At 29.2% G+C, this 61,508-nt stretch overlaps 8 protein-coding genes and 2 non-coding genes across 10 annotated transcripts; 1 reads left to right on the top strand and 9 right to left on the bottom strand.

The window, feature by feature from the left end:
* Positions 1–3,533: 3,533 nt before the first annotated feature.
* Positions 3,534–4,518, bottom strand: PGO_011730 (Plasmodium exported protein, unknown function; the record flags this gene model as incomplete). The annotated part of the gene is made up of 2 exons (XM_028685811.1): positions 3,534–4,295; positions 4,450–4,518. The coding sequence occupies 2 exons, from the start codon at positions 4,516–4,518 to the stop codon at positions 3,534–3,536; spliced, it is 831 nt and encodes a 276-aa protein (XP_028541612.1).
* Positions 4,519–14,518: 10,000 nt separating this feature from the next.
* PGO_011720 (Phist protein) lies at positions 14,519–16,933 on the bottom strand (the record flags this gene model as incomplete). The annotated part of the gene is made up of 2 exons (XM_028685810.1): positions 14,519–15,841; positions 16,733–16,933. 2 exons carry the CDS (start codon positions 16,931–16,933, stop codon positions 14,519–14,521), a joined length of 1,524 nt encoding a protein of 507 aa, XP_028541611.1.
* Positions 16,934–21,989: 5,056 nt separating this feature from the next.
* On the bottom strand, positions 21,990–28,114 carry PGO_011710. Its single transcript, XR_003699410.1, has one exon. It is a non-coding gene; the product is annotated as a large subunit ribosomal RNA (ribosomal RNA).
* A 1,361-nt stretch (positions 28,115–29,475) lies between these two features.
* Positions 29,476–29,605, bottom strand: PGO_011700. Its single transcript, XR_003699409.1, has one exon. It is a non-coding gene; the product is annotated as a 5.8S ribosomal RNA (ribosomal RNA).
* Positions 29,606–33,393: 3,788 nt separating this feature from the next.
* On the bottom strand, positions 33,394–34,320 carry PGO_011690 (von Willebrand factor A domain-related protein; the record flags this gene model as incomplete). Its single annotated transcript, XM_028685809.1, has 1 exon — positions 33,394–34,320. The coding sequence occupies one exon, from the start codon at positions 34,318–34,320 to the stop codon at positions 33,394–33,396; it is 927 nt and encodes a 308-aa protein (XP_028541610.1).
* A 2,297-nt stretch (positions 34,321–36,617) lies between these two features.
* On the bottom strand, positions 36,618–39,753 carry PGO_011680 (protein kinase; the record flags this gene model as incomplete). The annotated part of the gene is made up of 5 exons (XM_028685808.1): positions 36,618–36,793; positions 36,985–37,086; positions 37,448–37,565; positions 37,843–38,057; positions 38,241–39,753. 5 exons carry the CDS (start codon positions 39,751–39,753, stop codon positions 36,618–36,620), a joined length of 2,124 nt encoding a protein of 707 aa, XP_028541609.1.
* Positions 39,754–43,128: 3,375 nt separating this feature from the next.
* Positions 43,129–44,892, bottom strand: PGO_011670 (hypothetical protein, conserved; the record flags this gene model as incomplete). Its single annotated transcript, XM_028685807.1, has 1 exon — positions 43,129–44,892. One exon carries the CDS (start codon positions 44,890–44,892, stop codon positions 43,129–43,131), a length of 1,764 nt encoding a protein of 587 aa, XP_028541608.1.
* A 1,406-nt stretch (positions 44,893–46,298) lies between these two features.
* PGO_011660 (hypothetical protein, conserved) lies at positions 46,299–46,673 on the bottom strand (the record flags this gene model as incomplete). Its single annotated transcript, XM_028685806.1, has 1 exon — positions 46,299–46,673. One exon carries the CDS (start codon positions 46,671–46,673, stop codon positions 46,299–46,301), a length of 375 nt encoding a protein of 124 aa, XP_028541607.1.
* A 3,180-nt stretch (positions 46,674–49,853) lies between these two features.
* Positions 49,854–55,808, top strand: PGO_011650 (sentrin-specific protease 2; the record flags this gene model as incomplete). Its single annotated transcript, XM_028685805.1, has 3 exons — positions 49,854–51,126; positions 51,313–55,240; positions 55,661–55,808. The coding sequence occupies 3 exons, from the start codon at positions 49,854–49,856 to the stop codon at positions 55,806–55,808; spliced, it is 5,349 nt and encodes a 1,782-aa protein (XP_028541606.1).
* Positions 55,809–57,565: 1,757 nt separating this feature from the next.
* On the bottom strand, positions 57,566–60,073 carry PGO_011640 (mannose-6-phosphate isomerase; the record flags this gene model as incomplete). The annotated part of the gene is made up of 1 exon (XM_028685804.1): positions 57,566–60,073. The coding sequence occupies one exon, from the start codon at positions 60,071–60,073 to the stop codon at positions 57,566–57,568; it is 2,508 nt and encodes an 835-aa protein (XP_028541605.1).
* Between the last annotated feature and the right edge of the window lie 1,435 nt (positions 60,074–61,508).

Raw genomic sequence — 61,508 nt, 5'->3', positions numbered from 1 at the left:
GGGGAGGGAAATCATAGAATAAATTACCATATAATAACATGTGAATAATTTAATATTTTTTTAAAAATTAATTAATTATTTTATTCATTTATTTATGTATAATTATACAAGTATAATAAATTTAAAAGGAAACATAATTACACAATTATGAAAAAATTTAAAGGTATATTATTATATAATAAATGTAGTAAAAAAAAATAAAACTATGCAAAATCATATATTTTTTTTTTTTTTTATTATATATATTTTAGCGCAAAGAAATGTTTTATTTATATATAGTATTCTAAAAAAATATAACACTACCAACATATATCTGTAGTGCGATAAATTTTATGAATTATATTTTACTATAATATACTGCTACTACTACACCATAATGTGAAATAAATTTTTTATTAATTCCCCTTAGCACCATTTAAATAGGTGTATACAAGTGCAGTACTCATAAAGTGTAATGTATAATTATCTACGGATAAATACTGCTTTAAATTAATAAGGGGGTGTTAAAATTTATGAGATATTAAATATGTAAATAAATATATATATGTCCATTTTTTCTACAAAATTTTCAAAATCTATAATTAATTATTTTTCGTGTTAGTTCAATATTTTTTATTCAATTTAGATAAATCTAAAAAATTTCCTTTTTATTAGGATTTCATATGGAGCGTATTTTATAATATTTTCCTATTATGCATCCGTCTTTGTATTTCAGAAAAAAATTTCACAAGAAAGAGAAGCCTATATATATCCCTCTTCCCGCGTCGTTTTTTTTTTTTTTTTTTTTTTTTTTATTTATTTTTCTACATATACGTAATATATTATATATATATTTATGTATGCTTGTACATACGGATATATTATATTAACTTACTACAAATTTATGCATTGTTTGAAGTTTAAAATCCTAATCTATTGAACTGAATAGAGAAAAAGTTATATATTTTTTTTTACATTTTTAATAAACTGGGGAATGCAAACATGAATAGGTAAAAAATACATACGTCTTTTGTGCACTTTCTACTTAAATCATTTAAATTATCGAAAAGGAAAAATATGGGAATTAATCTTACAAATAATTTAAGCACTATGGAAAATAAATTTATATATTTTGAAAACTTAGGCATACAATGGGAAGATGAAATATTTAGTGGCAATTCTTTCCTCTTTCCATTCTAATTTTATATAATTTTTAATAAAAACTTATCCCAATGCCACGACCAAATGAAAATTAATACTTTTATGGAATGTAAAACTTCTCCAAAGTTTCATACTATCAGCACTTGGGTAAACTTGTATAGTAGGAAAAAAAAAAAAATATAATAGCTTATTTTATACGTTTTGGAGAAATTATAACCGTTAAAAATTAATTAGTGCATTTATTATGTTTTTCTGTTCCCCTCCAAAAATATATAATATATGAATACATATGTAGTATGCATTACGTTATAAAATAAAAGTTACAAAAAGATGTGGCTACAACATTCTGGGAATACGTCACAGGAGGTGTAGTGTGTTCCCAAAAGGGAAGCCAAAATAGTTCAAATTAATGTGTGAATTAAGAAAGTGAATAAATAAATTCAACACTATATATTTCTTTTTCTTATTAAAATGATTATATCTCGAAAGTGAATGACATTAAGAATGGTACTCTATTTATACCTCTATTCAATAAGGAGGACCTTCTTTTCACAATAGCACTATTTCTAACGAATGAAATTGTCGCTATTAGACTCCTCATTTTCTGTTACTCTATTCTTATATTATTTGGCTTTGTTCGAATTTTATGCTTATACAAAGAGGTCCAAAAAGGAAGTTTTATTTTATTTATTTATTTATTTTTGTTTTTGTTAATAGTGTACTTTGTTATTACATGCAAAACTGTGTGCATTTTAGGAGTTTTCTCTTTTTATAAGTTCATCTGACAAGGGAACTCCATCAACTGATAAGTTCCCAATTCCATTTTCTTCATGTTTGAAAAAATGCAAAACAGGCTTGTCAGACAATACTCTGTCTGCATTAGAGGCAACATTCGTGTATAAAATATACTAATTTGTTAAACGTTTGGATATGTCCGTTTAACACGACATATACGACCTTTCTATATCCCACATTATAATTATTTTATTTTTTTTTTTTTAAACATGCAGAACGGTTAAAAATTACTAAAATTTAGAAATATTGTATTATCATCCCGTTTTGGACCTATTGAAGGGTACAAACAAATTATGTCTTTTCTCCATTTTTACGCTCCAGTAGAGCATTTCAAAATGAGAGCTCAAAATTCCTTTGTACTCAACTGCATAAAAAGCGGAAATTTCTCACCATTTCCCGCTTAATGTGTAATTGTGTATGTAGCTAATCAGGTTAAGTAAATATATATATATATATATATATATATATATATATATATGTGCCTTTTCATTTGGAGCATATTTCATTTGTCCCAAAACACAATTAAAAGGTATCAATGCATTATTAGGTGGTATCATTCAAAACAAATTGTGAAACCATCTCGGCTGTAGTTTTAAGTTGTAAAAAACTGGCACAATTTTAATGTATAATAATGCATGCATTTTATAAAAATACATATTATATCACAAACACATGTAAATGTGCATAAATAAATACGCAAAAAAAAAAAAAAAAAAACAGCAACGGTGCTTAGTGAACGTTTTTGTCAAAATAAAACGTGTGAAGGAATATGTGCACACACATAGCTATTCAATTTTGAGTTCTAACATATCCCCATACGGACTATTGTTCCATTTTTTCTCATGAATAATACTTTGCGAAAAAACTGCCAAAAAAGCTGTTTTTTACAGTGCAACACATAGGTAATAATGAAAGCCAAGAGGAGCTAAAAATCATAAATATTACACATGCCATATGCATGTAAATCTAGATCTCCATTACATGTTACAACAAAAATTTATACAAGGAAAAAGAGAAAAAATGGGAAAAATTTGTCAAAAAAATTGGCAAAAAAAATTGGCAAAAAAATTGGCAAAAAAAATTGGCAAAAAAATTGGCAAAAAAATTGGCAAAAAAATTGACTCAAAAAATTGACAAAAATAATTGAAAATTCATAAAGGATACATATGTTCACCAAAAAATCTCAAAACTATTTAATCATGTAAAGGAGATTTATTTACAAATACATATTTACTTGTTTTATTTTATTTTATTTTATTTTTTTTTCCTTGTGTATATAAAATAATTCTCCAGGGTGACTATTCTTGCACGGTAATAATCACCACATGGCTATTATAGAAACTAAATTATATATAGGATATATTCTAATATTTTTGTTTTAAATAAAGCCACTTGTATTGAGAGAAAAAAAAAAAAAAAAAAAAATTGTCCACCCCTTTATTTTCTTATTTATCTATCTATCAATATAATAACATTCCTCATTACTTTGTTAAATAACAATAAAAATTTAAATGAAAAAAAAACATGAGGAATGGATATATCTTTATTACTCACTACAGCATAAGTATAGCAACAGGTATCATCACATTTGTTCAAGTCTACAGGATTGGTGCACCTAAAGTATATATAATTGCTACTGGAGCCCCACCTATCATTTGCATGGTATACAAAAAGGCACCCGGTGTAGCAGCACAAGCAGCTCCAGCAGCTTCAAAGGTTACAGTGGTTAAAGCAGTTCCAGGGCCCATTGTTAGGTAAGCTGCTGGGGCTATAGCCATTGGTATGATAAACCATAAGAGTAATAATAAGCTCGCAATGGATGTGACAAGTAAAAACGTGAGCATAGTATTCCTCTTCATTTTTTCCTTCAATTTTAGTATGTTACGCTCAAAGCAGTATTTCATATAAAAGTATTTTGCTTTATACTTTTTCAATTCATCCACTAATAATTTTAATTTTTCTCCTTGTTCACCATCCACGTGCTGATTTATGTATTCTTTCAACTCATCATAGTTAAATTTATCAGATTTATTAAGATGATGAATAATCTCTTTTAATATTTTCTTCTTAGAACATAAAGAGTTAAGACTATCACTAGATCCTGTTAAATCTTCAAAATCACTTTCACTTTTTCTCTTTTCCTTACGTATTTTTTCTTTTAAATATGTAGATAAGTACCCATTATCTTCTTCATCAAAATCGGAAGGTATGTTATCCGTTTCTTCGTTGGTTGTTCTTGTCACTGAGTTGTCAAAGTGGAATCTTTCTTCATCTGAAAAATCGAATTCGGATAATAATCTTCCATTTATGAGGCACAGCTTATTATTCAATATATTTTTAGGGGCCTCATCGAATGAGATCTAAAAAGGAGAAAACAAAACGCAGAATTCAGTTATATACATACATATACATATATTTGTGATGCGTAGGTCTAATATATAACATCATTACAGCATAACCAGAGGCGCTGACTTATATTTGTCTTTTTAATGTCAACTCCTATTTTAATCTTACTTTGATGGAACGGTGCCATGCCCAAACAAAAAGGGTTAGTAAAAAAAATTTTGCATAAAGTAGCAACATAATTGATTGGCTTCTAATAGGGCTTAATTTTTTTTTCTTATTTTTCCTAATTTTTTATCATTTACTAAAATTTTACATCCTCTTGTTTCAATTTTGTACCTTTCGGATACGTAAAACTAGCTGTTTAGATGTATTTTATCCTGTATGTATTGAATTTTTCTTAAATATACACAAAAACGGTATTTTTTGCGTTACACATATTTTGCAATATATCACATGAGTATATGTATTCGCATACCTATGTATAACTTCCTTTCCACCTTGAGAATTTTTTATAAATTCTAAAAGCACCCTCTTTGCTCAAATCCAATTTTCGAAGCAGAGTGAAAAAAATTAAAATTCATATAGCATCACTGTAATAACATTGAGAAAAATAATTATTTTAAAATAATCTATATTCTTAAAATAAAAAAAAGTGAATAAGTTGTTAGAATAAATCACCATAAAATGATATGTTCATAACTTAATATATTTTTTTAAATTGTTCATTTATTTTTATTCATAAATATTCATATAATTTAAAAGGAAAACTAAGAAAACAAAATATGGACAAATTTTTAAGGTAGAATAATTTAGTAGAACAAAACTATGCAAAAAAATAAAATTTTTGTTACTACATATTATTATTATTGAGCCAAAAAAGAGTTCTATTTTTATATATATCACTATCCATATATCTTTATAGTGCAGTGACTTTTCTTAATTTTATATTACTACAATATACAATGTTGCTGCTACTGTAATGAAAAATAAATTTTTTATTAATTCCGTTTAGTACCATTTAAATACGTTTATGCATGGATCTATGTCGCTAAGGGCAGACATAATATTTATGAAAAAATACTACATTAAATTAACAAGTGGGATTAAATAAAACTGTAACATATAAAATATATAAATTAATAAATAAGTATATATATATGTACTTATTTATATGTTTCCATTTTTTCTACAACATTTTCGTGATAGTTCAATATTTTGCGACAATTTAGAGAAATTTAAAAAAAATTCCCTTTTTTCTAGTCTTTCATTTGGAAGATAATTTATTATGTGCTATACTCATTATTCATCCAACTCATATATGAGGAAAATATTTTAAAAAAGGGAAAGAAGCCACTCGTTTTTCTTATCGCATCCTTTTTTTTTTTTTTTTTTTTTTTTTTTTTCAAATTTAGCGAAAACTTAGTCCATAAGAGTGGAATAATAATATGTATATATATTCTCACGTATTATACCAAATATAATAGGAAGAGTCATTTTTCATAAGAACTAATGAAATGTCAATTTGCTATAAAAACGTGAGCGCTACTTGTGAGATATTATTATGTCTATATAACGCTCTTATAACATCCATGTCTATGTATTCATTCACGAACTATTAAGAAATCAAATTTTGAGCATTATAAAAGGATTAAAGTTCGAATGAATCGTTTAAATGGTTGTCCTCGTAAATGAGAAGATAAAAAAAAAAAAAAAAAAAATGCAGGTTTCGCGTATTTGTAATATTATTATTTTTTTATATTATTATATTATTGTATTTTTATGTTGTTATATTGTTATATTATTATATTATTGTATTTTTATGTTGTTATATTATTATATTATTATTTTTTTTCCCTCCTACGTAGGCAGTTTAATATAACACCTGTCCAACCCAACGTTCAATATTTCATGCATACACTCTACATAATTATGTTCATCAAATAGTAATTGAAATGTTACTCATTTGGTTCTTTCCAAAATCAGAGAATTGTTAAACAATCATTTTTTTCTTTTTACAACTGAACAGTTTAACAATTTAGAATGTGGTATCTTCACTGCAAGAAACCCATTAAAAAAAGATCCACACAAAATGTTTTTTTTTTTTTTTTTCTTTATACCTAAATGAAAACACTACTTGAGAAATAATAAAATTTTAGACGTAAAGATAGAAGCCGTGAAAAAAAAAAAAGTGCTTCTCCCATCATGGATGAAAACACAAATTTGCAGTTTCAGTTCCTATACATGGTCTTTTATACTAAAACAAGGTACCACTTTTCCCCAAGGGTAATAATAAATTGCATCTTATGAAGATGAGGATAATAGATCAATTTAGCTTTGTGTCGGTGGGTGGTTGGGTTCTTTCTTAATTTTCCTTTTCGATTCTTTTCAAAAATTCTCTTTGCAATATCATGAGTGAATAAATAATATATATTCATACTATCTTTTCTCGCCTCTTATGTGGAGAATATATTTTCAAAATATGCACAACAGTGTCATGCTTTTTTTCGTACTTCACAATCAGCATAAAACAAGTTGCATTTTTTCAACATATGCATTCTTTTTTGTTTTTTCAAAAAGTGATAAATACTAAAAAAGTAGCACTGCATATAGCTAGTATTAACCATATAATAATCCACTGAATTGTGAAAAAAATGAAAAAGCGAAACAAAAAAAAATTATTATTTTCCAAAAAGTTTTCCACTCATATTACTGTAGAAAACATAATGCTAAACTAAGTTTATGCACAATTATAATATCACATAGAATGTTCTTATAGAAAAATATCATAAGGCACTTTTTCCCACCTTGCTTAATACTTGTTAATATTTTAAAAGGGCATTTCTTACAGCCTCCTCTTTAAATTCTACAAAGGTTTGTTTTAAGTAAAATGTGTAGCGTTTTCTTCTGAAGAAATTGCAACAAAAATAATTATCCAATATCCATGGAATAGTTTAAAAGGTTGTTATCACAACATATAACCAACCTGTATAACATGTTTTATAAAATAAAAATTATATTCCTATTCTTTTTCTTTCTCGTCTCAATTACCTCAATTTCTTTCTCTATTTTAGCCTTTTTATTTCCCCCTTTTGATATATTTCGTACTTATTTTCTACCATGCATTTTCGATTGTCCATTTGAAAGCAGTTTTTTCTATAGAACTATAAGTAATAGCATTTTGCATACTCTTATGTGCATCATAGGAGTATTATTTTATTTTATTTTTTTTTTTCCTTTTCAAATTTAAAATTTATTATTATACCTTTTACCTTCATGGTTAATCTTGCTAGAAGTAGTAACATACTAAAAGTTGCAAGAATAAAAATTTTCTATTTTGCTTTTTAAGTGAATATGATTTTCCAATGACATAGTGAGAAACTGAATCTTCCCTTTTAAATATCCCATATTCTTTTCTTTACTAGGAAAAACGTCCCATTATATATTTTACTAAAATTTTTAATTAAACAAAGGACGAGAGGAAAAATGGTTCAAACCAGTTTTTTCATAAATGACCGAGTAACAGCAATAGATGGTAAAAATGGGAGAGGGGTGGGAACGTGGAAAATTTTATCACGAGTAACAAAGCTACTTCCCCTCGCTTAACTTTTCTTATGCTGTTACTATGATATGTTACTATGATAAGAAAAATCGAAAATTTTATTTTTTTTCATTTTTCAATTTTTCATTTAATTTTACTGTTTCCTTTCTATGCAACAAGTCCCTTTAAATTTTTTTTTTTATTTTTTATTCTTCATATATATACATAAATTATATATAAATAATTAGCACTTTTATAAATATTAAATTATTTAGAACTACGTTAAATTCCCAAATTATTATCTCTATGTTTAATAAATGTACGTGTGTCTGCGCTGCATTTCATTAGTTTTAAACTACTGAAACAATATTTCTCTCTATATATACACTACATATATATAATGTATAATATTCATCATCTATTTATTTTATGAGTAATCGGTATTACATTTTAATGCTTTCAAGTTCCTACAGCAATGATATAAATGCATGGGTGGTGAGGATATTCTATTAATACTGAATAAAACATTTTTCGCCCTTATTTTATATAAAGCCTTAAATTTTTTTTTTTTTTCTGGTAACCAAGAAAATCTTATGCTCCACCATATTTCTCCATGTTTCCCGCGTCGGAAAAAAATGCCAAACGAAATTATATATTTAGCATGCACGAAATGTATGGCTGTATTCAAATTAGTATATTCTTAGGAGAGAATACAAATGTTACTATAAAAAAATGTATATATATATGGAGAAATAAATGTATATGTTTTATACTTGATGCCCATTCGCATATGGCATTTATATTTAATTTTACTTAATTATACATATTATTCACTTTAGAAATTATAAACAGTGAATTAAAAGCGTTTTAAGTCATTCCTATTTTGTTCAAGAAATTAAAATTTATTTATTTTATTTTTATCCTTATCTTTTAACCGAAATTTAACACGCGGTGTTAAAAAATAATTTTTCGAGAATTTTTTCCCTATCTAATTTCTTATCTTACTCCCGTAGTTCTTTTCAGTGCTTCTTCGAATTTCTCTTCTTTTATCCGAATTTGAAAAATAATACTTTTAAAATTAATTTGCATATACAAAAAAATAGTAGTAACAATTTTGTTACTTCTAGACGTAACAAAATTTCTACTATTTTCCATATTCTGAATATTATAGCCAATATCATTCTATACTAGCAGCGAGGTCAACTTTAAAAATAAACCCACAAATCAATTTTCCCAAAACCACAACCCGTTTTTGTGAAAAAAAAAAAAATAAAAATAATAATATATTATATATTATGTCGATTCTTAACAAAATTTTATTTATTAGCACAAACGCTAAGTGACACTGACAAAATTACCTTCAGCACGTAAAACTGAGTAGCAAAAACAAACAAACATGAAAGAGTATTATCATTCGAAGCATATTACTAGAAATGAAAACGATAAAAATTGGGGAACATGTGAAACAGAAAATCATCATTTGACAAGACATCCAAGCCAGACCAAATATAATAGAGAACAAAAAGGAAAAACAGTAAATAAATATTTTCTCCCATTATTTGTGAAAATTGCTGTAGTTGTATTATTCATTTGGATATGTCATTTCTCAAATAATGTAAGATGATTAAATAGTTGCATTATTGACGCATTTTATCCTTACCCCTCTGCATGTTGAACCTACGTGTAGTACCCATAATAATTATAAAACTGACCACCAACTTGTCATAAAACTGACCACCAACTTGTCATAAAACTGACCATCAGCTTGTTACAAAATTGCCACCAAATTTTACCTATTCAAATCATTCACGTTTTACCCCCTCTTCTACCCTTTAGGAGACCCAGAAAAAATCACCGTGTGATGAAGTAGGCAAAAATGAATATTCTCCTTTAAGCCCCGATAAAACTTCCAGAGTGTTAAAAACAGAATCAGATGAAACAGAAGAACATAGTGTGCTAACAGATGTCCAAGAAAGTGCAAATAAGAAAAATAATAAGAATGATCCAGATAATAATAGAAATAAAAATAATCAGAAAAAAAAAAAAAAAAAAAAAATCAGAAACGACGAAAGGTAAAGGTAACTTGTCCATCACATACACACGTACATGTAGGGGAGAAAAACTCTTTCCCACAGAAAAGGGGATGCACTACAAGGTATTATGCTGATACTGAGACAAATGCACGAATGCGCCTTTACGAAAATAACTATTATTACCAAGAAGAGCAGAAGCCTAAGTCATCTTATTTAAAAGACTTGGTGTTGTTGTGTATCCTTGCTGCACTTGCTCTTGCTATTGGATTCGGAATTTTGGGACAATGGGAATTTTCTGTTCCTTCAATTTTTGGTGTTCTTGCAGGTATCAAAGTGTTAGATTGTTTACAGAGATAAAATAATTACTCCTTTTAAAATTAAAAAAAATCTTTAACAAAATTATGTATTACCAAACCACTCTAAATTTATAAGGAAAAAAAAGTAACAATGATAGTAACGTGGTATAGTTTGATTGTACCAAGAAATAGGAATTTCGTTAAATTCGCTTCTTCCTTTTTTTTTTTTTTTTTTTTATAAATATGCTACAATGCTATGCTGTGACATATAATACAACTTTGTGTGTGTTATGTAATATACTGCCAAAAAAAAAGGGACGATTTATTGTTTCCATTTGGGAAAATAACCCTTCCCTCATTACTCCCGTGTGCACTGTGTTATGTGCTAAAAATAAGTTACAATTTTGTGTTATACAGCGTTGTATTGTCATTTTCTTTTCATTTGTAAGTAAATCATAACTGAGTTTGAAATGTTTGTTTTTAGACCTCATCTCCTTGAGAAAGCGGAAGTTTAAAAACGCATTTAAACATACATATATATATCATTGTAAAAAAAATTTATTTCTCTATTTTGTTTTGAATTCATGAGTTTGTTTAATGTATTTAATATACTCTCAAAAAAATTTAATGTGATTTCATTATTTTTTAGTTATTTCACCCCATCTCCCTTTTATTACAATTTTTTAACTTTCTTATTTTATGATTTTTTCCCCATTTGTACTAATTTTTTTTTTTTTTTGAATGTTCATAATTTTGCCATGAAAACTCTCGTACAACTTTTAGTAACCAACACACAGTTATATATAATTGTGATTTATTTAAAACTTAAAATGATTAATCCTCCTCTTTTTCTCTAATGTTCTAACTCTGGATAAAATGAATATCATAAAAAAATTGGGAAGACAACCATATACTTATATATAATACACATTCCCTCAATTTACTTAGACCTACAAAAGGTGTACACAGAATATGAAATCTTTAAAAAAATCTAACACGTTACTTATATTTACAATTTAGCAATATTTATAATTAAAAGGTTACCCATTTTATAGTACAAACCCTTTTTTTTTTTTTTTTTTTTTTTTATTCAATTCAGCATGTACTACGATTTTTACCATTCAAGTAACAGAAAAAGGAACTTCATCTAGTACAAATTCTTTTACATTTGATTAAAAATGTCAATATTAAAAATGTCTACTTAATGCACGAATTTTGTTGAGAAGAAAGGCAAATCGTTCCACTCGACAGAACAAGCAATAGACCCTCTCAGCAAGTCAAAAATAGATAAAAAAAAAAAAAAAAAAAAAAAAAACAATTTCCTCTAAATAACCACTGCATTACACATAATTAACTCTTCCGCGAAAGCAATTTGTATAATAAATTAACATATTGTTTTAGAATCTCATTCCTAACTGCCATATAAGTACTAAATCTTCAAAATAAAATGTGCCTTGAGTACATGAGGAAAACATTCCTCCACATTGTCATCTACATCCACTGTGTAATGTAACATACATGTATACGGCCCCCATATGATAAAGAAACTATTTAGTCAACACCTTACCACTTGACAAGTAATATAATCACATTATTTCGTATGATGAAGAGAAATGTGTTAAAAAAAAGGGATTAGTAAAAAAATAAATACCTCTATCAAAAATATATTCCTGCTTACCATCCTACAATCACAGTTTTGCTTCTCCAAAACGGTAACCTCACATCTTCTTTTTTTTTTCCATTGATCAAATGAAGCATGAGAAAACAGTTATATCCTTTTCTTCCACACAGTATAGTAAAACATGTTAATGTATATATCACACGTGTTCAAATGTATATATTTATATCTATACCTAATTTCCCGACATACAACCAATTCTTTCCCGTCCTTCAAGAAGGCATGGGAAAAAATGAAAAATTAAAAAAAAAAAAAAAGAAAAAAAAATTTCCAGCTTATTCTTACACAACCATGATGGATTAAATAAATTTCTAATAATTAATCAGACATCTAAAAAATGATTTATCGAAAAGGAAGCAATGAGATACACCAACGAAAGGCGAAAGAGACACGTGGTGCTGAAAATATTGAACAAAGTTATTCCTATTATGTGTCTATATGTTGTATATATATAACACCCTCCCAAAAGAATCTAACAAACTGGGCTTAAAATATAACGTTAACTTATTATTTTTCTTTCATTTTTTAAAAATAAAAAGGAGGATTCTTCAATAGAGACCATTTAATTTTACAACATTTCGTAAGATCATTTAAAAAATGTGCTAAATAATTTCCAAAAAGTGTAAATTTGTAATTACTAATAGCATAGTGTATAATATATACAAACAGAAAATACGACTCTCCTTAAAACATCTCTACTGACATTCTCACCCGCAGAGGGTATATTTAATTCGAGCCAGAAAAAGGGTTTGATATATGTCCACATAAACATAAGAAGTAGGATAATAAATTAATGTGTTTATTTTATTAGAACTTTTTTATCATTATCTACTATGTAATACTGTTGGACTATGGGCATTTTTTCACTACATCTGTTAACGTTTGCAAATGTTATGAATTCTTTCTTTTTTGGGGATATAGGAAAAACAATTTGAAAGACATACATGATGGTAGCCATTGACTCCCAACTTCCAATATATATTTTACCTAGTAAAGAATAAGCCGAATCCACATAACTTTTGTCTTTTAAAAAAAAAAGTTTGAGAAGATAGACAAAGCCAGTTAATAATATATATATAAACAAACCATACAATTAAAATAGGAAAAAGAAAAAGGAGAATGTGTCTCCTTGGGGTAGACACACCTATCCATCGGGAGCGAGATTTAAAAATTTTCAACCTTTTTGGTTTTTCATTACCATAATTTTTGAACCATTTGATCTTCCGTATATATATTTTATACATTTGTGTTCGAGCTTTTCTGCATGAACCATTTTCAGCATCCTATAGGGCCATGCAAATGTTTTTATATACAAATGCTTTCCCATGTATCATATTTTTGCCTCTTAATTTTCTTTTAAATATAAGCTCAAAATGTTCAAATCAAAGTTTTTTATTTTTGCTCTCAATGCATGTGTAACTATAAACTATTAAGAGAACACAACAGTAATTTAAAATGTAATGCTATTGTTTGCTCATTTTTTTTTATAAAACCTAAAATGATACATATAAAATAATATATAAATAATGAAATATAAGCATAAATGATGAAATAATTAAAAAATAGATATAAAAAGTAGAAATTAATATATTCTGGCATAACGTACAAAAACATGATAATAACAATCACTCAATCAATTGTATATTTTCATCGTTAATGAATATATATGGACTATTTATTATGTACACTTTTTTAAAATTAAACCTTTTCAAAAATAGGCATTCTTCTTTTATTTCAATATAAAAATGGAAATGAGACAAAACAAAATAAAATATATTCAAAAAAAAAAAAGTAATGAGCAAAAAAATAACAGATTGTGCCAAAAAAAAGTGTACATGTTTAAAACCGTAAAAATTTTTCAACACAGTTTAAATTGTATATGCTTAAAGATAAAATAATGGTCCCACATAATTTGGTTCGTTGTGTATGTTTATCATATACTTTTCTTTTCTATTTTTAAATATTTATTTTTTTGTAGGGCTTCCTAAAAGCATTTTTCAAAATATTCCCTATAACATAGGGTTACCATAGGGTAACCCCACCCCACCCCATCATATTTTGTATAAATAATTTAATGTATATAAATTTATCGGCCTCTATAAATTAAGCATTTTAAAAAGTCTTTTTTTTCAGTAAAATTATAATAAAAACTTATAGTTAATCATATTTCATATCCATGTGAAGTGCAATAAATATATACTTAAAAGAGAGTTATGCAAAAAGGATTTTTCTATATAAAACACAGTTGCTATACACACATAATACACACACAAACATGCATGTAGAGATATGATGTACATAATACATACCGCATATAATTTTTGCACATATACAAAATATATAATCTTCAATACATAAAATGTTACATATATATAATATATATAATGCACAATTGTCATTATACCCACTTTATCTCATTAAAATTCAGTTAATAGTAAAATGTAATTAATTAAAAGTCGGTAAACGAACAATGCAATCTTTTTCTACGTGTTTTCTCTGCATATTTTTACACATTTTTTTACATATATTATTGTACACATTTTTTTCATTTTTTTTTTTTTTTTTTTTTTTTTTTTTTAAATATATGAATTCATGCATAACAAGCGAGGGCGATTGTAGTGTTTCGTTTCTCATTTAAGCACAACTATCTTACTATATATGCTCTTATTTTATACGTAAAACTTTTGGTTCTTTACAATTTGCTGTGTTTCTTCATTTTGTAAGTAAGGATTTCCATCCATATACTTTTCATTAAATCTCTAAGTTCATCCCATGACTTTCTCTTAGCATTTACAAAGTATAAGAAATCCCATCTCTGGCATTGTCCTCTGTTAACAAAAGCATAGAAATCTTGGAAGTCACTTCTTTCTTTCTTAATTAATTCATCCGTCATATTGTAGTGTGCTCTCCACCAGTATTTCATTCTAATTGGGGTTGGTAACAACAAGGTCTTTTGTAAGTATTGAGAATATTGCATAATATATTCTTGCATCTTAACAAACTTTCTTCTTTCATGAGCAAGTACTTGGTTAAATAAAACAAACATTTCCTTAACAGTTGCATTTTGTCTTAAACTCTTAATTTTGTTATTTAATTGTTCTTCTGTCATTTCTTCTTGTAATTCAGCTCTAGTTACTCCGAATGGTAATGATTCACGTTCACCTTGCATGGGGAAATCTCTTGGGCCATGTCTTGGTCCTCTTCCTCCTCCTGGTGGTCCTCTCATTAAGTCTGCTCTTGAACCAAAATCATCTGCATCCATGTCAAATCTTCTTCCACCGTGCATACCCTGTGGGCCTCTTCCTCCTACATTCATGTATGGATTTCCATGTGGATTTCCATATCCTGGTCCATGGTGTGGGTTATGCATATCATCAGGGTAACTTCCATCTGGGTTCACTGGGTTTGCTGGATTGTGATGAAACTTTCTGGGGTCATCATCGTCGGGCATTCTTTGTGCTTTGGAACTGTGGATTTCTCCTGATTCATCACCTGGTTGGTTTGGATCATCATCATCGTGAATTTTTTGTGTTTTGGAAATATGGAACGTTCTTGAGTCATCACCTGGTTCACCATGTGGATTTGGATTTCCCAAATTTGCCATTCCTGGACCATGATGAATTTCTTCGTCATCTTCAATTTTTTCAGTTTTTGAAATGTGGAAGGTACGATCATCACCATTCTTATGAATATCTCCATCTATCATTCTTTCAGTTCTTGAATAACGAATGGTACGTTCATCGCCACTAGGTCCACTACCATAATACATATCTCCATCTACACTTCTTTGAGTTGATGAATAATGAATATCTCTGTCGTCACCTCTTCTCATACCACCTCTCAACTGTTCATTTCCATAGTGTCTGTCATTGTAACCATATCCATCGTCATATCCACCATATGAGTCTCCTCTGTAACCGTCTCTACCTCCTCTCCTGTACATTTGATCATCATATTGTTGGTACCTGTAGTCTCTTGGATCTCTGTATCCTCCATCTCTTCGACCTGGTGCACCCTACGCATTAAAAATAAAGGAAGAAAAAGAAATTTTATAAACACTATTTTATTTTTAGAATAAACATATGAGCGCGCCCTAATATGTATATATGGGTATCCTATCAACATGCATTCAATTTATATTAGCCATATATAGTGTGTCTGCATGTATTTACTAAGAAAATATGTATTTCCCCTCATTCATCATTTCTTGACGTTGACAAATTAACTGCATGAAAAGAAAATCTTACCCTCTGTCCAGCATATCCTGCTCTCATTTGTGGTTGATGGTGATGACCATCATGGTGGTGTCCTGGATCTTTACTTGGGTCATCGTCATCATGATCTGGTTTACTGGGGGCGGGTTGGGATGGCTTAATAGTATGGTCGTCATGGTGTCCTGGATCTTTACTTGGATCATCCTCATCATGACCTGGATCAACGGGGAGGGATGGCATTATATGAATTCTGGTCTTATCACTTGGATCTTCAGGATCATAATGTTGTTCACCTAAGGATCTGGCATTTCTACCATAAACTTCTAATCCGGATGATGATGTGGTGCTGTTAGTCTATAAAAAGGTGATTGATAAAAAAGAGAAAGTGATGAGAGTTAAAATTAATAAAAATAAATTAATGATGTCGTAGAAGCGGTATATAATAGTGCGGTGAAAAAATGTTCCTATACATGTTTACAAACAAAACTATTTATTGGAACGCGCTGCTTCGTCATGTATGCGACATAAAATATACATCTACATAACAGGCACTACCAATACACTACATATATGTAATTACATAAATCAAAAAAGGGATCAATTTTATTGAACACGTCAAAACATGTAGTAATATGTATAACTTTTCTACATTCATTTGTACTATATACTCTTTTCTTTCACTCTCCTTTTACCTGTAACAAAACAATGATAACACCAAAGAGGAACAATACTTTGTATGGTAAAGAAGCAAGGTTAAAATTAATTAAACTTTTCTTGCTCTTGCATTTGTTTTTTTTTGCTTCTGATTTGTTTGCGCTGATGGCCTTCCTAACGTCAGCAGATGATGATGAGGGAATAACAATAATTGGGATGCTACTATTAGCAGGATTCATTTTCGATATGTTTCTTTTTTTTCAAGGATAAGGAACGTAATTTAAACGATAAGAATTTATAACGTATATAATAAGATATAAATGTTATTATCTATAAAATTTTCCTTAAAAAAGGTATATTTTCTTTTTTTGTTTCTTTGTTTTATAAGTTAATTATAAAATACAAGTAATAATGATATTAAAATGTAGATGGGTAAATATATATAAAAAAACAACAATTATAAAAGTATACAAGTTTGAATTTAAAAAAAAATAAAAATAAAACAATAAACCTTTGTTTTAAATTTTTTAAATTACAATAAAATAAAAATATGTAGAAAATGTTTTGCTATAATTTAATTTTAATTAATTTATTTTTTTATTTTATTAAAGAATAATATTTTTTTTTTTATATGTACTTCTAAAAACATTTAGATTTTTTAATATTCCTAAGTAGGTTTAGTTTTATGTACTAAAATATTCATAAAAATATTATAAAAAAAAACTGTAAATATATTTTAATTTCATGTAAAAACAAAAAAAAAAAAAAACTATTATTTTTTTTCTCTTTATTTTTAAAATAATATAAAAACAACTAAAGAAAATAAACATATATATCATTTATCTATATTTTTTTTTTTACAAGTGCTAAAAAAAAGAAAAAATGTTATAGTAAAACTTTTAAAAAAGCCTTAAAAGAACTCTTTTTATATTTTATTTTTAGTACATTTTTTCTTTTTTCGCTCATTTAATTTTTTTTTTTTTGCATGCTAATATTATTTTTTTTTTTTTTAAATATTTTTTTCATTAATTTATATGTTAATTTATGAATTATTTTAATTTTATATATATATCTATTATTTTCGATGGACACCAAATTAGGCACAAATATAGAAAAAAAAAAAAAAAAAAAGTATAAAAACTCTACTATAAAATATATGTTAGTCGTTACGTGCTTTAGCATATCTAAATTATTTTTATTTTATATTTTTTCTATAAATATATTTATTTTATCCTTGCTACTTTCTTCTTATAACTGTAGGCAATTAAAACTAATTCGAAAAACATACATATTCCTCCTCCACCTCCTAATTCCTTGTCCACTTGTGAGATTATACAAATGTTAAAATTTGAGAAAAAAAAAAAGTGCTCTTAAAAATTGTCGTTTTGGATATTTAGTGTTGTAGTAGGAGCGACAAAAAAAAAAATACATGCATTTTAAAATTAAAATATTATTCAAGGTGGAGAAAAAGGGCTCTTTTTTTTTTTTTTTTTTTCTCTTCACCTTCATTTGCGGGGGGGGTTAAATAATTATACCAAAATATATATATAACATTTACATATATTTTTCCCTATGCACGTGATACTTTTTTTTTATAATTTAAAAGAAAATGTATTAATAATAATGTTAATTGTATTTTAATCAATTTATTAGATAATACGTACGTAAGAGCGGGTGGGGGGTAGTAGGTGGGGTTGAGTTTTATTTTTTTTGCAACGCCAATTATTTTTTTTTTTTATTTTATTTTTTATTATTTTATTTTTTACATACCAGAGGAGGTAGCTTTAAATCCCACAAAAATTTTTTTTTTTTTTTTTTCTGCAAAAATAAAATAAATGAATAAAAAGATATTTTACTTTTTTGCTGCTGCGAAAATCACAAAGTGTATGAAAAAGTTTATACATATCTATTATTATTAATTTTTTTACAAATTTCTATTCGCGACCGTATGTTATATTCCTTTTCCTAAATTTTAGTATAATAAAAACATTCTACAAAAAATTATTAGGGTAGTAGTGTAGGGTCCATTTTTATGCCAAGCAAGAGGAGAAAAAAAAATAAAAATGAGTTTTTTTTTTTTTTCATTTCTCTGAGGGGTTATTACATTTTTGTGATATTTTTTAACCAATTCATTTTTTCTAGCTCAAAGTGCATATATATATTGTTTTATACATAAATAATAAAATACCTTGTATTTTATATATAGCCTTTTATGTAGCATTTATTTTTTGTCATTTTTTCAAATTACAAATTTGACACCACCACACCACACCCTCTAGAGTGACGTGACGTATTTTAATAGTAAAAAAGAAAAAAAAAAGATACTTCATTTTTTTCTTCCTTTTACCTGTCAAAAATAAAGTTCAGTATGTACCAACCTCCCCCTCCACCCTATAGAAGTAGAAAAGAAAAAAAAATTACCACTTCTGTGGAATCACTATAAAGATGTGATAATTATAATAAAATAAATATCCCTTGGGTCTTCTTGAGTTCTTGAGACTTTTCTAAAAATAAGAAAAAATACTATTATGTTGTACCTTTTTTTTTTTATTAATTATATATACGAGGAAAATCTTTTCTGAGTATGAAAAAAAGTCCATAGTTTTCTATTCCATTTTAAAAAAAGTAAAGTCTTCCCATATAAAAATATTTCATATAGTTCAAAAAGTGCTCTTTTTTTTTGGAATATACATATCAACATTTTGTAAAAGAACCGTATCACGCAAATAAGTTTTTTTTTTATCTTTTTTTACTTATTTATATTGTTCCTTGAAATGAAGCAAAAAATTACTTAAAAAAACTATAAGATGGAAAAGATGTTATTTATCCAAAGTAAGAAAAAACAAAGAAAAAAAAATAACCAAAATGGTCCTCCAAATATTAATAATTATTCAAGTGTTATTATAAACATGTAAATTATATTTATTTTTTAAGCCCCTCCAAGCAGTTGTTCATCTCATTTATTATTCTAATCATCTTTTAGGAAGATATGGGTAATGATGATACTGTAGGAAACATCACATTTTTCGAAACAGAATGAAAATATGTGAAAGAATTCTCTTCTCTCGTTTATCCCTACTCGTGCTTATTTATTTTACAATCCTTCTTTTCAACCCAGTTCGACATATGTGTGCTATTTAGCCGAACTCTTTAACTTCTAAACGTAAAACAATAATGTATAATTAATTGAACGAGAAAGATAAAAAAAAAAAACATATATAATGTATCCCTCTTTTAATTTTATAACACTGTAGACAGGAAGTGATGGTAGAATTATGAATACAATTTCCAGCTGAGAACTTACTTTTTCATTTCACATTTGATAGATGTTTTATTCGTATTTTTTTTGTAAAATGATACCTCTAAACATAAGGCCTATTCAACAGTGTGAAAAAAAACTTCATTATCATTGTTACCAGCTTTAACTTTACTTTATTTGTCGTAAATACAATTGTTAATCGTTTACCCCTATACCATGCCTTCAAAACTTATAGGGTCTCAGGAGTATAATCATGGAATCCTTAAAATAATTATTTCTATTTTTAGCACAGGTTGTTTTATATATATGTATTACTTATCATATTCCATGTTTTTTTTTTTTTTTCTTTTTTTTTTAAATTGAAGAAACTTCATCTCCACCTTAAAATTAATCATTTTCTAACATTACAGATAATTACATATCTAGAAAGCTAGATTCCTGTTTTTTTCTTTTTTTTTTACCTTTTTTATGACAAAATTTGTAACAATGTATTCCAAATTTTTCTTTATCATTTCGGGTAAAAGAATGTTTCTGCTTTTCCACGTAAACAATGGAACGGACGAACGATTAGCAAAAAAAAAAAAAAAAAAAAAAATTAGTGCTATCGTGATGGTAGACAATCGTAAAAAATTACAGTATTTGTCCACTGTGGTGTGTAGTACAAGCATTCCATTCATTCATCCATACATTTTGTTTAGATTTTTATTTTATTTTTTTTTTTTCCAATTGAACTGGTCATTCATGCATATATTCTACAGGGTAAGGATTTGCCAAATTTCCAAAATTTTGATACTCTCATAGAGGCATTTTACACAAATAAGTAATCGTGACAAAGGCGCACCTCCTATTCGATATAATTGCATATATACACTCTTCTAACTAATAAAAAAAAAAAATGTCATACACTTGTGTTCCACATTTCACACGAGTGTAATGCAGTTATATGCATACATTTGCAAACACATTTTTGCATATATTCTCACATATAAATATATGTATATACCCAACCCTAAAGCGTAAACTTTTTCCTGTCAGCTGATAACACTATCAATCCTTCAACCCCTCAAAAAAATTTCATGGTACACTTTGATTCCGCTAAAATTTTTACTAATCTCCCCACCATCACTTTCTAACACATCAAAAAATGGATTAACACTACACACGAAGTTACATTCATCAATATGCTGACACACTCACTTATGTATATGCTAATCTACATTAAACATGAAAAAGTATCTCATGTTGAAAAGCATATCTCGCAACCTCTACACAGGGAAATATACATAAAAAGGATTACCCTTCGCATGCACACATAAAAAAACACACTTCTATTTTTCTATCCATGGTTTCGTTCCTTTAGAATGTGGTGCTAAAAAGTTTGTGTGCTGTCACATGCATACACATTTGATATCATAAAACAAACACACATGCAGATGTATCAACAAATGAAAGAATAACGTAAGTACAAGACATAAACTATTATATTATGTAATCTTAACATCAATAAATGGAGTACTATAAAAAAAAAAAAAAAAAACAGTAGGCCAAATAAATCCCCACCATTTGGACTTCTCCCTTTTTTTGTCATCATTTTTTTGGAAAAATATTGAAAATTTAAAATTGTAAAAATTTTGTTGTTGTTAGTGTATACACACTTTACAACGTGATAGCTATATATAACATATCTTATATGATAAGTTGATGTTATATTTTTCAAAAAAAATCATTCCACTCGGGATTAGCCTCAATAGATCGTAAGACGTAATTGCTTCTTTCATATTTACAGCACCCGGGGGAAATCAGTGTCGGCTACAAAATGAAAAAAAATCTTTCTTATATATTCTACTAGTCAAAAAGCACGCCACATACAAAATGTTAGCCTGTGTATATATTACATACATATTACGTACATATTACGTACATATTACGTACATATTACATACATAATATATACACATTTATGTGTTAACGGCCTTTAATGGGATATATTTATGTCTCCGTGTTAATGGATTCATATATAACTTTCCTTTTTTACAATCGTAAAAAAATTTTTCAGAAAGAGCGAGATCAAAATATTAATCAGCATGGGTTCTGGCTTTAGAGTCATTCAGCCATTATCCAACAGACAAATGTGGCTTCGCAATTACAAGTTTTTCAACTAATCGCTGTACCCGTGGTCTGGACCAAATGTTCCTCTCGTACTAATATGGTCTACTGTCACATTTCGATAAATGGTTCTTAACAACCATAAATTTTATAAATCATCAGTAGGAATTTATAATATATAACCTCATTCACAAAGGTCTAAAAATTATGACTCACGTTCCCTTTTAAACAGAGTGAACAATCCGACACTTTGAGACTTCTTCGTCCCAATGATAGGAAGAGTCTAAAACATTTATCACAAAGCTACGTTACTAAATCACGTTCGGCAGCCACAAGACAGTTATCTTCTGTGCTAACTCTTCTATATTTTTTTACAATCCCATTTTTTGTATATCTGCATACTACCTATAGAAAAAGGAGCCCATTCTGTTATAGTGCAAAATATCTATAAATATAATATATACACATAAATATATATGTGCGGGATTACTTATGCGTATGGCTAAGTATATCTAAACATCTACATGAAGATGTAAAGATATATAAGCGTTTTCCCCACTTAAGGTCAACAAGAGATTTCTGTTCTCTTTGAGCTTTCTCTGTAATGAAGAAACTTTTTATATCTGTTCTATGTGCTCCTAAACAGATTAGTTTTCATCACACTTTTAGCCTTCGCTTAAACTCTTCAGCTGGCATTGTCTCCATCCATATTAAGTGTGGGGGGAGAGTAATATATATACATACATGTATACATGTGCGAGATAAGTCCAAATTTAAATTTTAAAAAAAAAAAAAATTCTTCCTTCCTATCAACCTTATATATTACAGAACGTGATAAATAAGTGTACATATATGTGTACATATGTATATTTCTATCCCCAACTTTCCCTGTTTTTCCCTTTTCTACAAATGGATAAGCAGGAACAACACCAAAAGTAGTGGTATTTCACTTGTCGTAAAAAAACAAATGTATATCCTTATAATATAATTTCAATTCTTCTACTTCCACTTATGGCTGCACCTCTTGGGTCGTTCTGTGCAGTGCCAAACTAAGAGTCGAGTTAACACTAAGTCTTCTATTTCCTTTACTGACACTCCAAGCCTGTTCCCTTGGATGTGGTTTCACTAGATAGTAATGTATATTTATATAAAGTGGTGCAGGGATAATGGTTACTCCAATCAAAATGTTACGTGCCAAAAATATATATTTCTTAATAAAATATACACACTGACACAACACTTTAACTGGTTTAAGGAATTCATATATTATTTTTATTTTTTTTTTTTTGGGGAAGAAAAATTTTCCTTTCCTTTTTTCTCCCCCATTTTAAAAATTTCTTATCCTGACCCATTTTATTATATGCCCAATGTGTGTAGATATTCCTGTATATATATAAACTAATACATAAATATCTGTATATATCTACACTAAAACATTGTTTTCAGAAGTATCTTCAAATTGACATTCTAAGCAATAGTCAGAAATTGCATTTGCAATAGTGATATAGAACATATACACAACAAATTTGCAAAATAAATATATGATTCTTTTTTTTCTTCCTCAAAGAACCTGTTAAAAAAATCCCCCTTGTTCCGATTCAGTTCTTGATAACAGCATATTAAGCTTACACAAACAATAGTATTAGGTTTAATAATTAATTGGAAAGAGAGTATATATATATATTATAGAAATAATAATATAGGCTCTTTTCCCCTTATTTATTTTTCTCCTACTACTGTATGCATATTAACATACATATATATATATATATACATGATAGCCTAACCAAAACGGTGAATGGATATGATTTTGCATCAAAAAGAGTTATAAAAACAGTAAAAATGGAAAGATAGAGACCCCTTTACATTTCCCTTATTCCTGTTCCCATTTCCCTATGTTCCTTTTTACTTTTTTTATATCTCCTCCATTCCTATGCCCTCAAAACAAACTTCTTATCAAGGAAGTTACGGATGGATACATATATACATGATATAAAATATATACATATGTACATACATATATAATACATGTGTATATATACATTCCATTCAAATTGTCTTCAAAATAGTCTGCAACATATACATTATATATGTATTCACATATATATACATTTTTTATACTAATATAATGCTCCTTTTTGTGTGTGTCCCCACTTTATTCATTACTTTATATCTATTAATTTACGACCTACGGCTACTAACCAGTTCAGATATCTTTCTGCTTACAGATACAACTTTTACATAATTAATCAAGTATACGAATTATAAAGCGTGGTATGGCTCACCCGAATGAAATACGTCTACAAACGGTACACATCCGAAGATATATAAGCCGCCTAGGAAACCCCAAACGGATTGGCTTCATAACACGATTCGGTGTTTTCCATCCTATCATATAATATACAATAACTCATCCGCATCGAATAATTCGTCACACTCATATAAGTGTGTTTGTAATACGAACTATAAAAAATAATGAGCAATAAAGTGGAATACTAGCCAAAAAAAAAAAAGAAAAAAAAAAAAAATAGCATAAAAATGGAATAAAAAATGAATAAAAAAAAAAAAAAGCTGTATATGTGAATGCGATATAAAAATAAGAAAATATATTATAACCATAAAAATCGAAATTTCTACAGCTATATATCAATTTTCCTATTTTTTATTCCTCACACACATGTACAGCTTTTTTTTTTTTTTTTTTTATTCATTATTTATCCCATTTTTACGTTTTTTTTTTTTTTTTTTTTTTTTTCTGGCTGCTATCCCATTTTAAACTCATGAACAAAGCAAAAAACGTATTATAGTCATACTTTTCTCATCTTCATAAGATTACTGTGTAATACAAAAATATTGTATTACACACATACTCCGAGGTTTCCACTTCATTATTTTATTTTTTTGTAATACATGATAATATGGGTATATTATAATATATATCATAAATTAATACATACATATATATTCTCCATCTTATCATGATACATCGTTGGGATCGAATTATCTTCAATAGGGTTTCAAAATTTTGTATTTCTTTATATACAAAACTCCGTTGCCAGCTACATTATTTACAATAATAATACTCGAAAAATTATCGGCTCAGGGTTTATAAACCTGATTACCCCCATAAAACTAATAATTTATAAAAAAAAAAAATAATATCTATGGCCAAAATGGTATAAAATTATGCTAAATAATTACACGTTAACTTATGGGAACAACATTTATTTTTTTCTTCACAAATTTTTTTACATCGCACATAATTTTTTTTTTTTTTTTTTTTTTTCTTTTGGAAATGTTAAAAAAAAAAAAAAAAAAAGAGTGATTTCAGGGGAGCGGCTATCATTTAGTTAGTTTCCATATGGAGAAAAAAATATATGGCTGTAAGCTAAATAACACACATATTTATTTAAAAAAAAAAGTATATCTTTTATACAATACAGTAGTTTCTATATTGTATTTTTTTTTATAATAGGCCTTCAAAAATATTTCATTTTGAATATTTGCTACTTCCACCAAGATCTGCACTAGGGATATGTTCCACGAATGCTCACGCATTTCGCTTCTATACTAAACCCCACGATTTTCTACTCATAAAAAGTTGTTAAAAAAAAAAATAACGTTAGATCGACTTTGTTCAAAAGCCATTTCACTTTTTATGGCTTGGTATCGGTAATTCACTTTAGCGCCATCCATTTTCAGGGCTAGATCATTCGGTAGGTGAGTTGTTACACACTCCTTAGCGGATTTCGACTTCAATGATTACCGTCCTACTGTCATAATGAAGTAACACCTATTATTTTAGGAGTCTAATGAGCGAATATTTAGGCACCTTATCCAAGCATTAGGAGCATCCCTCATCACCAGTTTTTGATTACCAAAAATGGCACACTTGGAGTTATCTTATTCTATTCATACATTTTTTGAGTAATAATTAAAAAAAAAATATACTATTAAGATATATTTTTTTTTAACTCTTATATGATTACCTAGAAAAGTAAGACTTTGAAAATATAGGTACATATATATATATATGTTAAACTACCTTATTCTTCCATATATATTCATTGTCTTCCAAATATCTGATAAAATTATAATAATAAACTCCAGCGATCTTGAGAGATCTTTCGAAAATAACCAGCTAATAAGCTTTTCAGAAAAAGGTATATATATATATCCTTCCTATAAAACGTGTTTAATGCTGAACTTTTTGAAATGTATAAAAACACACAAATAAATTTTATCCTCCAATTTTTTATTTATAAAATTTATTGTGCTTTTCAAAATTCATCACGTTTAATATAGTTCAAAGCCTCTCGGGTCCTACCACATGTGCTCATCTAGAAAAAAATTGTACGGCATTTTTATTATTATATAAAAACCGACTAAAAAAAGTTGTATGCATTTTGGCATTTAATCACATGTATGTATATATATAATATGTTATATATCAAAGCATTTTTTCCCTTCTTTTTTTTAAAAAAAAAAAAAAAAAAAAAACACGATGATATACAACACACCATACATATACACACACAAAATATATTCCAATTTCTACAATATGAAAAACAATGGCTTTTTTTTTTTTTTTCATGCTCATTGCCGACGCGAAACTAAGTCGGGATATTGGATCATTCTACGGCCTTAAACACACACAAATATTACGTATATTTAACATATATACGAATACCCATATGTAAAGTACCGTATCACCTCACCCATCTTTTGGGACATATGTTTATCTTTCAACATTACACGTTCGCTTGCACATGTGTTAGACTCCTTGGTTCGTGTTTCAAAACGAGACGGTTAAAGAAGACTTTTTAGAAACATCTTAAAAGGTAAGAAAATAAAAAAAAAAAAAAAAAAAAAAAAAATATAAATTTCGAGTTCTCAAAACTTTATCCTTTTTTTTTTTTTTTTTTTTTTTTTCCTACAATTTTTAAAATCTCCCTCAGCAAAAAACGGATATGTGTAAAAATAGGTAAAAATAAATAAATTCCTCCCTCTTGCGAGATCGTTTATTATATTTTATTTTCCTTCTATTCTTTTACATTCCTAAAAAAAAAAAAAAAATTCCTTTTTTTTTTTTTTTTTTTTTTCGCTGATGTTTCTTTAAATAAAGCACGTCAACTGTATAGCGATGAAAATCATATGCCAATATCATGAGCCAGATATTTGATCTGGATTTACACGCTCGCAAAATTGGGAGGAGAAGATTACATCAGGTACTTCCACGCTCACACAATTCTGGGCGATAAATCAATCTCGCCAATGTTCTTGGACATCATCTCCACCAGCAAAATATGACCTTCAAAAGAAATACAAAAAATTAACACACGTTACTTCTTGTCTTCTTTAATCCTTTCCACCTTAACGATTTCAGATTCTATTTAATACCTCATTCCTGAGTACTCTTTCATCTTTCCCTTACGGTACTTGTTTGCTATCGGTCTCCTATATATATTTAGCTTTATGTGAAATTGTTTAATCACACGTATTAGTGTCCCAATCTCATCGAACACGACTCGAAAATGAAAGATTTCCAAAAAGAAATAAAGAGATAAGAAAAGGCGATAAGGAAAATCAATTCAACTTCAACCGTTCTTCTTCCCCCTCTTTGTTATATATTTATATATTTATAAACTACGGGTCTTTCACCCTCTATGGAAGTGCGCTCCTGCATATTTCGTTATATAATAATATATATGTATATATGTACTTTTAAAAATTCTTTAGGAAGTTTAATGATATTACCAAGTATATATTTATATATATAATTAAATATATATGTATATATAAATCATCTTTCATTATATAAAAGTGACAATTCTTTTGTAAAGCCAAAACACTACACCCAGCCCCGCACCATATGTGTATATATACATTAGTGGGACACGTGGGGGGCCCAGCCTTTATATATAAAAGATTTTCCACTTTGAGCTTATCCTTTTTCACTCACGGTTACTACAGGAATCATTGTTATTTTCTTTTCTTCCGCTTAATTCTTTTCTTAATTTTCAGCGGATGTGCCCTTCTGCTTTATATTTTGAATATATATAAATTATGATAGATATGAGAGGAGCGCGATTGCTTCAAATACCACAAATTCCTCCATTCCTATAAACGAGAGAATCAAAAAAAAAAACTAAGGAAATTATATAACCACGACAAAGCTGACCGTTTCCCATATATGCCTAATCGAATAAAGTCATCAACTCCTGTAGTATTTAAATGAAGAAACAGTAATAAACGAGGTTTGTTTTATTTTATTTTTTATTATTACTTTTTTTCTAGAGAAAATTAATTCTCTCTATAGAAAATAAAATAAAATAATATATAAAATAAAACACCCTTGGATATTTGTTCCATTTAAATAAGACACTCCTACATCAGACACTAATTCTTTCAACATACGGGTACTAGCTACGACACTTTGCTGCTTACCAAAGTTGAAACTCCAATGTTAATTATTTGGTAGTGGTAAAGAAGTTGGGGAAAAAAAAAAAAAAAAAAAAAAAAAATGCACATATATGTATATATGTATTTTTATTTATTTATTTTTTTTCCCCCCAACATCTTTACCACTACCAAAAAATTAACCCTGTTCAGCTGTAGCATCTTATTATAATTAAGATGACAACAAGCGTTCCAGATTGTTTTGTCAACCACATTACGCAGAAGAGCTTATTTCAAAAATCAGTCCACAAATACATATATTTGTGACAAAAATATAACATATATGCCAATCTTAATAAAAATCAAAAATAACATACAGAATATATAACCCAATTTCTACTTTAATTTTCGTATGTGATATTAGAAAAAAAAAAAATGGAAAAAAAAAAAAAATAAATAAAAAATAAGAAAAAAGAAAAAAAAGGAAAAAAAAAATGACATTTCATTTATATTTTTTCACAGTTCGTTCATATATTTCTCTCCATTTTTATTGATCTTTTTTTTTTTGTTCAACACTTTTTTCCCCTAAACAATTTAGACACATATATATCTCTACATATGATAACCCAATATTGATCTGAAAGCATGAATACTTATTTAAAAAACAAGGTTTATATCATACCTTTGTAGCAAGAACATTTTTGACGCTTTAAAAAAAAAAATACATTTTTTAAAAACCGCTTATGGGCCCAATGTAAAGAAATCAATCTTCCTAAAAGACAAAAAGTTGTCATCTATGTAATGTGATTTTATATTCAAAAGATATATTTAAATAAGAAAATTATGAAAAAAAAAAAAAAAGTAAAGAAAAAAAGTAAACTTCTTCTTCTTTTTTTTTTTTTTTTTATAATTTTCTTACATATATATATACGTATAATAACAGAAGTATCATCAATCCAATTTAGATTATCTAAAAAGGGTATTTTGATGATGTGTGTGTGTTTTTGTCATTTTACACACTAACTACATTCAGCCATATAGATGATTCACGTTTTTAATGTGTTTACATCACATTACGTGTCACATGTACGCATTTATCTGCGACCTTCATCGCTATAGGAACCAAGACATCCATCGTTAAGATTGTGCTAAATAAATACAAACAAATTCAGTTACGTGTATTGTAAGTGAGAGGTTTACCATTTATATACATATATATAAGGTTCCTATATTATTGTATATAAAATCAAAACTTCACTTTTTTGCGTTTAGAATTGTTGTTTTTATACATAATATAATAAGTTATAAAATACAAATGTGCAAAAGATTGAGCTTAACCGTTGTTCAATGGTTAATGTTATACATATATATATGTGTGTATATATTATATGCAGCTACACCCACTCCTTCTTTTCCTTGCTGGAGTATAAAATACGTCTGTTTGCATATTAATAGTATGGTGTCTTATGCTACTTTGCACCATACAAAATATGTTTATATTGTGATTAACACATTTGTAAATGTCATTCCGGTTTTTTATCATGTGCATATATAAATATAAGACTTCTAATTATTGCAAATAATATAAGAACAATTACATTTTTTTATTCCAAAAAGAGAAAAAAATTTTCGTAAAAATAATTGTAAACAAGTATAGTACTCTACTTTTGTAGTAGTAAATACAACGCATATACTATTCGACTGATAGACTTATTTGGAATATACGTTTTTTAACCTTTCCATGTGTATTATTCCTCATAACATGCGTAATTTTACATAAACATTATGGCAAATTTATATATGTCTATATCAACATTTATATATTATTGCAACTCCTTATATATTTTTCTAATTTTTGCGTTTCAGCAGGATGTTGAAAAAATTATACAGCTAAAAATTTTCTAAATTGGAATATACTTTTTTATAACACTTCTTTTTACAAGCATTGATAATCGCATAAAATACACAATCTGTAACTTTTTGAAATTCTCTAAAAAATGTTATTTTTAAGGAGAAATATAAAAAAATAAAAAATTACTTTTTCAATTTCCTTATGTACATATATATAATATGTTTAAATACCTTTTTAATATAAAAAACATAAGAGAGATGTATATATATATATATATATATTGCTTTTGTTCGCCCAAGACAATATTTATCTACTCTTAATATTTCTACTTCATAAGTTATAACAATATTTACTTTTCGCTATTATTCTGGTTATTTTATATTACCATTTTATTTCGCATTTCCACTAATTAACACAAACACAAAAACACAATCACACATGAGTCATGCAGGCACACACTACACAGAACTGAGATTAGTCATTGGTTCCATCTTTTATGTTGCCAAATGATTATCATCTCATACTTCTGTGTTATTTCAATTTTTTTGGTAACTTTATGATGTTTATTGAGTTATATTTTCAACATCGATAGTGTACCTTTAAAAATTGTAATAATTTCATATATTTCCTTATTTGGGTGCATATATACCTATAAATAAACAATTCTGCGAACATTTTAGTTTTACTCTTCCCCAAGCACAGAAATAGAAATGATACATCCATACTTCAGTGATTTTTGTTTTTTTTTTATATATTATTATGCGCACATTTTCGTGCCTTATCTTGCTTCATATATAAACATGATAGAGTAAAATATATTTTATGTCACACGCAATTTGGTTCATAAAATGTGAAACCTTTTAATTTTGCATGTGCAAGAAAATCATTATCCATGGGTTAATGTATAAAACTGTTGAGTGAGTTTTCCAAAATATTCCTAACTCCCACATGCGCACAATTTAACCCTCTTTGTAATTTCTTCATTATTCTACATTTTCATTTCTTCAAAAAATGCACAAAAAATAATCTTTTAAAATAAAATACATTTTTCTTTTTACCTCCCCCACCCTGCATGCAAAATTTTAAATACACATATAATAATGCGAAAATTTTTGTCATAATGGTTTTCCTGTTAAAATCATACCCACACCTGAAAACGTTTCTTTTCCTTTCCGACAGGCGAACATGAAGAGATTCGCCAAACCGTAGCTTATTAGAAGGAGTACATTATATGGGCATTTTAAAAATTCTCACTTTTTGCAACTTTCAATATCCAGTGAACGCAAACACTCAAGGTCACCTTCACGTTACTCTTATTAATTATGAAACTTATCAGAGAATACACGGAAAAAGAGAATTCATATACTTAACTTTTTTTTCGTTTCATTTGAAAAGCCTTTGACAAAGCTTCTTATTAAAATTAAAAGCAATTTTTTTGAGCAAGGACTAAAGATGTTTTCACCCTTAATCTAAGAATACACAAAAAAAAATGGGGGAAAAAAAGCCTTTTGCAACTTTGTTATACAAAATATTGTTCTCATAACATTTATAAAAAAAAAAAAAATTTATAAAAAGAAAAGAAAAAATGGCCCTTTACAACTTTATTACATAAAAAATTGTCTTCATGACATTATAAAACAAGGAGACAAAGAAAAGCAAAGAAACTCTCTCCTACTCTGAAACACAAATAAGTTTGCTTAATATAAATTCGACGCTCGTATAAAAAAATTCAACTTATATTTTACTTACATAATGTAGCATTTTGAATGAAGCTAGCTGATTTAAAAAAAAAAAAAAAAAATTGTATAAAAAGAAATGATTTTCAATTAAGTTCATTTTTTCTTCGGAGTGAGATAGAAAGCACCTATAGTTTAACACTCACTTGTATATTTAGTTAGTCCCCCATTTGGTGTATTCCCTTTTTAGATTTAGACCTATTTATCATACCAATTAAAGAACCGTTTTATGCTCTCATGCACTATAAGAAAAAACATTCCTCGGATCATTAAAAATAAACGTGCTAACATATTTTCCCTATATTGTTCATTTTGTATCCATTCCTTTATCAAATACATTTATCTGCCTTTGTTTATATCCACGCAAACTCTTTTTTTTTTTTTTTTCTTTTGTTTTATTTTGCTTTTTTTTAATTTTATTTTTTCGTTTTTTTTTTACAATTTACATCTTTTCAAACGTATTAACAAATAATATGAAAACATTTTAACCGGAGGACGTGACAACTCGATATTTTACAATACCAATACTCATGTAAAAATAAACTTTCTTATATTAAAAGTTACAACTTTAAAATTAACTATTAAAAGAACACATACCAACACTACAACGACAAAAAAGGAAAAAAAAAAAAAATAGTCATCACCAAATAGTTGCAAAAACGTTGTTGCCAAGAAATCAACCAACACACACAGAAACATTACACTCTCTTTCTGATAATAAAAGGAAAGAACTTACATAATATGTTTCTTAATACCAAAACCTTTTCTCTTTTTCAGTTGCATGTGTTTTAAGAATATGTATTATGGTTTTTTAAGTTATTCGTAATATGTTAATTTGTATTTGTGTTCATATTTTTAGTGGTACCCTAATAATTTCTCTTCATTCAGCAAATAGTATATCACGGGGGAAAAACATCACATACATGCCACAAAAAATCCATATACACATTCACAAATATTCATGAGAATAGGTAACATAAACAACATTAATAAAATATTTTCTTGTAAACATGTAGATAAAAATGTGGTCATAAAAATACAGTTTTTTTTCCTCTGAATTTTGTATTGTCTTTTTAACATATAAATGCAAATGTACATTTCTTCTCTCTACCCAGTGCGCACACACCTAAGAAACGAATTAGTCCCCTCTTGTCATATAAAAATTGAATAAACGTTAGTTCGTTCCGTTTTGAGCTCTCTTTCCATTTTTATGTTTCTTCCTTTTTGTACTTTTTTTTTTTTTTTTTTTTTTTTTTTTTCTCGTCCCATATTTACGCAGCGTTCGGAATTCACGCATAACCACCCCAAGGGTCACCCATTTGACTTTTCACTTTTGCACATCTCTCCTCAATCTCTAGAAGGATAGACACCACGTAAACCAGCATTTTCCTCATTGTTGCATATTTTTACCTTTACCTGCTCAGCAGCTGGAATTACAAAGTCCCAAGGTTTAAATATAACATTCGCACAATTTTCATCACCAATAGAACAATCTGCAAGTAAATATGCATTATCCCTATTACCTAAAGCAATTCCAACTATTATAAGTTTTATATTTTTATCTCTGTAATCTTCAACTATATCTGGTATCAAACCCTTATTCGCCCCATAATCAAACCCATAGTAAAATAACACTGCTACCTTTGGAGCATCCTTTCTAGTACCATTTCCATATATGACTTTTTCTAAAGCGTATTCTAATGCATATACATATAATGTATCCGGACTTGACCCCACATCATCTATTGTTCTAATTTTATCAATTAACTTTTCCTTATCTTGACTTATTTCATCGGTGAATGGAACTATAACGCGTTGATCCTTTGCAAATAATATTATGGACATATGTGCCTTGTCTTTACTTACTCTCGTATTTCTAACCATTGATTCTAAAAACGGGATTGTTCCTTTTATCCAATAATCTTTTTGCACAAAACTTGATTCTTCAACAAGTAAAGTTATGTCATAATAGTTATCGCAGTAATTCCCAGGTTTCTCTCCCCCAGGGGTTGGTGATGCTTCATCACCACAATTACATGATTCTGGTTCCGATGGGGAACTTATGCTACTGCTGCAAAATCCACCATCATCAATTTCTAAATCCCCTTTAATAACATATTCAGTAACGCATGTTATGACCCTTTCATCTGTTTCTCCTTCATCTCCAATTCTGGGAGTAGAACTGTTGGACGTAACATTCATTTTTGCATATACGGAAACATTTATATAGACTAATAAGAGGAAGAAACATGATACGACCTTTGTTCCTTTCATTTTTATTTTTTTATTTTTTTTTTATTATTTATATTTTTCTTTTTCTACTTTCTCTTTATGTTGACTTATAAACCGATAAAGTTTTAATTGTCCTTAATCGAAAAATTGCACAAGACCAAATAAAAGCGAGGCAAAATCGAGGTGGACAGTAGACACTCGTAAAAGGGCTACAAAAATGAAGAAACTGAAAAAATGACGCAACTGAAAAAATGAAGAAACTGAAAAAATGAAGCAACTGAACAAATGACGCAACTGAAAAAATGAAGCAACTGAAAAAATGAAGAAACTGAAAAAATGATGCAACTGTGAAAGATTTGTTCAAAATGTCTCTCTCCGAATAAGCAGTATTATACCTAAAACGGAATGTGGAAAAACAAAAAAAAAATTAAAGCAACGAAAATGCTAAATATGGAAAAATCGGATAGAATACAAATGATTAAATTAAAATAGACTTGAAAAATAAAAAATATATATTTATAATAATATATATGCATGTGCTTATGCTCACTTTTTACAATTTGTAAAAAGGTAGACACATATCTACATTTCTTCATGAAATGGACTATTTTTTTTTTTTTTTTTTTAAAACTTAACATGAACATCTGACTTGGATAGGAATAAAAATTAGTTAGTTGGTGCTAAAAGGCTTGATGTGGCATCTAGCCATTTTTTGTTATTTTAATAATTTTTTTTTTTTTTTTTTTTTTTTTTTTTTAATTCTCAACTGGCTACTTCATAATGGCTAGCTACACCATTTTATTTTTTCCAATTAAACAAACGTGGGGAAAAAAAGAATTGTCCTAATTAAGCCTTTTTCGGAGAGTCATAAAAGGACAGAACAAAAACTGTGCAGAATTCACAAGACATGTATGTGACATTAATGGCGTATTTTAATAAAAAAAAAAAAAAAAATCCATAATTTTCCTTTCATCCAAATAGAGTATGCAAAAATATCGTTCATATGTTTAAGTAAATATATGATCATTCTCATAAAATTATGTAGATATAAAATTAATTTTCAGTAAAATTTTCTCTTCCTTTTTCCTCATTTTGAAGCTCAAATTAGTGATATCCGAACCTCCCACTTCATTCATATCTCTTTTAGTTTATAGAACAACTTTCGTAGAACCACAGAGAGTGTAAATGTTAATGGCCCCATTAAAAAGTACATGCTATTTTTTTTTTTTTTTATACTTATTTGGAATTTTAAATGCTAATTCCCCTTATTAAATATTACAAAATTATTCTCATACAAATGTTAAATAGTATTTCTTTCAAAAGCTCTGCACAAACTCTTTTTTAAGCACACTCATTTTATTCCTGAAATGGTGTAAAGCGGCTCAGCATTCTTCGAACATAAAAACCTTTTCTCCATTTTGACACATTCTTAAAAAGCATAATTTATAATATTATCCTAAACAAAAACACATTTTCACTCATATAAATCCACTTTTTTTTTTTTTTTTTTTTTTTTTTTAAGCGTCAAATCTTCCTTTTCTATGTGTCTTTCTCTGCATTGGTCACTGAATTGCAGAGAATACTAAATGTTGCAAACAAAACAATTATCTTTTTTTTTTCTTTTTTCTGGAGTGTACCAATTTTTTCCCCTTACATTAAACACATTTAAAAAGTCTTACACAAATAAGCGTAATAATTTATTTTCCACTTCTAAATCCTCCTTACATGAAATTAAACGATAATAAAATTTTGTAATCGTTAAATCGATATTCTGCATGGATATAAATTTCATGTTTTAATAACTTGAAAAAAGACAAAAAAAAAAAAAGAGTGCTTTTACAAATATTTAAATTTCACATATTCACGTCTTCTCACGGTAGACATACAAATTTTGCATTACCTGCATTTTAAGCAGCAAAATGTAGAAAGAAAAAAAATTCTAAAATAAGCAAAATTGTCAATTACGAATTTTGAATCTCTCTTGATTTGTTGCATTTTTATAAAATGCCTTTTTATGTCAAATTGAGAAACATAATAAAATCTAAAAAAATACGTTTTAAAAATATTGAAGAATAAATCAGGGCGAATATATAAAACGTAAACAAAAAAAAAAAAATAAAATTATGGGCCAAAAGGGTAACTATTAAAAAGGGTAGGAAAAATATAAACAAAAAAAAAAAAAAATAAATAACCTCCATCCCTTGTATAGATTAAAAAAAAAAAAGGAACAGAAAATTATCTCCAAATGTAATTTTCACTTATTTGTTCTTATTCTTTTTTTTTTCTTTTTTCCCCAAAAATACGCAAAGTAGCGTAAAAGTTTTAACATATTTATTTTTTTAACTTTTCCCATTTTTTGAATAAAACTCTTGGAGCAATTTTAAGTATTCTGAGCATGATGGTCTTTCTTCTGGGTTTGTAGAAAAACTTTTCTCTAACAGTTCGTACAGCTTCGGATGAAAACAATTAGGGATGTTTGGCTTTTGCTTGTTCACTAAAATTTCTATGACAACATCTAAAAATAGAAAAGGTGATAGACATGTATAATGTAGAATGTACTCACGTGTTTTTATTTTTTTCTTTTCTTTTTTTTTTTTTTTTTCTATTCTCGCATGAATGATCATATATATGTAAATCATATCGATACACATAATTTGTGTCTTCACATTATCTAATCAGTGGACACTACAATTCTTCTTCATTTACCTTCCTTCTGCTTTATATGCTGAAATGGAATCTGACTTGCAAAAATTTCGATGAGACAACATGCGAGACCCCAAATGTCCGATTTCTCATCTATTGAGTTTCCTGCAAAAATTACAAAAGGTCAATATATAGGATTTAAATTAGCCACAGAAGTAGAACACATACATAATGAAACAACAAACGAGTGATGAAAAATCAACGAAAGATCAAGAAATGAGCGAAATTGGAATTAATTTTTGCACCCAAGGACGGGAGCAAAATGGGGTAACGGGTGGCGATAGCGTTACTCCTTTCACAAATTTTTTAGAAAAATAGTAGAAAGTGTAAAAAAAAAAAAAAAAAAAAAAAAAAAAAGACGAATACAATATTAGGTACTATATTATATTAAGAATATGAAAGAAAAGGGGAGCATGCACAAATTTAACGATCAATGGAAGTATCAGTGAGAAAAAGTAGATTCTACCTTCGATGAAACACTCAGGGGCCATGTATCTAGGGGAACCTCCATTATCTTCTAGAATAATTTTTCCGTCTTTACTTAATTTCCTTGTTTTTCCAAAATCGCATATTTTTATGTTATACTGCATATGAGAATGGAGAATGTGTGTGAGTGGGTAGTAATATGGTTATGATGATGATGGTGGTGAGGGCGGTGATAGCGATGATCGCGATGATCGAGCTTGTGAGGGGAAGGATTAGTAAATATAAGGCTCGAGGCAACGAAGAGTAACGTGGAAAAAGTGCGCATGCGTCATTATCAAGAGATGCGTAATTCCTAAGACGTTAATAAAATGAACTTCCTCCTTGTCACTCTTCACTTCTCACGTGCTATAAGTACCGATTGGATATATTTCTTACCTCTTCGTCAAACAAGAAATTGCTGGTTTTTAAATCTCGGTGCACAATTCCCTTAACGGAATGCAAGTAATGGAGGACGCTCACTAATTGAAAAGCCATATGTATACGAGTCTCGTAAGGTACAACCGATGTGCTGTTATATAACAGATCGAACACGTTTCCTTTGGGGATGTATTCTAAGATAAGGCCTATGAAGGATTGGTCTATGCACACTCCTGCGAAGGTGGCAAAGCAAACGTGAAAAAAAAAAAAAAAAAAAAAAAATGAATAAATAGAAAAATTGAATAGCGAAACAAGTGCAAACATGGAATAGTGGAACAAATAAACGTAGAGCAAAATAAAGTCATGCTGAATGTACTAGACATAGACAGAGTACAGATGCGCGATGCTGGGGTTACCGTGATACTTCACAATATTTTCGTGCGAAACAGATCGATAAGTATTAATTTCTCGCACAATAGACCTCATTCCTTCCAGGGACATTTGAATTTGAGACTTTTTTACTGCAACCATTTTGCCATTCCACTTGGCCTTATAAACTGTGCCAAAACTTCCTTCGCTGATTAATTCAATAATTTCGAAACTACTTTTCTCGATTAATTCATTAGCTGGCAAATCGAAATTGAAAAACCTTCTATCTCCCTTGAAAAATATGCTTACCGCTTCTTTTTCTTCTGATTCTTCACTTGTGCTTACCCTCTCTTTGGCCATCTCATCCCTGGAAATAGACTCTTTCACGGATTTTTCCATCTCCAATTTAGGTTCCTTAAATTTTACCTCATCACTGTTCGTCGCATCACCATTATCAGATTCAAATTTGTTTACTCCAGGAGCGTGATCATGCAGACCCTTGTCGAGGCTATCCTTTAAAACTTCGGAATTTTTGTTAGAAGACTTCTGGTCATAATCAATCGTGAGGCTTTTATTTTTAAAAGTAGGATTTTCGCGCAAACTAAGACTATGTGTACCTTTTGAAAATTCCATTTGTAAGCTGTTTTCATAGTGAAGTGTGTAATTTCTCAAGCTCATTTGATTCACTGAAAAAGATTTCCTTAAATCATGATTCACAATAGAAACATTGTTTAGATTCTTAGTTGCATTTTTTTTCATAACAGAATTGGAAATTTTTTTTTCCTTCTCAGCAGGAGGTTCTTCATCTGGAATAATATGAGTAAACTCTCTACGTAATTTTTGATCGTGAGAATTATTCGATATATTACAATTCCTAGTATTATTATTCTGATCTGTTGTTGATTTGTCTAATGTTTTTATTTTTCTACCTTGAATTACATATCCATTTGCATGTTCAATGTTCGAATTTGTTGCAACATGATCTACTGGGTAACTAGCTTTTTTTAAATCTTCCTTAGTTGAAATGAAATTTTTTCCTTCTTTTTCTTTACGTGCTTCATATTTTTCACTTTCTCCTCCTTGTAATTTATCCCTATGATCAAAATCTGTTTTACATTTTGAGTCAACTAATTCACAGCTTGGAGGAAAAAGTTCGTGTTCTAATGAAAACATCATACTGTATTCTTTTATAGTATTGCATTGGTTGTAATTCACATCTGGCTTTTTCCCTTCCGTGTCCAAAACAGTCTTCATAGAAACATACTCTTCATTAGAACTTTGGTTTAACATATCATTATCAACACTAAAGTTGTTGAGATATATATTAGTGGAAACACTTCGATAAGAATTCCACTTATTATCCCCTTCTTTCTCCTTTGAAAAAGTTTGATCTTCAAAATTTACATTCTTTTCATTTTTGTTATTACTGCGAACATAATTTATAATCGATTTTACATCCTCATTTGCTTTTTCCATTTTTTCCTTTAGACATCCGGAAATTAACCCGTCCGCATCCATTTTGCTGCTTATTCGTACACCCCCTTGGTTATTCAGATTCATTTTTATCTCATGTGTTTTTTTTTTTTTTTTTTTTTTTTCTCTTCTTGTTACGTCTTCAGGACTTTGAACTACCTACCTCTTATTATCAATTGAATGAATTTTATTGTACACTATTTTATTGTCAAATATATTTTATTTTATATCTTTTTTTTTTTTTTTTTTTTTTCCCTTTAGATAATTTGCACTTTCCTTTGATTATTTGTGTTCTTGAATTTCTTCTTCCACAACTGTATGTAATATTATATTTGTATATCACCTTTTTATAGAATTATATATTCCTTTTCTTTTTTTACTCACCGATGGTGTATAATTACAATACTTTTTTTTTTTTTTTTTTTTTTTTTTTTCATCAAAAAAGAAATAAAAGCACCTCTTTCTATCTACACCCACGTGGAATTGTAGATACAAAATGGCCATAAAAAGTTAGATGATTGTGTCTATTTTTCTTTGGCCTTACTTAGAGGAAAAATTATTTTCTTATTTTACCTAATTTAACATGTCAACATAACATTTTTCCTAAACGCTCAAGTGATTCTGAAATAAAATTCCGTAAAAAAAATGTTCCTTATCGTGTACTTTTTCTGTCTATATAGAATGATTCTTTGTTGATTCCACACTTTGACATATAAATAAGAGATGGAGAATTGGTGGAAAAATCAATGCTTGTTTCTCCTTCATATAAAAATATTTTTAGAGTACCTTGCAAGAGTTCACATATGGACGTATATGTTTATATCAGCAAATTATACTTAACTGTCTCTGTCCTATTTTTTCTTATAGTGTAATTAAAGCTCTCTCCTTTCCTCGTCTATTTGGCAAAATAAGCAAGCTATATATTATTTGTAAAAGACATGTGCTGAACTAGTCATTCTTTTTGTTTTCCTCACTTATACTTCTTTGTCTCTTTACTTTACTACTTCACTACCTGTACACAAATTCTCTAAGCGGTGCATTTCACCTGACTCAGAAACAAGAACCGCCCTCCGGGGGTAGCAAAAATCAGCTACAGAGAAAAAGGGCCGAGAGGTAGAGAAGAAACAATTCAACATAAAATATTATTCTCTCCAAATTTATTACAAGATTCTCAAAATAAATTACGAGCATTTCGAATCCAAGCTGCTTACTGTGTCTGCATCAAGCTGTGTTATTGATGCAGAAAATGATTATTGGAATTTTACACACACACATATATATATAGCAGCGCGAACTCAGAACCCACGCAAGGTGGCAAATGCCACTAGAAGGAAAAAATGGAATAGAATAAAATCCAGGAAAAATAAAAACAAAACTATTCTTACACACTCACCAAAAGTGGAGAAATAACACCTACTGATAAGTCCAGCGAAATAGGTGATTAAAACCAGGAAAAATAAAAACAAAACTATTCTTACACACTCACCAAAAGTGGAGAAATAACACCTACTGATAAGTCCAGCGAAATAGGTGATTACAATCCAGAACTATGAAAAAAATAATATGAAAATGTTCTAGAACACAGAATGAGAATGAAAAAGCAATATGGCAGAAAGAGAAACATAACAAAACAGTTAATTACACACACACACACACGCACAGGTACAATAATGGAACCAAAGACGTTAGAGCAAAGCTGCCTAATGTCCAGTAAATGCCAACTTAACAAAAACGGTCAGGAAATAATAAATAAAATAGAATAAAATAAAATAGAATAGAATAAAATAGAATAAAATAGAATAAAATTGAATAAAATAATAATATAATAAAGGTAAACAAAAAAGAACAATTGGAACAAACAGATTTGCTTCAAAAAAATAATAGTAATAATAATTATAAAAGTACAAAAACAGATTCAATGATTAGTAAAAATGAAGCAGAAAAAACAAAAAAAAAAATAAAATAATAAGTAAATAAGTAAATAAGTAAATAAATAAAATAAATAAATAAAATAGGTGAATAAATAAATGAATAAATAAATGAATGAATAAATAAAAATACAAGCACGCATGCATAGAACAAATACACAGGTTACAGATTTGTTCTACGTAAGAATCACGTTACAAAAAGAAAGTTTAAGTATATATTCAAGCATGCAGAGGTGGGATAGGGGGCGAGGGTTTTTCAAGTACCTACACAAAATTGCTGAGCAATTACCAGAATCGGTAAAACTAGTTCATCAGATGTAGGATATAAATGTTTCACTTTTCACATGTGACTTATGCACCATTATTTTAATTTATTTTATTTTTTTTTTTCTAACTTGTTCTTTTTCTTTTAATTTTTTGTTCTTTTTTTTTCTAAATTTTTTTTTTTTTTCCCCAGCTGTGCAAAAAAAAAAAAAAAAAAAAAAAGTCTACTGCTAAAGAAGATTTATTTTCACTGCTCTACTAAGTGTAGATTTTTTTTTTTTTTTTTTTTTTTTTTTTTTTTCTCTCCTAATGTGATCGGTTCTTACATGCACATTAGTAGTGCTGTGTTATGTGTTTCATAAAAAAAAAAAAAAAAAAAAAAAAAAAAAAAGTTATAAGAGAAAAGTAGTTAATTATAATGTTAACAAATCTAAAATGCTGTTAATTAATGGAATGAGTAAATTTTTTGTTGATGATCTTTCAAAATGACGAGAACCAGGAAAGATATATACATTTGGATTCTTTGTGGTTGTAAGTAAATGTAAAAATGGTAAAAGTGCTAAAAATGGTAAGAACGGAAAAAAAAAGAAAAAAAAAAAAAAAAAAAAAAAGATAGAGCCACAGAACGAGAAAAACAGGAGCATAATGTAATACGTCGCAACGTACGATTCTCAAATAATGGAAAAATAAATAAAAATGACATGTTCATTTAGAACTCCTATTCGGATTGTTAGGAGAAAAATATCTCCTTCTTCTTGATATTTGGATTGAAGAAGTTTCAATCTTCCAACAATTTCTTAATTAGCAATTCTCTCTTTCTCTCGGATGAAAGAGAAGATGTTTTTTTCCCTCCCCTTTTTTAACTTTTCCAACGGTGGATTGTACTGGATTTTCTTAGAGTAACATTTCCACAATATTTTCTCCCCTTTATTTTTTTTTTTTTTTTTATTTTTCTACCAAATTGTGTAGCCACTTTCCACATATGGTTAATACGTGAAAACTATGTTCAGAAAAAAGAGAGGCAAAAAAAAAAAAAAATAAATAAATAAAAAAAAAAAAATATATAGACCTGTTCTGTTATACTCCTCCCACATTTTATCCTCCACCAAGTGGGAGAAAGGGGAGACAAAAAAAAAAAAAAGGCAAAAAAAAAGTGACAAAAAAAAAAGTCTAGTAATTGAGAAATTAGCCAATAAACAAAGATTCGTGTCAAATGCTCATGCGAAGGAGAAAGATCATTTTTTTTTTTTTTTTTTTATTATTCCATTTTTTAATCTGATTGATCCCCCAAATCAACAGTCTCCACCATGTATTCAGGATCATAAAACAGTTTGTTGAATCTCTCATCCTTCAACAACTCCTCTGCATCTATAAGTGCCTTCTGTTTCTTGTCTATTTTCTTGTTAACCCTGTTTAGCAACTTGTCAACATAGTCTTTATTAATCAAAACATTTTTATCAGGAATTCTCATTTGTTGCTTCTTCTCAAGTCTTTTCTGCACAATTGCTTTTTTCACTTGATTTAAATTATTGGCCTCGACAACACTTTTAATATCTGCATATATTTTAGTAGGGATATAATATCCATGCAGATAGGAAATTAAATTGGACGTTCCTCTGAGATGACCTATATTTAACTGTTCAACTTGTTCATTTGTAACAAAAACATAATCATCAAAAAGATTATTAGCATTGGTATGATATTCATCATCCTTTTCATTACTGTTATAATATCTTTCTTTCTCTTCTAATTCTTCTGTAATATTATCCAGGAAATTGCACCACTGTGGAGCTATTCCAATGTAAGGAATGAAGTAAAGGGATACATTTTGCATATCACATGGAATGAAACATAATCCAGAATTTTTGTAAAATGTGAATGAGTTGATGTTCACCGTATCATTATTTAATAACTTGAAAACATTTGTCTTTTTGTTCTTATTTCTATTTCTACTATTTTCACTCTCAAAATTGATTACATGGAATGATAGCAAATTCTGTTCATTTTCGTTGTATATTTTGATACAATTCGAGTCAGCAGATGCTACCCATTCATTTGATGTAATATTACGACCTCCAGCATAGTCACTATTTCTGTTACTTTCATTTTTATCAAACCTATGGGTAAGACTGGTATAGGAGTATTTTTCTGCACTACCACTTGTCCTCTTATTAGTGTTTATAAATTCTATCTTTTTTATTGGTAAATCATTGCAATGATCTTTAACAAAAAGAGGTTTACTATGTCTTATATCAAAAAGTTTTACAATTCCCTTTTCCGTTCCTACTGCTAATTTTAAACCACTTTCTGAAAAGGCACAATCTGTTAATTCTTCCATTTCATGGATATCTAAACAATTTATACTTTTTTTCACCCTTTCATCCCATATTTCTAGAATTCCATTTGAACCTCCAGTAGCAATAATAGGTAACTGCATATTCTTACATATAAAATTATTATGTTCATTTTTACTCCTTAATGAACTTTCAAAACAACCTTTTTGTAAATTTAAAATGTATATATCATCAAATGATGAACAAATATATAAATTACAATTCTCCTTATTATACATTAAATTCCTTCCTTCTTTTGGAATCCTCATTTTATAATATTTACCAGCTGCATTGTGGAATTCTATATGTCTATTTTTACATAAAAAAACTAATTTTTCATAATTATTGCTTAAGAATTCAAAATTAATGACCTCTTCATCGAAATGCCTCCTATGCTTTATCGACATTTCTTTTGTATCATACAATCCTACTTGAGGTGGATACATTCCACTAATGCATAGGTACCTACCATCTTCACTTACCTTTATTTGTTCACTTTTTTGAGAAAATTCAAGATCATGTAAAATTTCTACTGAATTTTCACTACTTCCAACATTTCCACTTTTTTTTTTTTTTTTTTTTTTGGTGTTGCTTTCCCCTCCTCCATTTCCCAAACCACCAATTCCCCGTCCTTCTGGACTCACTTTCCCAGATGTCAACGAGTATATTTTTATCCCGTTGTTAATAAATGACTTTATCATCTTTGTGTTCTCACTTTTTCATCTCTTCTCTTTTTTCTCAATGTGGAAAAAAAAAGGATCAAGGATGAAAACTTACATTCGATCGGTCAAAAAAAAGGAATACGTTTTTTACTTAAAATAACCCATTTGTGATGATAAACATGGACCCAGATTAAAATTAATTTATATATTAACAGAGGATTCGCAAAAAAAAGTTGTTGCTGCCACGTTATTTTTTTTTTATTTTGTATTTTCACCTTATTTTATTATTTTTTTTTTTTTTTTGTTTTTTCCCAATGTGCTTCTTTATTTTTAATGCCTACATTAAGGGAGCGCAAAACTGTACAATTAATTTTACAAAAATGTATATTTTACGTTAACTTGGGCATATGCTCAAAATTTAAAATGTATTTCTTTCTTTTCAGTTCGTCTCTGCTAATCTTGGCATTGCTTTTCTTTTCTTTTCTTTACTTTTTTTTTTTCCTCCTTTTTTTTTCCTCCTTTTTTTTTCCTCCTTTTTTTTTCCTCCTTTTTTTTTCCTCCTTTTTTGCCCTTCTTCGTGCCATGGAACTACCTAAACCCTTTCAACTTCGCCATGACGTCCCCTCTTGAACAAGATATAAAGCATTTCTTCTTTTCGCATCTCCTCTTGTTTTCTTCAAAAGAGAGAAATATTTAATTTTCCTTCTCCACCTTTGCTCTACAAGTGTATGCAGTTCCATCGCTACTGCACATGCATCCCTGTCACTACTGTACATATACAGGGTTGCTCACCCACTTGGATCTACCCAGTAATTATCCACATACACAGAACAATTAACTACTGTCACTCATTATACACGCTCTCCAAATTTCCTACACTCAGACACGTTGCGATTTCCCAAAGAGCATATATCTTAAAATATGCATTGTAATGCCAAAGTTGCAAAAAAAAAAAAATATATTTTTTTATGTTTTCAAAAAAAAATAAAATGAAAGAAGTTAAACAAAATGGAGGCGGCAAAAGTAAATGAACGAAATTACACTGAATTGATGCGGTAAAACTGAATGGAAAAAAAAAAAAAAAAAAAAAAAAAAATCCCCCTCTTCTCTCATTCCTAAAATTGAGATAACACTAAGGAGAGAGAAGTAGTAGGGAGGGAGTAGCGATAAAGTATAAAAGTAAGGAAGACACCAAACATAACTCGATAATGCACATCATTCAAATGCTGCACTTTCTCACAGCATTGATAATTGCAAAACGTTAGAGATGAAGAGGAATATGAATGAAATGGGTACGTCTTCATGGCATCCACTTCTCAATGTTTGTAAGCAGTTCTGATAGCATGTCCCCTCGGGTACACAAACATATGCAGATCTGAATCTACCCCATGTAACCACGAACCCACCACATGTAACCACGAACCCACCACATGTAACCACATAACCTACTTTGGAGCAAAAAAGAACCAATGCTTGGTGTACAAAGTCAGGTTTGGCAACATGACAAAAATAGGAATTGTGAAAAAAAGAAAAGTAGAAAATTTTGGTAAAAATAATATATCAGTAGAACTCATATTGTTACTATTATAATTTGAGAATAAAGATAATGGTAACATATTTACAATGTTTAATGAATTTATGTTTGACATATATTTATTGTTACTGGCATTTTTTATTGGTAAACTTCCTAGTCTTATACTGAATGGTGTGAATCCAAATTTTTTTTCTTCATCGTTATTTTTCTTTCCTGATTCATTCTTCTGGTATATGTACCGTAACAGTGGGGATGTATATGCTCGTTCTTCCAAATTAATATCCATTTGGAGCTGATGAGGAAGGGGTGGAAGGGTGGAGGGAATTGTAATCCTACCTGAGCTGAGTTACGACTGAGATTTGGGTTCACGTAGTAGTGCTCGTGGAATATGACGATGGTTCTATTTTTATGTCTTACAGAGGGATATAAATTGTGCTCCTGTTTTGGGTTTCTATTATGTGATTCTTTTCCTAAGTCTTAACACGAATAGCTGTTTTTCTTCACATAAAAAAAAAAAAAATAAAAATAAAATAATCCTGTTGTTTTTCTCTCACTTTCCTAGCACTCCAAAGATTAAGTTCGGCTTTGATCTCAGGTGCAGGTGATAAGCACTCTAATGGAGATACGCTTCTTCAAGGGGAGAAAATGAGCTAAATTTTATTTCAATTCTTTTAATTCATTTTATTTTGTTATATTACACTATATTATACTATGTCCTGTTTTATTATTCTTGTAGTCTTCTATTTTTGAAGTCTACTGTTTTTGTAGTTTTTTGTTTTATAGTCTTGTATTCATATATTCTTTTATTCTTATAGTCTTGTATTGTTGTATACTTTTTTTTTTTTTTTTTTTTTTTTTTTTCCTTTTCCTCTTTTTCTTCCATACAAATGGCCGAATTGTTCATACGTTGACGCTATACTCAAATGTGTATTTTGTTATCCCAGAGGTGAATACAAAAATTGAAATATGTAACATGCTCATATGTTTTCGAGTAAAAAAAAATATATAAGTATTAATTGGTTAAAAAATAAGATTTTTTTTTTTTTTTTACAAATGCAAAAAGGAGGAAGCTACAACTTTTGGGGTGTAGATTTAAAGGAATTCATAATACTCCCTGTTTGAAATTTTGCTTATCAGTTCAGTCATTTTTTTTTTTTTTTTCTTAAATTATGCATAGTTTTTCTAAGTTGGTATAAGTTACACAATAGCACTAGTGAAGAAAAAAAAAAAAAAAAAAAAAAAATTCATTAACACCTATTTTCATTGCTTAATTAGTTAACGAATGTCGAGCAGTTAAAATGATTCACTGCTATTTACTAAAATGACTTCTATCTGTTAAAATAGGTGCACATATTTTCAGTTAAGGTGAGGCAAATTGAATGAAAGCAGAGGAAGAAAGCTTCATACCTATGGGTATATTGAAAACACATTATCATCATCAAGGGATCAACACATTCTTGTTCGCAACAATCAACAAAATCCGCATGTGCATTTTTCATTACATACTCTCAAGTGTTCGTGAGCTTCATACGTACAGATATGTATACATACATGCTACATTTTCTCGCTCATTACAAGGGAAAAAGAACGCTTTGATAAATATCTGCTTCACACCTACACTTCTGTTATATACCAATTTTACCTTACCCCTCCCCAACTACACACACCCACTGAACACGTACACTCATAACCCTATAAACTAAAATTATCAAACATATGCATCTTCAAATAAAACACCATTTTGAAATTTTTTTTTTATTTTTCTCATAATGTCACTGTCTAGTTATAAGTCAAGAAAAAAATAGCAAAATATGTAAATGTAAATGTAAATATAAATTATTACCCAGTTTCTTCACAAAAAAGAAAAGAAAAAAAAAAAAAAAAAAAAAAAAACACCGTAACAGTTTACTTCTCAAAATTCTAAGGTTTTCACGAGTTCATGAATAGTTCATATTTTTTTTTTTTTTTTTTTTTTTCTTCCTGATAATTTGTATGTATAAACTTTTGTGTACATAATATACATATTAATCTAATTCATACCAATTTGAAGAAAAAAAGAAGAAAAAAAAAAAACATATTCTACATATACCTTATTTAGTGTATTTTTACCAACTTGCATAACATTTGAAACGAAAATTTTGTCTTTCATTTTTTGTCGCTATCCTGATCAGATTAGAAAAAAAAAACAGTACACATATAAAAATTTTACCGGAAGTTTTTTTTTTTTTTTTCCCCCTCTTCCTCCCCTTTTTGCATGTTTAGCCTTTACATATACATAGGGATGATATGTGTGAACCTACATTTTGTGAAAAATTTCCGTATGAAAGAATGGTGTTCCTTTGACATCACTAAAATATGTATCTTACACATAGAATAGAAACTCACACACTGCAGTTATAGATGTGTACCTGGAGAGTATACACATGTACATGTTCATTTGTGTATGTATATGACTATGTGCCTGAGCATACGCGCGTATAGTTAGGCACGTGGTCGATCCCCCTCTTTAATCGTCTTAGATCCAAAAGAGGGGTAGAGGGCGTAAAAAAAAGAAAAAAAAGAGAAAAAAGAGAAAAAAGAGAAAAAAAAAAAAAAGTGTATACACATTATACTCCTATGTACACTAATAAAAAAATACAAAGTCGCAACTACTACACAATACAGGTGCCAAACGAACAAATTGTGCTGTTCCAAATTATACACATGTCAATTTTTGTGCATGCAGGTAAATACCTCAACGTGCACGAAGTGTAGTGAATATCACGGAACGAAAAACTTTTAAAATATCCATGTAAATGTAATGCAGATGTTTCTTTATGCTTTCTAGAAAGGAGTAACAAGTTTTTCATCCCTTTTTTTTTTTTTTTTTTTTTACACCACTGTTTGATGTTTTTGCAGGAAATTCTTGGCAATTTTTTATCCGTTTTTTGCACTATTTTGTCTACTGTTTCATTGCTTTCCTCCACTTTGACCATTTGTCAAACGATAAATTTCAATCATTTGGTTATTCACAACGCCACGGTTAAGTATTCCCAAATTTGTTGTTCCTATCAAATGGAGTACCCTTAAAGGACACACAGAAAAAAAAAAAAAAAATCTTTAAAAAAATTTAAAAAAAAAGGGGAAAAAAAAAAATCCTCATCTTTTCCCATATTCTCAGAAATACATAAATAGACAAATTATGAAAATAAAAAAAAAGAACAATCAATTGAATTCCATAAAAAGAAAGAAAAATCAAGAGCAACAACTCCCTTCACTTATGCTCTGAAGAAGTGACAACGGAGAAGTAATCAATGAAAAGTCGACACCACAACATAGGTACTTCAATATAGACACCACAACATAGGTACTTCAATATAGACACCACAACATAGGTACTTCAATCTAGACACCACAATTCATTTCAGCCCACCCAGCCCAAGAAAATATAAAGAGGGATCCAAGAAAAGAAAACATAAAAAACGAAATGATAGATAAGACAAAATACAATTCATGTGAGGAAGAAGAAGAAGAAGATGAAGAAGGGGAAGAGGGAGAGAAAGCGGAAGAGGGAGACGAAAGGATTAATAAAAACCAACCAATCACAAGTGACATGTGCGAAATTCTCTCCTCAGATGACAATAATGACCAATGTGAAGAAGACACTGATAACTTCATAATAGTAGAACTTATTTCATACATTTGTGGAAATTCAAAAATTATTACATACTACCCAAGTACCAATAGTAACAATTCTGGGCAAAACAAGTATCTCTACCACTTTTATCGCAAAAAAAAAGTCAAATTATATTTATGTATGCATAAAAAAAATAATGAAATATACATCTACCAAGTTCAATCCAAATATGTCAAAAAGGGAGAAAATACAACTAACACTTCTACTCACACAGGAAGTGACGCACACATTGACAACAATAATCACGGGGAGATCCAAAGCAACGATAGAGCAAACATATGTGAACACACACACGTGGATTGTATCAAGGTTAAAAGTGAAGTTCCAATTGATGAAGCAAAAACTGTCAGTAAGGAATTAAAAAATGGCATCAAGCAATTCACCTCATTCATCAAGGAAGAAATAACTGATAGATGTAAATCTTGTCAACATGAAATCAAAATGGAAGATGGATCCAGTACAAAATCTGGCACTAAAGTGGGTACTAAAGTGGACAACAACGCAAGTGCAAATGTTTCGAAAAAAATTTTCATCACCAAATTGTTCGACAGCATAAACTGCAGCTATGACATATCAACCATCGAATTCACAAAACTAAAGAAGACGGATGACAAAACTTTAAATTCCTTAAAAAACATTCTAAAGCAGAAAATTAACAAAAGCTCCAAAGGATTCATCAGTGCAAAACACACACAATTAGGAACGCATGAGGATATCACTCAAAATTTCCAAAACGGAAGTAGCATCAACAATGATGGTATTCTTCTTCGCAACAACATTCCATATAATGACAATACATGCGTGCGCGAAAAAGATATGACTCGTTCAGGCGATAGTGGCAACATGCATGGCAGCCATAATGACAAAGCGAATGGAAACGAGAATGGAAACGAGAATGGAAACGAGAATGACAACGAGAATGATAACGAGAATGATAACGAGAGTGGCAACTCTCATGACAGCGAGAATGACAACACGCATGAAAACGAAATTAAAATCTTATATCTTCACTTTCGAGAACCAGCGGATATATTTATGAACCAATTTACCACATTCGACCAAGGTTCTATTTTATTATTTTTTCCCCTCTCTTTTGCACACTCAGCAGAGTTGTCATAACCGCATGCTTATAATCTATGTGTATATATATATATGTGTGTACATCATCACATGTACAATATGTGCACATTTTTTTTTTTTTTTTTCCTTTTTTTTTTTTTGTTCCATATCTCACCCATGTTGCACTCAGGCAATGAAGAGAACTTCACAAAACAGATATCCGGATTTTTAAAAGACGAACGACACCAGCACATCGAGAGGGAATACTCAAAAATCAAAAAAAAAAATAAATACACATCAGAGATAAGAAAAAGCAAAATAGATAAATTACCACAGACATTCCTAGAAAATTATGAAAGTGACGTAAGCATATGTAGCAATGATCTGTACTTCAGCGATATGGAAGTTGTGACTAGAGAAAATGAACTCTATATAAAAGAAAATAAAAAAAAGAATGTCCATTTGTTTACAAGAAACAATTTAAAAATTAAATGGCTCCTACTGAATTTAAATTTAAAAAAGGATGAAGAAATTGTTATACAAAAATATGTACTATTGAAAAAGGCAAAAATTGATAAAATATCAAACTCTACTTTTCACACAAACAATGTATATTCTACATTTACTAAAAGTCGAAGAAAAGAAATTTTTGAAAAAAAGAAAAATACAACACAACAACAACACTCCTTCAAGGATAGGGAAATTTGCATGGTGCAATCATATAACACCAGTAATTATCACAGGAATATCGTCTATCAAGACCCCAACAGAATTCGCTGCAATAGTTTAACTGATTACGAACCCAATCACACAAATGAAACCAATAATAGAGATCATAACTTGAACCATCCAAATGATACATGTCATATCGATTGCTCATTGAAAGAAAAAACAAAGAATGATGATGAAAAATTAATATTCCATTTTGAGTTGGAAAATAATAGAATAAAAACACGCCAAGATAATCTTGAAGAACAAGAAATTGTGATTAAGAACAACAAAACGATATGCAAAGAGGTACAGAAGAGAAAACTTTCCTCTGAGTGTATTAGTTCATCTGAAAATGAAAAAAGTATATGTTACAAAGAAGAGAGAAATGCGAGAAACATTTGCCATGATGTTCTTGTCAACACTTGCAACGAGGGTGTCAATGATGGGGTTAGCACGCACAACATGTATGGTGAAACGGACGTAAAAGCAAGCATTGCGGATACTGTTTCAAGCACTAAGCATGTTGTTGCAGCTATTTCTAGCACCTCTGCTAACTTTTCAGACACCGGTGCAATCATTTCTAGCATCTGTGCCAACTTCTCGAACACCTCTGCAAACAATTCAGATGCCGATGTTAAACCAAACACAAGCACATGTAACCAAACGGAAGATGTAGCTAGCGAATTTTTTCCAAGCGCTAGAACCTCCAGGGATGAATCGATCTGCATGCAAGACAATGTGAACACATGTCAAAATCCATGTCATTCATCGAAAACATGTTCTTCCTATTCGCGCGTGGAAAAATATTCACAAGAATTTTTTTTAGTGTCTAGTGATAGCCATGGCAACGAGGAAGAGTTAAAGAATGACAAGAAAAGAAAAATCGATAAAGTTGAAAACGTGGAAATTATTCAAAATAGAAACAAAAAAGTTACGCATGGAATATTAGATAAGGAGCAAGACTATGAATCATTTCTAGATGTGAGAAATAGCGAATGTGAATTGATTGCTTCTGAGGCAAAAGTATCAAATGATGGAGTTAGATTTAACCATGCAGCATCTGATTGTGTTCCAAATGATGGAACACATGGTACAGATGGCACAGAAGATGCCAAAAATGAGGCCAAAAAATATGGAAAAAATGATGCCAAAAATGATGCCAAAAATGATGCCAAAAATAATGACAAAAATGATGCCAAAAATGATGCCAAAAGTGATGCCAAAAGTGATGCCAAAAGTGATGCCAAAAGTGATACCACAAATAATTGCCACGCGAATGGATCAAAAGAAACCCACTTCAGTGACTCCAATGTGTGCTACATCACAGACACCGATTCACAGTATAAACAACATGTCACATCAGTAGATGACATAATACCAGAGGACAAGCAGAAGGGACACACGAGAGAACAGAAAAATTGCATAAGTGAGCAAAGCAATGAAAATCGAATCAATTCTTGTGGAAATAGCTGTTTCGTTAAGAACAAAGTACTCACTAGCAAGGAAAAGAGTAGTGATAAAAATGACCATGACAACATAAATTACAAGACAGATGAATGTTCAAATGCAAATGCATCATCTGAAGGAATAGAAATGAACAAAGAAAAAAGTGCCTTGTTTCTTAAACACAAAGTAAAGAACATCTTTGATATTATAAAAGTTATATACTGCAGTCATACTAAACATTTTAAATATACAAACAAGTTAAAATTCTACTTAACAACTTTTTTAAATTTTTCCAAAATTGAGAAAATAAAATTACAATTTATGCAAAGGGAAAAAATTGTAGATACAGAAATTTTGAAACTCTATATAAACAGAAAAACAATCGAAATGAAAAATATATGGAAAATAAATAATTATCAAATAGATGGTCATAATATTTTCCGTTTGAATAAATCTAAATATATTGATGATTCTATTATCGATTTTTTTAATAATTATATCTATTCATTTATCCTTAAAAATGATCAAAAAAAAAAAAATGAAATTTATATTTTTAACACTTTCTTTTATAAAAAAATTGAATTATATGATGATACTTCAAAAGCATATATGAACACCAATAGGTGGATCCAGAAACTCGAGAAAAAAATTTATGAATACACGTATGTTTTTGTCCCCATCAACATAAATAATACACACTGGTCATTGGTTCTCTTGTACTTTCCTTTTAACACATCCCAGAAGGATGAGCCAGCCTCAGCTAGCCATCTACCCAACAATGCAATTAGTAGAAGCCAACCAAGCGACAGAAGCAATGTAATCCAACCTAGCGACAGAAGCAGTGCCAGCCAACCAAGCGACAGAAGCAATGTAATCCAACCTAGCGACAGAAGTAGTGCAAGCCAACCAAGCGATGGAATCATCAAAAATCTGCCAGGGAAGGAAAAAAACCAATGCTCAGGCCAAACCGCACGCACTTACCATTGTCCTATAGAGGAAATGCCACTTTCTGCATACTGCAACAAATATTTCTTGGGAATCAAAACAGTCACTTCTAACCAAGGCAAGAGAAAAAACGAGTTTTCAAAAATTAGATTTATCGAAAACAGATCAGATAAAAATTTTAGAAGCAAATCCTGCGATTCGTATTTTTCCAAAAGGAATTTGCTCCTCAAATCTAACAGGCAAAATAATTGCACACTTGTGTTGAGGAATTATTTGCATGCAAATGACAATATGTCTGACCATGGGGAACAAAAGAAAAGCCGTTTCTGCAACTTTGCGACAAGTTCGAGTGATTCAGGAGAACGTGACATGGTCTCATTCTCCACAGATGTTGCAAGCTATGCAAACCGCATAAACCTTGCAAACCACTCAAATGAAGAAAAATCTAACTTTTTGAAGAATACAAGCAAAACGAGCTCTGACAAAACCTGTAATGTTACCACAGACAACGACCAGCATCACGATAAAAACACAAAAAAAATGATAGAACAAGGGAAAAAAGAGAATGTTAAAATGGCTTACATGATATACCTTGATTCATTATTCCCCTCTGCGAAAGGCAATAAGATATTGAATAAACTGAAAAAGTACGTGGAACATATATTCCTCCATGATCATATGGCTCACATTTCAACTACCGCTACCTACACGAATAACTCGAGTGACATACCTAGAATTTGCTTCAAGTTCATATATCCAAACATTACACCAAAACAAAATAACACATATGATTGTGGAATATACATCATCCATTTCATCCTACATTTATGTTTAAATACACACTTAGTTGAAAATGAACTAATTAAGCCTTGTCGTGAACACACAAGGAATAAATGTGCTGACGATAAACTTCGCTTTGGCCCGTACAACTATACCTCTCATAGCAACAGTATCTACTCTAAGTCCTATGATAGAACCCCCACCCCATGGTTCTCCCCAAGAGATATAAGCATGAAGTAAGCTTATACACACGCCTGTGTTCTGTTTCTACATGAACCACTGTGGATGTCCTTCTCCGCACGGCCACGTTCCGAGACATGTGCACGAGGTTATGCACCATTGCGTGTGTCATTGCGTGTGTCATTACGTGTGTCTTCACATGTGTGTCAATATGTTCGTCATCACTGTACCATCATGTGTGTCATTACGTGTGTCTTCACATGTGTCAAATATGTTCGTCATCACTGTACCATCATGTGTGTCATTACGTGTGTCTTCACATGTGTGTCAATATGTTCGTCATCACTGTACCATCATGTGTGTCATTACGTGTGTCTTCACATGTGTCAAATATGTTCGTCATCACTGTACCATCATGTGCACCCGTTGGTTCCCTCTTTTTCTCACGCCATGCCATCTCCCTACTGCTACCCCAGGCGTAGACAAATGAAAAAGATGCTGTTATACATGAAGAACGTTATAAACTGGAAGTCAGACAACCACATCGAGGTCCTGAATTTGCTATTTATGATGAACAACAACATCGAGAGTAAGAGAACGAATCTAAGTTCCCCCTTGGTATGAATGTATATATCTCAGGCGCCAACGTCTTTTATTTTATTTTACTTTATTTTACTTTATTTTACTTTATTTTATTTTACTTTATTTTACTTTATTTTATTTTATTTTACTTTATTTTACTTTATTTTATTTTTTATTATTTTTTTTTTTTTTTGCCGTTCACGCAGAGGGTCTTTTTTTTTCACCTATGTTCAATGATATGTGCGCTTAAGTAATCATAGATACATATATATGTATGTACCTATGCGTGCATGTATATATATATATATATATATATGTTTCTACCTATACGTGTACGTTTCAGATTTTTTTTTTTTTTTTTTTTTTTTTTTTTTTTTTTTTTTTTTTTTTTTTTTTTTTTTTTTTTTTTTTTTTTTTTTTTTTTTTTTTTTTTTTTTTTTTTTTTTTTTTTTTTTTTTTTTTTTTTTTTTTTTTTTTTTTTTTTGTCAATGTGGATACGTATTTTTTGTGGACACGCATAATTATCTATTCATTGGTTCGAGATATATCCCCCTTGACACCTTTCTCACATTTGAGTGTGTGTTTATGCATATTCGTTTATCTACACATATCTTCTCCATTTATCTGGGTATCCCAACACTATATGTGTCTCTTTTCTTTTTTTGAACTCAGCCATTGCAAGTTAATAATTACTTTCATAACTTGTAAACTTCCTCGGTTCGCAAATTAATCCCACCCCTCTTTTCTCCACTTTGTGGCAACCCCATTTTATTTCTAAATTTCAAAATTGTACAAAAAAGGTATAAACACCAAGTTTCGTTCAAAATGGTTAGTAAAAATTGCGATAAAAAAAAAAAAAAAAAAGTAACAAACGCAATAACATCAAAATATGAAGAGGGAAAAAAAAAAAAAAAAAAAAAAAACACAGACAAGATTAAAATACTGTGTAAAATAATTTATTATTTAAAATTTTATATATATATATATATATATATATATTTTTTTTTTTTTTTTTTCTCTTTCTCTCTGGTTAAGAAAGAATACACTGTTGTGTCATATGTCATTCTATTTTTTTCAAGTTCATGAAGAACATTTTCAATTATTGCCTAATGGCTTTTTAGCTATTCATAGGTGAGAAAGACATATATATTTTCACTGAAAAATAACATGCGAAAAAAAAACACAATTTTTTTGAATTTTTTTTTTTTTTTTTTTCTTTATTCTAAATGCTTAGTGTACAGTGGTTATGGAAAGAAACGTGTGTAAAGAAGAGTTAACGAAATTGTGCAGAAATGCACTTTTGGGGGAGACGGGTAACGGGGGTAAAAACAAGTACATACATAAGCATGCACACAAAAGCATACTTACATACGATACATACATAATCTCATACTTACATACAATACATACATAATCTCATACTTACGTACGATACACACATAAATCTGTGTATTCTTAAAATAAAATGGGAGAAAATAATGAGCAGGGCGCTTGGAATTTCTGCCGAAGCAGCGTGATACAAAACTCCGTCTCCCTTGAATGGAATTTGATCGCTAAAAAAGTGTGCCTTCTTGCATGTGCATATAAGTAAAATATATATATACATATACATACTTGCTCAGTACATATATTATCAGATTGAAGAGACACACTTGTGGGTTGTTAGTGGAACCAAGCAGGGCGTGATGGACATACAGATGCAACCACGTCATGTTAAAAAATGATACTACAAAATGGAGCTTCCAAATGATGCTTCCAAATGATACTGCCAAATAATACTGCCAAACGATGCTGTCCCCTCAGGACGTGGCACAGTAGAGCAAGAACTCCTTGTCACCATCCTGCTCCGTTTCATAAAAATTGGACATTGTTACTACAATACTTGGAGCAATAAAAAAAACGGTTCCCTTTTTGACACCCTTAATACTTGCTTTTTTCTTGTCATTTTTTTTTCCCTTAATTTTTACAGTCCTATTAGTTGACAAAACGATACAGGAGGTAAAGGTAACATCAGAAAATAAAAAATTGACAGTTTCTCCTGGTCTAACTTTAATAAATAAAATTTTAAAATACTTCATTTTGTAATAGCTGTAGGATATAATGTTATAATTTATAAATTCTTTTTCTAAAATAATTGGAAAATTATTTTTGTAATTTACATATTTTATAAAATTTAACTTATCAATCTCCTTGTTCGTTAACCCTCCTCTTATTACTAAATCAGAATTAGTCATACATTCTAAACAGTGCCCAGAAATGTATGAATGAATAACTCCTGGCTTAATATAAACTACATCTCCATCTTTTAAATTTAACTGTTGCAAAATAAAAATAAAAATTCTTCCCCCATCATTAGGGTAGAACTTGGATACATTATAAAATATTTCAAAAATGTTATTAACAATGAAATTTTCTGTATCTTTTTCAATATTCATATAATTCTTTTTCTTACATATATCTATATATAATTCTTCAATATTTTTACTTCCCATATCTTTATCCTTCATATACTTCTTATACTTTTCATTCTTAGTTTCTATATCATTCATGCATTTTACTAATACCTCATTTTCTGCTAACATCGTTCTGTATATTATATATTTGAACATGTGTTCATAAAAAGCTTTAATTCTTTTACGATTCATTAGTTGAGCAGCACATTGCAAATCTTGCTTCTTCACAGGGTATGCTTTCGTTTCTCCATTCTTCTTCTTGTCGTCGTCGTTCTCCTCGTCCTCGTCCTCTTCCTCCATATTCCCTTCGGTCGAAATTCCTCTGTTCTGCTTCTTAATCTGCCGATTTGCACTAAGCAAATCAGAGTCCTTTTCATTTTCCAAAGAACGCTTCTGCTCATCACCATTCTCAATGTTCTGCTTTCCCTCCTCTTCATTTACTTCTTCTCCATCTCTCACTTCCAATTCCTCCTCGAGAACTTCCTCATTTTCTTCTTCATCTGAACCACTCATCTCAGATGTGTTTTTCTTCCCAGAGGAACCATTTTGCAGTTTTTCTTTTTCTCCTTTTATCAAATTCCCCAAGTTCAAATTTTGATCTAAAAAATTCTCATTTTTATAAAAACCTACAAAAAACGATTCATCAAATACATATTTTTGAATACACTCAGCGTAGTTATCTATCACTGATATTACATCATAGGTTTGTCTGTTTCCTCTCTTCAATGAATAGCTAATTATGTAAATGTAAATATGTGCTAAAGTTTTTATAAGTTCTTCCACGTGTTCATTTTTTTCTGTTTGAAATAAGTCGAACAGGTGGAAAATGTCCTGTTCCTTCCCTTCATCTATTTTAACATTTTGATCAATTTCTTCCGTCGAACTTTTCACCTCCCCTGAACCGCTCGTCCCTCCATCCACACGCAAATCTGTTCTCAGAAAAAAATCATGCAACTCCTTCACATTCATTATCAAAAAGGAAATCTTAAAAATGTTCATGAAACCACATAACAAACTCATGGAATTTATACATACACACATCTCTGTTTTGAAAATTCTATCCTTATAAAGAGCAGGATTTAGTGTATTCAAATACAATGTTTGCACTTCATTGGGGTGAATTTGAATACTCAGAGGCTTGTAAATAGACAGCATTTTAAACAAATAGGGAAAAAGTGTATTCTTATCAACATCCTCTACAGTAATGTCGTACTTTTCGTACAAAGAATAATTCCTTAAAGAAGAAAATTCTATATCGGAACACCTTTTCACATCACCATCATTATTCCTATTATTGTTAACATCTTCTGATTTTATTGAACTCTTCTTGTTGTTATATTTATTTTTTGTATCTTCAATTTTTTTATATAAATACTTTGTAATTTTTCCTTTTTTTTTCTTTTTCATTTTGTAAATTTGTATAAATTCTTCGATTTTTATAAAGCTATTTTTGTATAGTACTAAGTTCGGACCCTTTTCGTGATTTCCAATCCATAATTCTGCGTATTTAGAATTCTGTTCATCTTTCCTTTCAGTGTTATTATTTCCATTATTCCTTTTCCTTTTCTCCACATTCTTCTTCTCCTCCACCTCTTCCTTTGATGTCGTTTTCTCAGTTTCTCCTTGCTCCTCCTCCTCATTATTATTCAATACTTCGGATTTGTTCTTCTCATCACCATTTTCGATATATTCCTTTATATATTCCAACTTATCAATGTCCTTTTTAACAGTTTCGTAATTCTCCTTAACTATGTTTTTCATAACTTCATATACCATTCCGTCTTTTCCCTTACCCCAGTCATATTTCTGTACATATGGAATGCACTCATTTATACACAATTTTCTCGTTTTCATTTTGTTACAAGCGTGAATGGCTTTTTATTTCCTTTTTTCTCCTTTTTCTTTTCTCTCTCTCCCTCCCCTTTTTTTTGACCTCTTTTTTGACCTCTTTTGTGACCTCTTTTTTGACCTCTTTTGTGACCTCTTTTGTGACCTCTTTTGTGACCTCTTTTGTGACCTCTTTTGTGACCTTTTTCTTGACCTTTTTTTTTCTCTTTCTTTACTCTCAATGAAAATTTGTTGCATGCATATGACGTTGGCACGTGTGCTATCGTCAAGATAATTGTGAAACTCGACTGATGTTAGAAAGATGTAAATGGTAAAATGGGTACTAAAACAAAAAATAAAAAAGTTTCCATATAACTGCGTAATTTCGTGTGCGATAAAAAATCGCTATTCTTTTATTTTATACATATATATATATATATATATATATATATGTACATATATGTGTAATTCTGAAAGTGGCAGCAAGTACATGTGGGAAAACTCGTACGTGTGCAAGGTGAATATATATATATATGTTTTGCTATGTCACGAAATGGAGAATCTCCAAATTGTATTGCATGATCAAAATTTTCTTTTAAAAATATTTTTCGGAAATTCTAACTCGTGCAGATGAAAAAAAAAAAAAAAAAAAAAAAAAAAAAAAAAAAGATTCTGTTTCTCCTTTTCTCAAACATGCCTATATTAACGAACCTCCACAGGGAGGGGAAAAGGGGTTCAAAGAATCCTTAAAAAAAAAAGTTCATCCAAACTGCGAGCCCAATTCGTATTTCCACGCCTCACTCTAACTTCTTAAAGGGTGTCCAGTTACAAAGAATTTTTTATGTCTCTCCCTTCTCAAAATCTCCGAACGGTACCCACAATGTTTGTGTTATCATTTACGTGGCTTGGGCGATTTGAAAACGGAAAATTAAAAAATTGAAAAAAATCAAAAAAATCGACAGAGTAGAAAACATTAGAAAAAAAAAAAAAAAAAAAAAAAATATATATATATATATATATATATATATATATATATATATATATATATATATATATGTACATATATGTACACACAATTAACAAAACGGAATTTTTGCAAATGTACATGCGTCATTGAAAATGGGAAAAAAAAAAAAGATAATTATAATTAATATATTGCGGTCGTGCGGCAGTATTCTCATAAAATAAAAACGTGAAAACAAAATTCTTATGTAAATATTGTCACATTTTTATCAGTATGCACTCTCTCCAAAGTAGCATAATATGGAGAAGAAAAATATATACATATACCTTTGTAGATATATCTACGAGTATACACATACGTGCATATGCTCATGTTTACACGCATGCCAAGTTGGAGAATGTGTGGACATGCTCTTAATGCAGAATTCTAAAATGAAAAAGATTATTTTTACCCTATCATGTATATATATATATATATATATATATATATATATATATA

The sequence above is a fragment of the Plasmodium gonderi genome (genome assembly GCF_002157705.1).
Source record: "Plasmodium gonderi DNA, contig: Chr01, whole genome shotgun sequence".
Classification (NCBI taxonomy): domain Eukaryota; phylum Apicomplexa; class Aconoidasida; order Haemosporida; family Plasmodiidae; genus Plasmodium; species Plasmodium gonderi.
This window is presented reverse-complemented; position numbering and strand designations above follow the sequence as displayed.